At 39.6% G+C, this 72,089-nt stretch overlaps 1 protein-coding gene across 3 annotated transcripts; it reads right to left on the bottom strand.

The window, feature by feature from the left end:
• Positions 1-36,309: 36,309 nt before the first annotated feature.
• On the bottom strand, positions 36,310-67,697 carry TBX18 (T-box transcription factor 18). Of its 3 annotated transcripts, XM_043888493.1 has the most exons (8): positions 66,152-67,697; positions 64,793-64,997; positions 62,449-62,550; positions 59,180-59,351; positions 53,442-53,609; positions 48,551-48,615; positions 42,033-42,127; positions 36,325-40,439 (listed from the first exon to the last, which is right to left on the bottom strand). In XM_043888493.1, the coding sequence occupies exons 1-8, from the start codon at positions 66,456-66,458 to the stop codon at positions 39,715-39,717; spliced, it is 1,839 nt and encodes a 612-aa protein (XP_043744428.1). In that variant the 5' UTR covers positions 66,459-67,697; the 3' UTR covers positions 36,325-39,714. The 3 variants fall into 3 exon arrangements, with proteins under 3 accessions (XP_043744430.1, XP_043744429.1, XP_043744428.1); XM_043888495.1 differs by lacking the exon at positions 66,152-67,697 and having other exon boundaries at positions 36,310-40,439; positions 64,793-65,613; XM_043888494.1 differs by lacking the exon at positions 62,449-62,550 and having other exon boundaries at positions 36,310-40,439; positions 64,793-67,697.
• Positions 67,698-72,089: the final 4,392 nt, after the last annotated feature.

Genomic DNA, 72,089 nt, shown 5'->3' with positions numbered 1-72,089 from the left:
AAAGCATTCATAGCTGAGGCAATATGAGTAGGGAAGCAGTGTATGGGCACAGAAGACCAGTTGTTTTGTGTTATGTCCACAGAGGAAGATCCTTCTTTCAATGGAATACACAGGAATTTGTAACCTTGAATGAACCCAGGATTCACTCACCTTAACTTTCGATTCTACCAAATAAATATATTTTGAAGAAACAGTGAAAACTTCAATAGGACTTTTTAGGGATTTTTGTACATTTGGTTCTCAACTTCCTCTAGAATTGCCTTCTACATAATATACTTCCTACTTGTTACTTAAATGTTCTTGTTGTTTCAAACAAAATTTAAAAGTAAAGGAGTTTGATCAGCCCAGCAAAGTTGCTCTTCACAAAAGGGCCAAACAAAATACAGTCTTGAAATCGGAAACCCCCAAATCTGTTCTTCCACTGGCCCTGGAGTTAACCAATTTTTGGACCTGGCTGCCTGAGGAGGAATGAGGACTGAAGGAATCAGAGTTGGCAAGAAAAATGTCTCTCCTCTGAGGCTTCCAGTCGCATATTCAGTAAAGACAGGGCATTTGAAGTAAGAGCATAATCTACCTGTCAGAAACACTTTGATTTTGCTTAAACACCAGGCAAACCGACAACCACTTTTCCCACAACTGAGGAGAATCTCCTAACATGAGCGGCACTTGAAGACGTGTTAAAATTTTTGCAGCTATTAACACATTCCTAAGAAAAATACTGCCGGAGACACAAGAAAGCCAAGGATAACAACGTATTCTTTCCAATGAAAATGTTCCGTCTGTTTGATTAAAGGAAGATAAATGAAGGCCAAGGGCCAACGCACCTCACATTCTGTGCTACAGTTTGGTTTGCCTTGAGACCAAACGGTCTAGCTTAGGAACACGCAGCTTTGTCTTCATGACCCTGCATTCCTGGGGCGGGGAATCTAACCAGGAACTACTTGCATTCATCGGAAAAACCCAACATTCTCTGATAACCTTTTCCAGGGGAGGCAGAAGAGAGAACACAAAGCGGAGGGGTAAGTGTACATGTCTTTACACTTATTCCTGTTTCAAGGGATCCAAAGTGAGGCACAAATTGTCCTAAGTGAACATAACCCTCTGGACCAGGAGAGGAGAGCTCTGGCCCCAGCTCTGGAATAACTGTGACTTTGAACAACTCTTTTGGTGTCTCTGAGCATCAGTGTTATCTCCTAGTAAACAGAGCAGTTGATCTAAAATAGTTCAAACTATGAGTTGTAGCCATTAGTGGGACATGAAATCAATTTAATGCATTGCAGCAGCCGATTTTTTTTAGAAAGATATAGAAAGATAGGATAGGAAAGAATAAGATAAAAATACACTGTACCACATATTGTCTCATTAGACTTTTGTTTTAGTTATTTTGTTGTATGTGTGTCACTGTGTATTACGTTCTTTTTTCATTTTCTTTTTTTAATTAGACGATAATCACAATATTGTGATGGTTCCGCCATACATCAACACAAATCATCCGTAGGTATACATGTGTCCCATCCCTCCTGAACCCTCCTCCCAACTCTCTCCCCACCACACCCCTCTAGGTTGTCACAGAACACCAGTTTTGGGTATATTACATTCTTTAAAAATCTTGATAAACACTGGGTTTGATCTCTTAAGTTTTTTTTTAACTCTAGCTTTCTGGAATTAGGTGAAACATCCAGGTACCATTTTAATCAGCCTATACTATGGGCTGATCCAGACCTTAGTACATTTCAGTCCTCTATATGAACCTATTTGAATGTGCACTGAAACCACTGGAGTGTGTGCTTGTGTATTGATCTCACCCGGTACAGGGCCTGTTCACATAGCCAACACTGAAGTGTGTGCTTGTGTATTGATCTCAGATGGTACAGAACCTGTTCACATAGCCAACACTGAAGTGTGTGCTTGTGTATTGATCTCAGATGGTACAGAACCTGTTCACATAGCCAACACTGAAGTGTGTGCTTGTGTTTTGATACGCATGTGCATTTGTGTTTTGATCTCGCCTGGTACAGGGCCTATTCACATAGCCAACACTGAAGTGTGTGCTTGTGTACTGATACGCATGTGCATTTGTGTTTTGATCTCACCTGTTACAGGACCTGTTCACATAGCCAACACTGAAGTGCAATGCAACTGACTACAGTAAAACGAAACAGCACAGACCAACGGCCTTCAACACTGGGGGCTTCAGTTTCCAGAGGAACATTCTGGATGTCGCGGGGCTGTGTTGCTTGATTCACAGGAGAAAGTGAGTTGCCACACGCAAACTGCTATAGACTGATAATCACCGGGAATACTTCTTGGGAAACACACCACCACAACGAGGACGGAGGTGTTCATAGTTAAGTCTTATGCCTTAAACACATCTGAAGCAAGAGCATAAGCCTACAAAAGCGTTAAATGTGCCTCATTTATTCAACACTTCTTTCTTTATATTTGTGCACTGTGCCCGGGACAGAGCAGACACCCAGCAGGTACTTACTAGTATTCAGCGTGACTTTGCTAGCCTGCGGGGATCTTCTATATCAGCAACTTGGCCCAGCTATGTTGTATCAACCTAACATAGATAGGCTTGAAATAAACATGGATTTTTTATGACTGATATTGGCCTCTGGTAACATGATCACTTCTTCTTAGAACACTTTATTTTTAAGTTTTTAATTGAAGTATACTTGATATACAATGTTGTGTCTGTGACAGGTGTATAGGGAAGTGATTCAGTTATACACACTTGTATATTTTCTTTCAGATTTTTTCCCCTATAGGTTATTACAAAATATTGAGTATAGTTCCCTGTGCTATATAGCAGGTCCTTGTTGGTTATCTATTTTATATGTAGTAGTATGGATATGTTAACCCCAAGATCCTAATTTGGGATTAAGCACTTGCCTTTCCCCTTAGATAAACGTAAGTTTTTTTTCTTACTCAGCCACAAAAAAAGAATTAAATACTGTCATTTTCAGCAGCATGGATGGATCTAGAGATTATGAACTAAGTTAAATAAGCTAGACAAAGAGAAATATCATATGTGGAATTTAAAATGCTTTATTAAATTGGCTTCCAGGACACAACACTCTCTTGGTTTTGCTTTTATCCCATTCACTAGGCTGTCTTTCTAGGTATTCTTTCTGATTTTTTTTTCTGCTCTGGGTGTATCTTTTATAGATAGCGTGTAGCTCAATTCTTCAGCCCATTTACATTTATAGTCATCATTGATAATTGGAATGTCTTTCTATCATCTTACTTTGGTTTCAATTGCCCAATTTTTGGGTTTTTTTTCCTTCTTTTGACTGTTTGAAGTTTTTTCCCCACATTGTTCTTTTCTCTCTCTAATGCTTTGGGATTTATTAATATATATTCTGTTCATTGATGTGCTGGAATGGGCTCATACCAGCTCACGAGAGTCAACTGCATACACATCTGCCCAGCTCCCAGTTCAATGACGTCATGCTGGCAGCTTGAAATTGGCCATGGCAGGAGTATCTACATCACAGAAACTGGCAAATGCCACAAGTCAGGATGTTATTTTCAGAGAGAAAATTATTATACACTTACCAGTTCACCACTATTTCTTTCTTTTAGTGGTTATGATAAAAAAAACTTTAGTATTTTTTTTAGATTTTTAACAAAATCTAAAATTAAATATCTTGAATTCCTTCTGAGTAACACAAAATTTTAGAACAACTAATCTTCCCCCACTGAACTTATGAACTATTGTGGTCCAGTATTTGTCTTATCTTTTTTGTGTTTGTGTGTGTAAGTCACTTCGGTTTTGTCCAACTCTGGGAAGCTATGGACTGTAGTCTGCCATGCTTTGTCCATGTGATTCTCCAAGCAAAAATACTGGAGTGGATTATCATGTCTCCAGGGGATCTTCCAACCCAGGGATTGAAACTGTGGCTCCTGTGGCTTCTGAATTGCAGGTGGATTCTGTACCACTGAGCCACTGGGGAAGCCCCTTATCTTTCTTGCAGCACCATAAATCACAGTTAGTTTATTTTATACATGTTTACATTTACCTGTTTATCATTTTTTATTCTCACCATTCCTTCTTAAATCTCAGCCTATCCTTCTGAGATCACTATCTTTTCTTAGAGTATATCCTCTATGATTTCTTTTCGAGTAGGATCCTTGGTAGTAACTCTTTTGCACTTTTATCTGTAAAAGACTTCTTTTTGCATTTATGAGGATAATTTTTTTGGGGGGGTGGGGGATAAAAATTATAGATTGATTTGGTAGTTGCTTTCTGTCAGCATTGTAAAAGCATTCCACAGTCTTCCGGCTTCCATAATTACTGTTGAGAAGACTGTCATCTTTCTAATTGTTATTCCTGAATAGGTGATCTGAATGTTTTCTCAGATTTCTTTAAGTATCTTCTTGTCTTGGTGTTCTGAAGTTTTACTGTGTTGTGTTTGGGATGGGTTTCTTTCCTTTTATCCTCTTTGAGCTATGTTGTGCTCTTTAGAAATGTGTAGTCATAATTTTTACTACTTTTGGAAAATCTGCAACTACTACTTGTTATATACTTCCTTTCCTCCATTTTCTCTAGTCTATTATTTTAAACTCCTATTGAGCATGTGTAAGAACTTCTATTTCCATCTTCTGCACTCCTCAATTTTGCTAATATACTTTATATCACCAAAAGGTCTTTGGTCTATTGTGAAAATGATGATCATGAAATTTAGAATTGTGATCATCTGTAATGTTCATAGATCTTACAAAAGAGAGCATCCAAGTGAGAGAAAGTTGATTCCCACTTCATCCAGATTTGCCCTCCCAGGGTTCACAATTCACCTAATTATTTATTATAAAAGTACCTACACGCTTGCAACTATTGGAACTTGGTGAGATGAACCAAACAGTGACTGGTCTAATTCCCAAAAGATCAAAATGAAATCTAAAGTTCAGAATTTACTGTATTTTGCCTGCTTTGTCAAATCTTCCTTTATTTGTTGCCAGTTTTCTTAACTGAATTTTTTTTTTGAATGGAGGAAATAGGGTAGCCTGTCATTTTTTTCTAAGAATGTACCTTAACAAATGTTTACTGAGTTAAATGTCAATCTTCATTCATATAGATTTGTTGAGCTACTGAATGGATCCATTTAACCTCTGATTTCTATTGAAAGTAATTAAAAGCTGAACCTAATAAATAGAACTCTCCAAGTATTGTCTATTACATCCTGTAGTGACAGATTCGTGTTTCTGATGCTATAAAGATTCTCTATTTGATTTCAACATCTTGATAAGTATGGTTCGTGGTCATGTCTGAGTGTATTTCTTAAAAGATGTGTAATCCTTTCCACTCCAAAATGTCCAACTCATTGAGCATTATTATTAATCACCATTTTTAAAAATAAGTAAGATGGTCAAATAAATTTTGAAGTAAAAACTGAAGCTATCTCAGCTTGTATACTAATGTTAGCAACCATGACAGAACGTTTAAATACAAACCCATTTGGGAAGCAGGCCAAACATTTTTTGATTCATTGATTTTCTATTTGGAAACACAGGTTTCATTTTGAAGTTATATAGTGTGGAGTAGAGTGTTGAATGGTGACAGATTGGTGAGATCTAATAGGTATATCACTTTTCTGGGGATTTTCAACTAAAGTTGGGGGGAAGGGGCAAGAGATGATGAGAAAAGGACCTATCAGATTCATCTGTGGAGGTTTTTTTCACAATATGCCTGTTGGACTCCAAGAAAATCTGCTATGGGATATGTAAGAGAGATGGCTACCCGAGTGCGTATCTCCACCTCCTGTGTTTGAGAGCTGCCTATGTTGAAAATCTAAGCTACCCTAGGTGATATTTAAGCACTCTCTTTATTTTAAAGACCCAGATGAAAACTGATATGCAAATGATACCCCTTTATAAAGAAGATAAAATAGTCTCAGACATAATAATTTCCATACTGTATACTGTATAGTTGGTTTAAAGTCAACTTTTCCCCCTGACCAACTCTAATTAATCAAAAATAGCCTAGAAAACTTGATAGTCATGTTTCATGTCTAATGACATCCAAATTTCTCCATTATAGAAATTCTGTTGGTCAGAATATATGTTAATAGTTAAGTTAGGGATGCTGTGTTTACATAATGTTGATTTTTTCCAGGCACTGTTCTAACTGCTTTACATATATGAGATGACTTAACTCTACAAAATCTCTGTGAAATAGACACTATTATTATCCTCTTTTTACAGGTAAAGAAACTCAGAGGAATTCTGAAACCTGTGCACGTTCTTAAAGCTAGCAGTGTAAAGACCGGGATATACATGTGTCCAGGTCCCTTTCACAAGAATGTGATACAGAAACTAAGTGATGTTTTTTGTACCCACAGAGCCCAAAGAACAATCCAAGAATGTCAGATGAAAAACATGATAACTGAGTTCATTTTAAAGACAGGTAAAGAAGTCAAATCTCAGGAGAATTTAAGTTATGTGGACTATCAACTTTCCTTGAATTTCTCTCTCACAGAGTCTTCTATTCTCTATTTATAAGAATAGGAAAGCTGAAGGTATTCATACAAAATTAAAAGCAAAATATGCGTCCCCTGTTGAAAGCTGGGATGAAATCAAATGCCTTATACCATTGTTGCTCCTCTCACAGAGCTGTTTCAGAGTGGGTCCTGAATAACTGCATGTGAACAACATACAGTTTCCCACAACGCAAAAAGAACTGGCCATCCAATCCTCACACCTTCAGTCTCAGTTCTTTACTTTCTTAAAAAGTCACAAGACATGTGACGGATGTACAGTTTGGGTTTTCCTGAAAGCTATCTATATGCTCGGTGTGTGATTTTCTTGCTAACCTCCTCTTGCTAGTATTTTTTACATAAATAATAGCTTTATAGTCCACAATTTAAGTATAGACATTAACCTAATTGTAGGTATATTTTAGGATTTTCAGAGGTGAATCAATATATATCCATCCAATTGAACAATAGCTTCCACACACCAGGTAAAGACCTGTCACACAATAGTTTTATATAAGAGGAAAGAGGCTTTTTACCAAATATTGTTATTGCCAATATTGTATTGTCTTACCCCCTTCTTTCCTCACCCAGTGTGAACATGAAATGCTTGATGCCCATCAGATTGACTGGAAAGGAAAGGCTAGATTGAGGACACAAAACTGTTCATCTTCTTAAATGTGGCCCTTTTCTATTGAAGAGTCAATGTTAGAAAATAATAGTACAAAGTCAACACAGAGGCATCAGATGTGACAATGTCCACTAAATGTCTGTGACGCTGAATTTCTATACCAGTCAACATGTATCCTCAAGATGATAAACTGTCAGAGAAGACCTGTTTACGGATCTCAGCCATAGACGGGTCACGAGGACAAGAGGAAGGGCAAACACTCTTTAGACAAGACAAAAAATAGTGAAAAAATATTTCTAGCTTAATATTTTCAGGGAATTGAGCTTCGGAGATGGATTTCTGATGGACTATCTTTGATGGCAGCAGGCAAATAACAAGACATAATCTGGGGAGGCCACTTTGTCCTTCATTCCACTGGAGGCAAAACCGTGTTGATGTATAAATGTGCCTTCTGGTTTCCAACTGTTGTTCTCACTCAGCAATGAGGCATGAAGCCTGGGAAACCACAGATATTTGGACCTAAGAAGGCATTTTATTTCCCCTCCAGGACTGTAGAGTGGAAAATACACAAGGGCACTCTATCTTAGTCCTGTGAGTTCTCATAGACCTATTACCCTCTTCCTCTGAGCTTGAAGTTTATTGATCTGTATATAATTCTGTTATCAAGAGGGATCCTTGGTACATACATCAGAGGCCAGGAAGAAGAGTGAATGTCTCCCTCTTCAAAGGCCACACACCTCATCTTTTTAGCTTTTCAGTTGCCAGAAACAAACCATCTTAAAACAAAGCAGCCACAATCCCTTTGCCTAATTATTTACCCTCCATATGCTTTGTTTCAGTAAGCTCCTCACCGAAAAGAAGAAAATTGATCCTCACCCCTCCCCGTGCACACACGTACACATACAATTTTTTCCCTTAAATCTCCATATCATCTTAATTTCTTCAGGACCTAGTCAATCCCAATCTCTTCTGTGGGGGGAGGGGGAGACAGAGCAGTGGATTCAGGGCTTCTCAGCATGGTTTTTATTTTCCTGAATCCTTAGAGACTTTCCTCCACAACTTTTTTGCCAGCTGCACTTGGAAGCTGTAACAGATCCAGAGACCATTTTAGAACCTCATTTGTATTATCCTGACACTTAGGAATCCAGTTTCTGTTACAGGGATGTCATCAAAGTTGGTGGGCTCAAAACATGACCTACTTTTTAAAACCCATCTGTTAGGAGCCTATAGATTTTCTTGGTTTGTTTGTTTCTGACTGTCTACAGAAAGGGCAACAGCAATGTTCTCACTTTCCAAGCCCACCCCCACATAGCAATCAACTGAATGCTCACCATGAACAGGCTGAATGCCTTCCAAATATCCTGCAGGCCAAAAAAAAAAAAAAAAAAAAATCCAGAAAACAGTGATTATCCTTAATCTAGAGGGGGAAGGCTGAGGGCAGGAAGTAGTGTTCCATGTAATTTATGCACATCTAGACTATTTCCCATCAAAAACTCACTCTAGACCAAAGAGCTGCATTAGAAAACAGAGCATGAGGTCTACCAGTTAGCTTGCCAAGCTTTCTCCACCATGCGGTCATGAGGTTATGATTCCAGAGAACAGTGACATTCCTAACATCATGGAGTCAAAGAAGGAAGATTTGGGAACTGTAAATTGAAGTTAATGAACATAGCATAACATAAGCCACTATTGCCCTTGGATAGTATCTCTTCCATGTGTCATCTTCATTGATTTTTTAACAAAGATTTTTTTTTTACATGAATCATTTTTAGCTAATCTTTAAGAAAATTTTATATGGGATGAACTGAAGTTAATATTTTTAAATGACCATTAGATCTTCAACTGGCTAAAATGGTTCAGAAAAAAATAATATGTCCTTCTACAGGAAGAGAGAATGATAAAGCAAACATAGCAAAATGTTAAAACAGAAATACAGTGAATGACAAGTGGGAGTTCTTTGTGCTATTTTCAAAATCATTCTGTAATTTTAAAAGTATTTAATAATAATTTTTAAACAACCACCACATAACAATGGGAGATTTTTTGTTTGTTTCATTTTGGTTTTTTGCCTATGACATGGATTCCAAATGCTAGCTAATATTAAGAATTGTGTGAAAAGCCTAAATGTAAGTTCTCAGGCCTGGATCCAATCTACTGAACTAAAATCTTCAGAAAATGGTCTGGGAAACTCAGGTGTCTGTTATGATGCTTGGAAAACATTACCTGATGACTTTCACAATAGTTTTTTAAAGAATAAATGAAATAAGACAAAATGAAACAATAATAAAACAAAATTAAAAACTATAATAAGCAAATAAATAAAGTCATTATTGAATCTGTTATATGTTTCTGTCTTATGTTTTGGTTTTTTGGCCACAAAGCATGTGGGATCTTAGCTCCCCATCCAGGGATGGAACCCACACTGACTGCATTGGAAGGCAAAATCTTAACCACTGGATTGCCAGAGAAGTCTCTCTCCATTTTTTTTTTTTTAACCCTAGCTCAATGACTAAATGTGTGCATGTGTGAACACACACACACACACACACACACACACACAATGAAACCTCTAGGCTCCCAAAGATAATCATTCCTGGGTTGGAATAAAGCTATAAATAGAGAGGTGAGGGACAGAGGGAGAAGACAGGAAGGAAAAAAGACTTATATATACTGACTATTCAGTTAAACTGTTCATCTTTACCTAAAAATCAGATTTCAGATTCTACTAACAATCAATTTTACATCAAGTGCACCCTAACCCAGTTTTAGTTAGTGATTTAGATGTTCACCATAATACAGTTCAAGGTACTAGTTTAGAGGTTTTTTTTTAAATTAAGGCCCAGCCTCTTGATGCTCCTGCCCCTGACTTGGAATTCTGTAGCATCTCCCCTCTCTACCTCTGACCCTAGACTCCACTGTACTCTTGCAACTCTTGCTTAAAGCCTTCCCTGTCATTCACTATCTCCTGGAGTTTGCTCAAAATCATGTCCATTGAGTCGCTGATGCCATCCAGCTATCTCATCCTCTAGTGTCCTCTTCTCCTCTTGCCTTCAATCTTTCCCAGCATCAGGGTATTTTCCAATGAGTCAGTTCTTCGCATCAGGTGGCCAAAGTACTGGAGCTTGAGTTTCAGTATAGGTCCTTCTAATGAATATTCAGGACTATTTCCTTTAGGATTGACTGGTTTGATCTCCTTGCAGCTCAAGAGACTCTCAAGAGTCTTCTCCAGCACCACAGTATGAAAGCATCAATTCTTACATAGTACGTGATGTTAAAATGTGGCCTGGAGGAAAAATAAATGGAGTTGTTTTTTTTTTTACCACCTTGAACAATTTGTAAGCATTCCTTGAAGGAACTCCAGAGAAGTCTTTCCTGGATGTGAAACAGCAGGAAACCTTCCCATCTTTCTTTCATTCCATCACTAGTATCTACTAATTTGGGCTGGGCTGGTCTTTCTTGTTGGTATTCTTATTTTGGCCTCTGCACAATCTTCTCTTTAAAATATAAGCCCCCAGAAATCAGTATTTTTTTAAAATTTTAATTTTAGCAAGCTTCGAAGCTAATCCCAAAGATAAATGTTCCATACCCAGATCTGAACAAACACAGGCACAGCCCAGGGACTGAGCTTCTAAGCTGTACTTTGTGACTGACTCACCGTGTGGGCTTCAGGCAATTCATCTCTCTCCTTCCATTCACTCATCTCTGCAGTGGGAATAATAGCAGCCGTCCTCACTTGTAGAGCTGTTTCCTTTGTCATTAAATATTTATTAAGCATCCACATGCATGACATAAAGTTGGAGCTGTATAGACTAAACCAGACAGACTCCATCCCTGGCTTTAAAGTAGTTTCATGACGCAGAACACAGGCAGAATATGGGCACTTAAGTACAGTGCAAAAGTGTGCAGATTTGTGTGAGTGTGTGTGTGCTCCTGCACTGAAGTAGAAACCTGGAAACACACCCCACTGGCCGTCTTCCTAACGCCACGTGTTCACCTTGATTTAGGGTGGCTTTGACCATTAATATATGGAAATGCATTCAAAGTTTCAAAGCATTGGAGTTCACATGAGAGCATAACCAGATTCTACCTCCTTTTCTATTTGCCCAAAGGGCATTCACTACCGTGTTCCCAGAAGGTACTCACATAGCAAATACACAGGATGATCCCTACAGAAGAATAAAGACAGGCATTTGCAGCACTAACGAGATGTCTCATGTGCTGGTGGCACCTAAGTGCATATATTACCACCAGGGCATTATTCTGTATGGGAGATGTCAATATGGGACCAAACTATAATAGCTATTTCTGCTAAGAAAATACTTTCTCTGTGTGAGGTGAGCAGAAGTAACGCAACTTAGATTAGGAGTAGGCCTTCCTACTTTCAGGTAGCTTTCGCTTAACAATGACCACTGTTTGCCAATTAGGACCAATTAGCTTTCACTGATGTTTGCCAATTACGAAATTAGGAACTGGGCGGAAACCCCCAGGAAAGTCCCTCGCGCGTGAAAGTATTGACCAATGAAATTGCTTTGCAAACGTGTAACCAATCCGCTTCTCACCCTATAAATTTGTGTAACAGCTTGGGCTCGGGGCTCTCTGACTCACACCACTGCATTGGTTGCGGGCGGAGAGTCCTGGCTCGAGTCAGTAATAAACTTCCCTTCCTGCGAGTTGCATTGTCTTGGAGGCCTTCTCTCTTCCCGCTCGGGGATTCGGACATCGGGCATAACACTCTGGGCAGAAGAAGGCATTCAGAGATGTGGTAAACAAGAAGGTGTAGAATGAATGTCCTTGTGTTCATATGTCTCCACCTGGTAAGCCCTAGTCCTTCCCATCAACCTTGTGTCAATCTGTACTAGCAAGAGATAGACAATCACATGAGGTACATTAACATTTGTTTTAAGCGAGCAATAGTTGAAAGTTTTCATCCGGGCCCTAGCTGCGTTTCCCTTGTTTGCTTAATCTAGGCTTTCCTCTTCCTGAAAGATGAAAGGGTGCCATTTTAGCCTCCATGCGTCCTAATCTGGGCATCCAACCCAGCACTGCCTCATTATTTATTAATGTCAAGCTCTGATACTTCAGTGGAGGATGGGGGCCGAATCGGCCATGGTGACAGATGTTCCAACATATCAGCTTATATAATGAGAAGTTGGGCCAAATCTGTCGAAAGGGGTGTTTTTTTAAAAAACACACTGACTTCAAAGAAATGAGTTGTGGCATCTGTAACATCTAGGGCACAGCGCCAGCGGAGGCGAGCCGGGCTGCAGCCTGGGGGCGTGAGTTCAACGCTGATTGGAGCTCAGGGCGAGGCTGGAACAACATCTGGGCTGCAGCACGCTCAGCCAGGACGTTTTAAAAGAGCTCCTGTGGTGCTTCAAACTTTGATTTTACAGAGCTGCGAGGAAAGAAACAGGCTGCCTTCAAGCGTTCGTGTGTTTTGGCTCACACGTTGTGTCCTCGGTCACCGGGACAGGCCCCCCTCAACTGGAGTATGAGGGACGCACTTGGACCATCGTCCTCTGTCCAGTTTGCAGTCTGTGCTGGGATCCGGGCAAATGACCCCTTAAAGGCGTATAGAATAAGAAATACTTCTCACCAATCCATGAAAATTACACTTAATCTTTCTCAGCAAGAAACTCTCAAGGGATGCATTTGTGCAAGAACTTGACACCTATCAGTTGGTTTTGAATAGTATTGCAGTTGGAAATGAAATCGTGTACTGTCTGTATGTGAGTGTAGTTAAGGGAGTGAGGACCCTGCCTACAGCTGAGAATTAAGACTACATCCCCAGCATCACCATATACCAGTATCTATTCCCAATATCATGATGTTCAAAAAACTTTTTTCCCTGTCTCTTTTCTAGAGTGTTCATTTATTCAGCATATATTATTGTGAAAACTACCCAGTGTGACATAAGGTATACAGAGACCTCAACATGGACAAGACCTGGGAAAGAATCGCAGCCTTGCAGCATCCGGCTCTGTGAACCTCAATTACTGTTCAGATGCTTTGGAAGCCCTACAATTCTTTAACATAGCAGAGGCGATGAAAAGTATCATTTCTGGAGCCAGAAATACATGTGGGCATGCTCAGTTGCTTCGCTTGTGTCTGTTTGCAACCCTCTGGACTGTAGCCTGCCAAGCTTCTCTGTCCATGGGATTTTCCAGGCAAGGATACTGAAGTGGGTTGCCATGTCCTTCTCCAGGGGATCTTCCCCACTCAGGGATTGAACCCACATCTCCCGTACTGGCAGGTGGGTTCTTTACCACTGAGCCACCAGAGAAGCCTCATATAAGTGATTTCTTCTTTAAAACACAGATCTGCATGCTTGTACACACACACACACACACACACACACACACACACATGCACACAAATGAAAGCTATTATTTCAGAACTGAAGCCATCAGATGAGAAAATCAAAACTCCCCTTTCCTGTTTCTGCATCCTTTTCTTTTCACCCCTCACTTGGCCAAATTCTGTTCTAAATTTCCTGATTCCCTTGTTTTTACAACTTTGTATATGTGTGTCTTTTAATCGCTGTAAGCTTCCTTTGCCAACTTTGTATGCATTATAAATTTTGGAAGTTTTCCATTCCCAAAACACAAGCAGGAGCAGAACCCAAAGAGCATGTTGTACGTATAAATCAGAAAGGGAAAAGGAAGCACGGGAGCCTGGAGAGAAGTCAGTAGGTAGGGGAAAGGACTGGAGCCGAGGAGCCTGGTTTAAGACTCTCACTTACTAATGCCTACTAATATTTAACAGCCCTTCATAAAGTGGGCTTTGTGGAGAATCAGACCTGGTGAGTCTTGCCTTGAGTATACACTAGCCGTGTACCTTTGGTAAATTATTTATCTGGCTGAGTCTTAGTTTCTTCATCTGTAAAATCAGGGTAATAAAATTACCTCCCTCCTAGCACAGTCACATAGATTATATAATATAAATTAGGTGAAGGGCTTAATAGAGTATCTGAAACATAGAAAGTACACAAGTAACAGCAGCTATGACTATTACCACTAGCTTCCCCTTAGTCACGGAGGAGTGTGGGGAAGGAATCACCTCTATCAGAAAGAAGGAAGAGAAAAGAAACCTCCCAGCTCTCTGCCTTTCTTCCCTTCAGAGGACTGATGCTGAAGCTGAAGCTCCAATACTTTGGCCACCTGATGGGAAGAGCCGATTCACTGGAAAAGACGCTGATGCTGGGCAAGAAAAGGGGATGACAGAGGATGAGATGGCTGGATGGCATCACCAACTCAATAAACATGAGTTTGAGCAAACTCTGGGAGATGGGGAAGGACAGGGAAGTCTGGGGTGCTGCAGTTCATGGGGTCACAAAGAGTCAAATACAACTTAGCAACCGAACAACAACAACAAACTTCTGAAAACGCCTTCTCCTTATTCTTGATAGAAGAGAAGTGGGCTAAGGAGAAACCACAGGCTGCTGCCCAGGAGAAGACTTACCTTTAAGGGAATCAACACGAAAACCGAAGCTCAAAGAACTTAGGAGGAAAGTATTGTCTTTGTAAGGGGCAATAACAATTCTTTGTGCCTGAAACAAAAAAGAAAAGAAAAAAAAAAAAAAACAAAAAACCCAAGCCAAATATGCCAACAGATCAGGAAAAATTAAAGAATGACTTGAATAGATCATAATCTTCACAAGCTATTACATTTGTTCCATTTAAAAAAAAACTGACCCTTATTAATTAGGGTATAACAGTTCAAGTTCATGATTCAAGGACTTACAGAATCATCCCAGTGTGGAAGCCCATAAATGAGTCACTTGGAGAACAGCACATTTTTCTCTTCTTCCAAATTCAGTAACAGCAGAAATCAAATCTCTAGAAGCCACAGTGATAATCTGCCTTATCTAAACTATTTTCACTTCAGGAGGAAAGATGGTGTGGGGACCCAGAAGATTTTTCCTGAATTTTATGATGGGTTATCTAAACAAACATGAAGTCCACCTTCTTTTTTTTTTTTACTTTTTTAATTTTATTATTTTTTTTACTTTTTTTATTTTTATTTTTTTAATTTTTTTTCATTTATTTTTATTAGTTGGAGGCTAATTACTTTACAATATTGTAGTGGTTTTTGCCATACATTGACATGAATCAGCCATGGATTTACATGTATTCCCCATCCCAATCCCCCCTCCCACCTCCCTCCTCACCCCATCCCTCTGAGTCTTCCCAGTGCACCAGGACCGAGCACTCGTCTCATGCATCCCACCTGAGCTGGTGATCTGTTTCACCCTTGATAATAGACATGTTTCGATGCTGTTCTCTCAAAACATCCCACCCTCACCTTCTCCCACAGAGTCCAAAAGTCTGTTCTGTACATCTGTCTCTCTTTTTCTATTTTGTATATAGGGTTATTGTTACCATCTTTCTAAATTCCATATATATGTGTTAGTATACTGTAATGGTCTTTATCTTTCTGGCTTACTTCACTCTGTATAATGGGCTTCAGTTTCATCCATCTCATTAGAACTGATTCAAATGAACTCTTTTTAATGGCTGAGTAATATTCCATGGTGTATATGTACCACAGCTTCCTTATCCATTCGTCTGCTGATGGGCATCTAGGTTGCTTCCATGTCCTGGCTATTATAAACAGTGCTGCGATGAACACTGGGGTGCATGTGTCTCTTTCAGATCTGGTTTCCTCGGTGTGTATGCCCAGAAGTGGGATTGCTGGGTCATATGGCAGTTCTATTTCCAGTTTTAAAAGAAATCTCCACACTGTTCTCCATAGCGGCTGTACTAGCTTGCATTCCCACCAACAGTGTAAGAGGGTTTCCTTTTCTCCACACCCTCTCCAGCATTTATTGCTTGTAGACTTTTGGATAGCAGCCATCCTGACTGGCATGTAATGGTACCTCATTGTGGTTTTGATTTGCATTTCTCTGATAATGAGTGATGTTGAGCATCTTTTCATGTGTTTGTTAGCCATCTGTATGTCTTCTTTGGAGAAATGTCTGTTTAGTTCTTTGGCCCATTTTTTGATTGGGTCATTTATTTTTCTGGAATTGAGCTGCAGGAGTTGCTTGTATATTTTTGAGATTAATCCTTTGTCTGTTGCTTCATTTGCTATTATTTTCTCCCATTCTGAAGGCTGTCTTTTCACCTTGCTTATAGTTTCCTTTGTTGTGCAAAAGCTTTTAAGTTTCATTAGGTCCCATTTGTTTATTTTTGCTTTTATTTCCAATATTCTGGGGGGTGGGTCATAGAGGATCCTGCTGTGATTTATGTCAGAGAGTGTTTTGCCTATGTTCTCCTCTAGGAGTTTTATAGTTTCTGGTCTTACATTTAGATCTTTAATCCATTTTGAGTTTATTTTTGTGTATGGTGTTAGAAAGTGTTCTAGTTTCATTCTTTTCCAAGTGGTTGACCAGTTTTCCCAGCACCACTTGTTAAAGAGGTTGTCTTTTTTCCATTGTACATCCTTGCCTCCTTTGTCAAAGATAAGGTGTCCATAGGTATGTGGATTTATCTCTGGGTTTTCTGTTTTGTTCCATTGATCTATATTTCTGTCTTTGTGCCAGTGTCATAGTGTCTTGATGACTGTGGCTTTGTAGTAGAGCCTGAAGTCAGGCAGGTTGATTCCTCCAGTTCCATTCTTCTTTCTCAAGATTGCTTTGGCTATTCGAGGTTTTTTGTATTTCCATACAAATTGTGAAATTATTTGTTCTAGTTCTGTGAAAAATACCGTTGGTAGCTTGATAGGGATTGCATTGAATCTATAGATTGCTTTGGGTAGTATAGTCATTTTGACAATATTGATTCTTCCAATCCATGGACATGGTATATTTCTCCATTTGTTTGTGTCCTCTTTGATTTCTTTCATCAGTGTTTTACAGTTTTCAATGTATAGGTCTTTTGTTTCTTTAAGTAGATATACGCCTAAGTATTTTATTCTTTTTGTTGCAATGGTGAGTGGTATTGTTTCCTTAATTTCTCATTCTATTTTCTCATTGTAAGTGTATAGGAATGCAAGGGATTTCTCTGTGTTAATTTTATATCCTGCAATTTTACTATATTCATTGATTAGCTCTAGTAATTTTCTGGTAGAGTCTTTAGTGTTTTCTATGTAGAGAATCTGACAGAATGTGGTCCACTGGAGAAGGGAATGGCAAACCACTTCAGTATTCTTGCCTTGAGAACCCCATGAACAGTATGAGAAGGCAAAATTATAGGATACTGAAAGAGAAACTCCCCAGGTCGGGAGGTGCCCAATATGCTACTGGAGATCAGTGGAGAAATAACTCCAGAAAGAATGAAGGGATGGAGCCAAAGCAAAAACAATGCCCAGTTGTGGATGGGACTGGTGATAGAAGCAAGGTCCGATGCTATAAAGAGCAATATTGCATAGGAACCTGGAATGTTAGGTCCATGAATCAAGGCAAATTGGAAGTGGTCAAACAGTACATGGCAAGAGTGAATGTCGACATTCTAGGAATCAGCAAACTAAAATGGACTGGAATGGGTGAATTTAACTCACATGACCATTATATCTACTACTGTGGGCAGGAATCCCTTAGAAAAATGGAGTAGCCATCATGATCAACAAAAGAGCCCAAAAAGCAGTACTTGGATGCAATCTCAAAAACAACAGAATGATCTCTGTTCCTTTCCAAGGCAAACCATTAAATATCACAGTAATCTAAGCCTATGCCCCAACCAGTAATGCTGAAGAAGCTAAAGTTGAACAGTTCTATGAAGACCTACAAGACCTTTTAGAACTAACACCCAAAAAAGATGTCCTTTTCATTATAGGGGGCTGGAATGCAAAAGTAGGAAGTCAAGAAACACCTGTAGTAACAGGCAAATTTGGCCTTGGAGTACGGAATGAAGCAGGGCAAAGGCTAATAGAGTTTTGCCAAGAGAACGCACTGGTCATAGCAAACACTCTATTCTAACAACAGAAGAGAAGACTCTACACATGGACATTGCCAGATGGTCAACACCGAAATCAAATTGATTATATTCTTTGCAGCCAAAGATGGAGAGACTCTATACAGTCAGCAAAAACAAGACCGGGAGCTGACCTTGGCTCAGATCATGAACTCCTTATTGCCAAATTCAGACTTAAACTGAAGAGAGTAGGGATAACCACTAGACAATTCAGGTATGACCTAAATCAAATCCCTTATGACTACACAGTGGAAGTGAGAAATAGATTTAAGGGACTAGATCTGATTGACAGGGAGCCTGATGAACTATGGATGGAGGTTTGTGACATTGTACAGGAAACAGGGATCAAGACCCTCCCCACGTAAAAGAAAGGCAAAAAGGCAAAATGATTGTCTGAAGAGGCCTTACAAATAGCTGTGAAACGAAGAGAAGCTAAAAGCAAAGGAGAAAAGGAAAGATATTCCCGTTTGAATGCAGAGTTCCAAAGAATAACCAGGAGAGATAAGAAAGCCTTCCTCAGTGATCAATGCAAAGAAATAGAGGAAAACAACAGAATGGGAAAGACTAGAGATTTCTTCAAGAAAATTAGAGATACCAAGGGAACATTCCATGCAAAAATGGGCTCAATAAAGGACGGAAATGGTATCGACCTAACAGAAGCAGAAGATGTTAAGAAGAGATGGCAAGAATACACAGAAGAACTGTACAAAAAAGATCTTCACGACCCAGATAATCACGATGGTGTTATCACTCACCTAGAGCCAGACATCCTGGATTGTGAAGTCAAGTGGGCCTTAGAAAGCATCACTAAGAACAAAGCTAGTGGAGGTGATGGAATTCCAGTTGAGCTATTTCAAATCCTAAAGGATGATGCTGTGAAAGTGCTGCACTCAATATGCCAGCAAATTTGGAAAACTCAGCAGTGGCCACAGGACTGGAAAAGGTCAGTTTTCATTCCAATCCCTAAGAAAGGCAATGCCAAAGAATGCTCAAACTACCACACAATTGCACTCATCTCACAGGCTAGTAAAGTAATGCTCAAAATTCTCCAAGCCAGGCTTCAGCAATACGTGAACCGGACACTTCCAGATGTTTAAGCTGGTTTTAGGAGAGGAGGAGAGATCAAATTGCCAATATCCACTGGATCATTGCAAAAGCAAGAGAGTTCCAGAAAAACATCTATTTCTGCTTTATTGACTATGTCAAAGCCTTCAACTGTGTGGATCACAAGAAACTGTGGAAAATTCTGAAGAAGATGGGAATACCAGACCACCTGACCTGCCTCTTGAGAAACCTGTATGCAGGTCAGGAAGCAACAGTTAGAACTGGACATGGAACAACAGACTGGTTCCAAATAGGAAAAGGAGTATGTCAAGGGTGTGTATTGTCACCCTGCTTATTTAACTTCTATGCAGAGTACATCATGAGAAACCCTGGGCTGGAAGAAGCACAGCTGGAATCAAGATTGCTAAGAGAAATATCAATAACCTCAGATATGAAGATGACACCACCCTCATGGCAGAAAGTGAAGAGGAACTAAAAAGCCTCTTGGTGAAAGTGAAAGAGGAGAGTGAAAAAGTTGGCTTAAAGCTCGACATTCAGAAAACTAAGATCATGGCATCTGGTCTCATCATCTCATGGGAAATAGGTGGGGAGACAGTGGAAACGGTGTCAGACTTTATTTTTTTGGGCTCCAAAGCCACTGCAGATGGTGATTGCAGCCATGAAATTAAAAGACGCTTGCTCCTTGGAAGGAAAGTTATGACCAACCTAGATAGCATATTAAAAAGCAGAGACATTACTTTGCCAACAAAGGTCTGTCTGGTCAAGGCTATGGTTTTTCCAGTTGTCATGTATGCATGTGAGAGTTGGACTGTGAAGAAAGCTGAGCACCGAAAATTTGATGCTTTTGAACTGTGGTGTTGGAGAAGACTCTTGAGAGTCCCTTGGACTGCAAGGAGATCCAACCAGTCCATCCTAAAGGAGATCAGTCCTGGGTGTTCATTGGAAGGACTGATGCTGAAGCTGAAACTCCAATACTTTGGCCACCTCATGCGAAGAGTTGACTTATTGGAAAAGACCCTGATGCTGGGAGGGATTGGGTGCAGGAGGAGAAGGGGACGACAGATGAGGAGATGGCTGGATGGCATCACTGACTTGATGGGCATGAGTCTGAGTAAACTCCGGGAGTTTGTGATGGACAGGGAGGCCTGGCGTGCTGTGATTCATGGGGTCACAGAGTCAGACATGACTGTGTGACTGAACTGATGTAGAGGATCATGTCATCTGCAAACAGTGAGAGTTTCACTTCTTCTTTTCCTATCTGGATTCCTTTTCTTTCTTTTTCTGCTCTGATTGCTGTGTCCAGAACTTCCAAAACTGTGTTGAATAGTAGTGGTGAGAGTGTTGTTGTGTTGTTCCTGATTTTAGGGGAAATGCTTTCAATTTTTCACCATTGAGGGTAATGCTTGCTGTGGGTTTGTCTTATATAGCTTTTATTATTTTGAGGTATGTTCCCTCTATTCCTGCTTTCTGGAGAGTTTTAATCATAAATGGATGTTTCATTTTGTCAAAGGCTTTTTCTGCATCTATTGAGATAATCATATGGTTTTTATCTTTCAATTTGTTAATGTGGTGTATTACATTGATTGATTTGCAGATATTAAAGAATCCTTGCATTCCTGGGATAAAGCCCACTTGCACCTTCCTTTTTGATAACTGCCTTTTCCTCCTTATGTGTGCTCATTGCTATGGTCATGTCCAACTCTGTGCAACCCTATGAACTGTAGCCTGCTCCCGTGTCTGTCAGATTTCCCAGGTGAGGATACTGGAGTAGGTTGTCATTTCCTCCTCCAGGGGATCTTCCCTGATCCAGAGATCAAACCCACATCTATTATATCTCCTGCATTGGCAGGTGGGTTCTTTTCCACTAGAGCCATCTGGGAAGCCCTTTTCCCCCTTATCTAATGCCAACTCAACTCAACTTGTTATTAGGTTTCTATGACTTCAGTGTTCTTCCTGGAGACTCAGCTCTTATAACTAACTGTTATAGCTGAGGGTAGTTTAGTACTTTGAACATTATTAACTCATTGCATCATACAGGTTGGACACATTTCCATCAAAAGTTATTACCTTGTCCTCCAGCCTAGAAACCTTGGCATGATGCCCACTCAGAAAGCCTGAATTTCATCTAAAACCATGTGGCAAGAAGGAAACCAAAGATGGGCTGTCCTGGGAAGATTTAGGCTGGGAACAAAGTTATGCTGTCCAAACAATAGGAAATCAGCCACATTCAGAACTGCTCCACTGGCCAGTCCATAAGTTTCCACATTTCTCTGAGTAGTTTTACTTGCTTCCATACCTACTGCCCTATCTTGACCCCCTCCACTTCTACTACAGTGGCAAATAAATAAAAAACTCAGTTTCAACCATGTCTTCTTTCCAAAATGTATAAAACTTCAGTATGCCAGGTATACTTAATGTTTGTCATAAGCCAATAATTATTTTCATGGAGTAGAAAAGAAATTCCTCTTTTCTCCATCATCCAGTGGTTGTCTTTATGAGTCTCATGCCTAAGGATAAATAGGCTTGTTTCTGTTATTTTACTGAAGTTTTACATGGTTACTACAATGGATATGAGGAAAGAATGCTTGCTAAGTACACATTATGTGTCAGTTCCATTTTCTGACTTCAAGGATCTTACATTCATGTTGTTAATATAAGGCTAACAAGTTCATATTAATGGCTACCACTTTTTAAGCACTTGTAGTGATCCTGTGTTATGCCTCTATGAGTTTCTCTTTCCAGTCTTTGTTGTTGTTCAGTCACTAAGTGGTGTCTGACTCTTTGCAACCCCATGGACTACAGCACCCCAGGCTTCCCTGTCCTTCACTGTCTCCCAGAGTTTGCTCAAATTCATGTCCATTGAGTCGGTGATGCCATCCAGCCATCACATCTTCTGTCACTCCCTTATGCTCCTGCCCTCAATCTTTTCCAGCATCAGGGTCTTTTCCAAAGAGTTGGCTCTTTGCATCAGGTGGTCAAAGTATTAGAACTTCAGCATCAGCCCTTCCAATGAATATTCAGGATTGATTTCCTTTACTAGTGACTGGCTTGATCTCCTTGCAGTCCAAGGGACTCTAAAGAGTCTTCTCCAGAACCACAATTCAGTCTTCACCTCCTAAAGAGAAGTCCCACTGAAGCCCTCCTGGGGATCACAATGCTCATACTTCTCATTTTTCCAATAACTCAGGTATAAGATTGCATATGTTCAGGTGTTTAATAGCATGAAATTAACTTCCCAAATCACAGAGATCTGGCTCTCATTGAAGCTTGAGGATTATGCTGTCCTATATGGTAGCCACTAAACCCTTGTGGCCATTGAACACTTGAAATGTGGCTTATGAAACTACAAAAATAGATTTTAAATTTTACTCAATTGTAATTAATTTGAGCTTAAATTTTAAAACAGAAGCAATGTAAAATATTTTTCCATTAAAACTTTAATTTTGGAAAGGTTACACTGAAAAATTATCATCTAAATTGAGATGTGCTATTAATGCAAAATAGATACTGGTGTTCAAAGACTGACTAAAAATGGAAAATTTTCCATTAACCGTTTTTATATTAATTACATTTTAAATGATAATATTTAGGATGCACTGGATTAAATAGAATACTTAATGAAAATTAATTTCACCTGTTGATTTTTAATGTGGTCACTAGAAAATGTAAATATACATATGTGGCTCATTTTATACTTCTACTGGGCAGTGATGTTCTAGAAAAGAATTATAAAGAGAATAGAAAGCATAGTTTCTACACTGAAATGCACAGGGAGAGGGATAGAGGAGGGAAAAATGAGAAACTATTAATTTAGCCTAACTATATGAAAAGGCTTCCCTGGTGGTTCAGACTGTAAATAATCTGCCTGCAATGCAGGAGACCTGAGTTTGATCCCTAGGTGGGGAAGATCCCCTGGAGAAGGAAATGGCAACCCACTCCAGTATTCTTGCCTGGAGAATACCATGGACAGAGAAGCTTAGTGGTGGACAGTCCACGGACGGGGTTGCAGAGTCAGACAAGAATGAACAACTAACACTTTCACTTTTCACACAACTATATGAAAGGAAAGTAATTTTATTTGAGACAAAACCACCGGCTCATAATTCCCTTTAGGGTTAATTTTCCAGTCTATGTTCCTAACCAAAATGCTGCACTGGCCACTTCTGGGTGCTGAGATTGTTCTGTGTGATGCCAACTGCTCAATGCCTGGACAGGACACGTCCCTCTTCCCTTATCAAAGTGCTTCAAACGATAGAATAAACACACAGCTTACAGCAATGGCATTAAGTGTTCCCCTACACGATATCTGTCTGGAGCTTGATTAGATGGAAGGATTACAGGAAAAGTTTGTGTCATAATGATTCTCTAAAGTAAAACCATAGATCAAAGTTCACCACTGCCAAATATACAACTTGAGAACAAACTCAAGTGCTGCTATTAATCATGGTTTCTAGGGATTTGATGACACAGATTAAACTGGTGTAAAGAATACTGCTGTGCATGATGTTCTTGCAACTGTCATCAACGCTTTTGCCAAGTGTTCACAGAGCAGGAAGGAAAGCTGTTCAGCCTTCGCTGTAGGTGCCTCTCTCACTGAGATTAGTCAAAAATCTGCAACAGGTTTAAGTTTATGACAACACCACAAAGGTATCTGCAAAGCCTCTGCTTTCTTCTTGTTTAGTCACTAAGTTGTGTCTGCTTTCTTTGAAGGTGAGAAAAGTCTTGGAGAGATTGAGAGACAAAATGGAGGTGAAACAGCAGGTCAAGTAAATTGAGATCAGACTGACACTTAATTTCACTTCCATTGAACTTTCAATCAGGTAGGTATAAAACTTTCCATAAAGATTCTATGAAATAATTTTAAGTAATTTATAGTAAATCATGGGCTTCCCTGGTGACTCAAATGGTAAAGAATCTGCCTGCAACGCGGGGGACCTGGGTTCAATCCCTGGGTTGGGAGGGAAGATCCCTTGGAAGAAGGCATGGCAACCCCTTCCAGTATTCTTGCCTGGAGAATCCCCATGGACAGAGGAGCCTGGCAGTCTACCGTCCATGGGGTCGCAAAGAGTCAGACATAACTGAGCGACTAAGCCCAGCACCACATAGTAGATCATATCACATATATCTGAGGGTATAGAGTTTTTCCTACATTTTTAACACCTTCCAAACAGAAATGCTTCTTGGAGTTGATGGCATCTTATAGTCTCTGTGGCCAGGCAGCAATTATGATGAAATCATTGTTGCCTGTATGCTGTATGCCCATTCAATAATATTGGTCTTATTTTAATCACTTTCTTTGAGTTCTTTGCACTGTTGGTACAAGAGTTAACTGCAAAATATAATGTCTCTAAGAGGACTACATCAGGATACAGTATTGAAAATAAAGGCTATTGTGCTCATAAAAAGGCATGAGAGAGAGAGAGGAATGGGAGATGGGGCATTAATTGACATTAGTGAAGTTATCATTGGTGGGATGATGTCAATGCCACCTTTTCTTACAAAGCAACAGCCAAGTGCTCTAGTTCACTGGAGACATGTGCAAAAAGGTATCCTATTGCCTGCCAAACAATGCAATGGAAGGCAGAAGAAATAGGAAAGAAACAATAAACTGGTGTGATCAGGTGTTACACAGGATGATGGATAAGGCCTTATATCAAGTTTAACTAGCATCATGTTTTCTTCTTAGTGGCTCAAAAAAAAAAAAAAGACAACACAGCTTATATTCCAAAAAATTCAATGTGTAAGTAAACATACAGACAGATAGTCTTAAAGAAAGAACTGTGCTCTCAGCCAAATTTGGACCTCACTGATACACTCTTAAGAAACTTCTTTGTGTCTGGTAAGCAATAAGTCGTTCCCTGTTCTCCCTTCTAACATAGGCAATGCTTGGTTAAAATTTATGTGTTTACTTTTTAAAGTGATTATTTTAAAATATGAATCACTTGAATTTTTCATTAGTTAGCAAACATTATCATAAAAATGATAAAACTTCCCTGTGCCCTCTTGCTTGTGAATAAAATAAAATAAATCTTTCCTACTTCTTTGCTAAAGGTCTAATAAGAATGACCATAGAGATTTGCAAAATAATATTGATAGGCTGTTTTGATTGCCAGGAGAATCAAATGCTTCCTAGTTAGATGGAAGATGAGAATCAAACACATGCCATTTTCATTTGGGTATCAGGCACATTTGCGTTTCAGGTTTGTGTTTTTAATACTGTATTCTGGCAGCTGCACAAGAAACATTCCCTTTTCTTCGTTAGTAAAGCAATTTCACAAACACACTTGACTCGTGGAAATTAGGACTTGGGAAACCAGTGCCACTCGTGTTAGATGGTACAAGCGCATGTACTTATTTTAAACTTAAAATCAAGATCAAATATTCCTTTCTTCAATCATATTCTTCTTAGTCTATGCTCTCATAGCATCATGGATGCTCTTTTCATGGAGAACATTTATGCCATAGTGCTTTTATATTTATTTGAGCTATTGTTTGATTATGTCTCTTTCCTCTGCTAGATCATACACTCTTATCTGTGCAAGGCAGCTCTGTGTCTTATTCTGATACTTAGACATTATTCCAATGTCTAGAATGAGACCTGAGTCATAAATAATGTTCAATAAATATTTGTTAAAGATTGAAAGAATGAATACCCAAATGATTGTGAGATTTATTTTCTAGTAGCTATGATGATTATTTTTAAGTCTTTCTCACTAGAATTAGCACAGTGCCATAAATGTACTAGCATTATGCTCTAAAGTTTTATTTTAGTAAAATATATGTAACAAAATATACCATTTAACCATTTTAAAGAGTACAATTCTATAGAATTAAATATATTGACATCACTGTGTAACTAACACCACCATCCATCTCCAGCACAATTTTGTTTTCCCAAACTGAAATTCTGTATCATTAAATACTTACTCGCTTTTCCTATCTCCCCCAGCCCCTGACAACCACCACTCAACTTTGTGTCTCTTAGAATTTGACTATCCCAGATACCTCATATAAGTGGAATCATGCAAGAATTGTTTTTTGTGTCTGGCTTGCTTTGCTTAGCATAATGCTTTCAAGGCTCATCCATGTTGTAGCATGGACCAGAATGTCATTCCTTCTAAGTCTGAAAAGTATTGCATTGTATACACAGGCCACACTTTGCTTATTTGTCAAGGGACACTGGGATCACTTCTACCTTCTGGCTACTGTGAATGTGGCTGTACAAATATTTGTTTAAGTCCCTGCTTTCAGTTCTTTCGGATATATGTCCAGAAGTGAGGAGCTGGGAGTTCTATTCTTAATCTTTTAAGAAGACACCCCACCTTCTTGCACAGTGGCTGCACCATTGCCGCCTACAGCGCATGAGGGTTCCAATATCCATTCTGTTGTTTTATGAAATGATAGCTCACTGTGATTTTCATTTGCATTTCCCTAATGCTATGTGATGTTGAGCATCTTTTCATGCTATTGGACATTTGTATGTGTGCTTTCAAGTCCCTTGCCCGTTCTCTAGGCTTCCCTGGTGGTTCAGACTGTAAAGAATCTTCCAGCAATGCAGGAGACTCAGGTTGCTCATTCTTTAAGCAGGTTGCCTTTTAAATTTGTTTTAATAGCCATTTCACACCATTGTATATGACAGATAGTTATCTGCATGGACTTGCTTACTTTGTGCATTATATATTAAGCTAATTAGTAAATAATATTAACCCCTTATCAGATATACGATATTTTCAAATATCAAATATTTGCAAGTATTTTCTCCCATTCTATAGGTTATCTTTTCACTGTTGATAGTGGTCTCTGATGCACAAATGTTTCAGTTTTGATGAAGTCCAATTTATCTATCTTTTGCTGCCTTGCATTATGTTTTGTAACACAGGGATTATGGCAAAAACAAACCTGGAATCAGATGGACTTGAGGTCAAATCCTGATTTTGTTCCTTTCCAAGCTGGTTGGCCCTGGGTAGATCAGACCCTTATTTTGCTTCAGCTTGCTTATTCATAAAATTGTACTAAATAATACTTGTTAGGATCTTGTAGTGGAGAAGGCAATGGCACCCCACTCCAGTGCTCTTGCCTGGAAAATCCCATGGACAGAGGAGCCTGGTGGGCTACCGTTCATGGGGTCGCTAGGAGTCGGACACAACTGAGTGACTTCTCTTTCCCTTTTCGCTTTCATGCGTTGGAGAAGGAAATGGCAACCCACTCCAGTGTTCTTGCCTGGAGAATCCCAGGGCTGGGGGAGCCTGGTGGGCTGCCGTCTACTGGGTCGCACAGAATTGGACACGACTGAAGCGACTTGGCAGCAGCAGGATCTTGTAGATCAAACCATGTAAATGATTTTGCAGATCATAATTTATGTTAAAAGAATATTAGGGAATGACATCAAAAACTGTAATATTTAAATTTGAAGCTGGTGTAGTTTTCCTTGAGCCAATACAGCTACAAGGTCAGTGAACTTTGGCATAAGGTCAATTTTTCCTTCAAGAAATGAGTTGATACCATTCTTCTTCTCTCACTCTTCACTATCTCCATATATTTGCTCCTTTGTTTTAAAAGGCATAGAAAAATAATTTTCTCAAATGAAGACCTGGCTTCAGAAATAACTTCCCATAGCACTTTGACATTTGATAAATATATTTCTAGGCTTCCCTGGTTGCTTAGTAAAGAATCTGCCTGCCAATGCAGGAGATGGGAGTTTGATCCTGGGGTTGGGAAGATCCCTGGAGAAGGAAATCACAAACCACTCCAGTATTCTTGACTGGAGAATCCAATGGACAGAGGAACCTGGCGGGCTACAGTCTATGGGGTCGCAAAAGAGTCGGATGTGACTAAGCAACTGAACAATTACAACACCACATATTTTCAGGGGGATCATAAGAGGGACAGCTGACCATTTCATTTTTCCTCTTCTCAATCCCTAACAGTAAATAAACCCTGTTAAGTTAATTTTCAAGGCCATTATACTGAGGTGGCTTTGAGGCTACCTGTGTAACCAACCCCTAATTTTAGCCTGCAGATGCTTCAAGTTTCCAAAATCAAAATCCTAGGGACAGCCCATCACAAACAGTCAACTAGGCTGGACTGTAAGCTGTAGTCAAGCAGTAATTCCCTCCTTTTACTTTGGACTTTATAATAGACTAACCCTAAGCTCCTGTCTGTGGAGCTCTCCTAACCACTTAACGGTTTAGCACTGCCATGTTAGAACCAATTTTTCGTTCAGATAAACTCTGAAAACATTTCACATGCCTCAGTTTATCTTTTAACAACTCTTAATATAATTAAGATTTTCCCACTGGCTTCCCACTGGCTTGGAGCCAGCTCCCACACAAGGTAGGGGCTGTTCCCAAGGAAGCAGGTAACAAGAGGAAGGGAGGCTGTACTGATAATTCTGGGAATTCTGGGAATTATTCCTGCCAACCAATTGCTTTTCCTGGAAGGAGCTTCATGTTTTAGTTACACAGAATCAGCAGGAGCACTTCCCTTCCCTTTTTTCTCTTCCCTTCTCTACCAGTTAGGATTTCCCCTCAACCATTATGACTGCCCAATCACCTTCCTTCCGCATTGTCAGACACTATGTAGGCATCAGAAAACAGGCTTTACCCCAGTTTGTCACCCAATGGCCCAGTGTTTGTGGGCAAGTCCTTAATTGTCGTGAACCCCAATTTCCTCACCTATAAAGTGAAGATGAAAGCATCTCACAGGAGTGGTGTAAGGACTAAATGGGATAACGTATGTGACTATGCAGTATGTTCTATAAAATGCTGTGCAAACACTAGTCATTTTTTAAATAGCTCAGGTGAGGAACAGTCTGCATTAATTTTCTCCTGTCTTCCTCTAGAAGGAGTTGTCTTCTTAATTTATTTAATGGAGCTGAGGCAAGAGAAGGAGGCACACTCACTGATAGTTACCTGGACTTTACCACGGTTTGACAAATGAATACAATGACAACCTTTCATCCTGTTATTCATCAGTGGGTACTGCAGGGACAGGGTAGGGACAGAGCAAGGAGAAGGGGCCTGAGGTATTTTTAAGTCGCCTCAGCCAGGAAGGAACCCACTAATACCAGAAAAAGTCCTTTTTGCTTCAGATTTAATAACCATTTTTCCCCAAAACAAGCCTTGTCAAAGGGAATTATCATGTGTAAGGACCCCTGAAAGAACTTTCTCGGCTTCTCCCTGAGAGGAGAGAAATGACCTGAGGCCTGACTCATTGCTGGATGACTGTGTGGCCAGCCCAGCCGTGTGGAGGACAAACGAGAACTGCACAGGCGCTCAGTAGAGCTCATAGACCCGTTCATGTCATGGGTGGTTGCCAGGCAGAGTTTTGTAGCTTAGTCAGTTTTCAGCGACAGTAGAGTCACCACCTGCTGGTAATGGCCCTCCGGAGCATCATCCACACTGTGGCTGAATGGTGTATTGAGGAAGTTTTATTCTGTTATCCATTCCACACTTCTCTTTCTGCTTCATAGAGCTTTCTGGAGCTTCAGTGTCCAGCGTGGTAGCCTCTAGCCAGGTGGTTTTATTTTTTATTTAAATTTGAAATAATTAATATTCAATGAGATAAAAAATCCGGTTGCTAAATCGCACTAGCCTTATTTTGCAGTGCTCATTAGCCACGTGTGGCTACTCTAACGGTTGGTGCAAATAGAGAATATTATCACTGCTGCACAAAGCTCTATTGGACTACTGGAGAATTCTGCCCCAGAATATTCCTTCCCTACTCCGGCAAGCCTTCCTCGAACTTCATCAAATAGCATCTCATCTTCATAGCTTTACTTGACCCCTCCTTTGTCCCCTTATAACCTTAGTCACATCCTCCAATGTTCCCACAGCTCTTGGTACTGCCTCTATTGTGACATTTACTATATTGTGTTAGGACTGTGTTTTTGCACATGTTACTCTCTGATAGGGCTCTGAGCACCCCCCCAAAGAACAACATTTTCTTGTTCATCTCAACTCCAGCAATGGCAACTGGCATGTGGCAAGTGTTCAACACTAAATACAGGGATGAACAAATGATTGAAGTGCATGTAACTAAGCAAACACGTGTATTAGGAGCTCAGGGTGTCCTTCACAGCCTTCTCTTTGGGGCTGTGACAGGGACATCACACACACATGCAGAAAACAGAAAAAACAGAAATGAAATACAGTCTTATCAATCTGGGAAGGTATCTGGTACCCCACCCCCCAAAGCACAGTTATGGTTAAATTTACTTTGTGAAGGCAGAGGATGCTCACTTCTTTATAGATGCTCACTTCTCAAGTTGTATGCCCATTTCACCCCCAATCTCTTAGGTGGATCTTATCACTAGAATCTGAAGAAAAGCCAAGCCAAATACTCTCCTATATATCAGAGAAAAGGGAACAGGCAGGTAGCAAGAAGAGGCTCCTTCTATGCCCCAATACACAGGGCCTCACTCATCTAAGCTACTCATCCTGAAGACAGCACCAGATGCTAGGCCAACAGCCACTGTTATGAGTTTCCTCATAGAAAACAGATTTTCCCCAAGGAATCTTGGGTCTCCACCAATGGAGAACATATGTTTTTTCCTGACAGAACACTCCTAAACCATGAGAGCTAGAAAGATCTCTAGGTCCTCTTCAGTAATTTTATTTTTTCATATTGCAAAATAATCACTTTTTCTAGATGAAATGACATTGCAATATCAACTCACTCACACACTTGTACAATAATAACCTAGAAGTGACTATGTTAGTAACCTCATGTGTTATCTATGTTAGGAAGGAAGGAAAGAAAAAGGGGAGGAAGGAAGGAAGGAAGGGAAGGCAGGTGGAAGGGAAGAAGAAAGAAAGTCTTTCTCTTCCTGTCCTTCTACGAGGAGCTACTGACCTCTGTGTCTCTGCTGATAACAACAGGTTGGCAGCTCACCAAACAAAACTTCCAAACCCACCAAGTTTTAGATTCCTTTGCAAGTCTACAAAATTAACTCAATTTTTCATTAATTTATTCATGTACTTATTCATGTATCCACTTCTTCATTAATCACTTAAAAAAAACTTTTCACCACGTGTTGTGCAAAAATAAATGAGATACAGCACCCTCCCTTGTGGATCTCCCATTGTGGCTGGGCTGGTTGACCTACATGAAAAGCATATACTGAAGTACTTTCTTTTAAGAGAAGTACGCATAAAGTACTGTGCTGGCATTCTGGAGGTGGGCATTATTTCTCCTGGGGAAAGGAAGACAGAAAGAATGGGAATTGGAAAGGATTCACTGAGGAAAGAGAAAGTAATTCCTTGAAAAATGAGAATGTAGGCTTGAAGGACATTCAGGGCTGAGGGAAAACCATAAAGAAAGACAAGGAAGCTTGAAAGTGTTTAATGTCATTGATGGAGGCTATCACTGAATTTTTTGAATATCTTGTTTGAAGCGTGTAGACAGATCAACATTGTTATTCTGAAGGTCACTAGCTACTCCACATATTACTCTCCTATTTGACCCCTCAGGATCTTCTAGCTCTAATTTTTATATTTCTGTCTCCCCATGCCCTCCCAAGGTAAAATTGAGTGGACAGCAGACATTTAAACATACACAATTTCTATTTCCTCTCTTCTCTACACACCAAGTTCATCAAATTCAGAAAAATAAAGTAAGCAGAAGCTTCAAGGCACCCATCATGATACTCATTCATTCCTTAGTGCCTAAAGCAAAGGACTACTAGGACTTTGTGACATTCCTTGACAGAAATGACTTTTGCAATTGTCTTTATCATTGCTGAAAGCTTCTATTTTGTTGGGGAAAAAAAAACAGTTCAAGTCATTTTCCCTTGAAATTCATTTAGGCAAATTAATAAAAAGAAATATGCAAATCTCTGCAAAGCCATTTCACCAAATACCTTTAAGAAAAATGTGCAGGAGTTTTCCAAAACCCGAAACTAGTAAGTTTTCCCCTTCCTGTTATTAATAGAGAAATACCTTATTACAGTTCTGTAAACAGAGCCAAATTGAAGAAATTGCATTTAAATGATGTTAGGGTTTCCAAAGAAAACCACAAAACAAACTCAGAATTAAGGCGATAATGCATCCCTGTTGTACCTTGGCACAGGAGCAGGCATTTTGCAGTGACCATCTGGGATATGTAATATCATAATAAGGGCGAGGGCACCAACACACAGGGAAGCCAAGAGGCAACACTTTTTTCCTGCCAACTGTGATATGTTGCAGTATGAAGGCTTTTCCCTAGGAAACCAGCATTTCAACTTTTACAGGACATTTGAAGACAGCAAAAGTTTTTTTCCACTGCAGTTCCCCAAATGTCTAAAATAATGCCAATGTAGATGCTCAGTAAATACTTACTGATTGAACAAATATTGAAAGTGCCAACCTTTTTTCTAGGGTAATAGAAGTGTCATGATGTTTTGGGATCCTTTCACTTTCCTTTTAAGACACTGAAGGGTGTATAATTATTTTCATGTGCACTCTGTCACCGAGTCGTGTCTGATTCTTTGTGACCACATGGATTGTAGCCTGCCAGGATACTCTGTTCGTGGAATTTTCCAGGCAAGAATATTGGAGTGGTTTGCCATTTCCTCTTCCAGGGGATCTTCCCAACCCAGGGATCAAACTAATGTCTCTTGCATCTCCTGCACTGGCAGGCAGATTCTTTACCACTGAACAACCTGGGAAACCCATGTAACTATTCACCCAATGACAATATTTCAGGTGAGTTGGGAGGAGGGATAATTTATAAAGTACTAGTAGATATATACACTCAAAAACAACTTTAAAATGCACTTCTGTTACTACTACTTTTACTAAGAAACTAAAACAACAGATTTAAAAAAATCCATCCAGTGTCTCAGGCCTCATACCAAAGGTACAAGCAATGAAAGAAAGAAAGAAGTAAATCGAATCTCTTCAAAATTAAAACTTTTGTGAAGCAGAGGACATCAACGTAATAAAGTCAAAACACAGCCTACCAAATTGGAGAAAATATTTGCAAATAATATATCTGATGAGATTTATATCCAGAATATATAAGGAAATCTTATACCTCAACAATTAAAAGACAACCCAATTAAAGATGGGTGAAGAATCTGAACAGACATTTCTCTAAAGATCTAAAAATGACAAATAAAGCACAGGAAAACATGCTCAATAGCATTAGTCATCAGGGAATGAAAATCCAAACCACAATGAGATATCACTCATACCCACTAGGATGGCTATATACAAAAAGACTGATAAATAACAACGGTTAGTGAGGATATGGAAAAATCAGAACATTCACACGGTGCTGGTAAGAATGTATAATGGTGCAACCACTTGGGAGACAGTCTGGAAGTCCCACAAAATATTACGACAGGATCCACAAAATACTATGACAGGAGTCATTCTTAGACATATACTCAACAGAAATGAAAACATATTCACACAAAAAGATGTACACCAGTTTTTATCAGCATTATTCATAACAGCAAAGAATGTAAACAATCCAAATGTCCATCAATGAATGTATTAATAAAATTTAGTGTATACCTTCTGGAGAAGGAAATAGCACCCCACTCCAGTACTCTTGCCTGGAAAATCCCATGGACGGAGGAGCATGGTGGGCTACAGTCCATGGGGTCGCAAAGAGTCGGACACGACTGAGCAACTTCACTCACTTAGTGTATACCTACAATGTAATACTATTCAGCAAGAAAAAGGAATTGTATACTAATACATGCCACAACTTGAATGAACCTGAAAGCATTGTGTTAAATGCAAGATGCCAGTCACAAAGGACCACATATTCTATTGTTCCACTGACAATGAGAAGTGGGCAAATTTATAGACTGAAAGTAGATTAGTAGTTGCCTAGGAGTTTGGGGTAAAAAAAAAGTAGAGGGAAAAGTGAGTGACATTTGATGGGTATGGAGTCTTTTGCAGGGTGATAAGAGTGTTCTAAAATTGTGCTGAGGGTTGCACAATTATACCCAAAACTACTGAATTGTCCAGTTTATTTAGGCCACACCAGTGCAGCTTGCAGGGATCTTAGTTCCCCAACCAAGGATCAAACTCGTGCCCCCTGCAGTGGAGGCTCAAGAGTCCCAAGCACTGGATCGCCAGAGAATTCCCTGAATTGTTCACTTTAAACAGGTGAATTGTATGGTTTGTGAATTATATCTAAATAAAGCTGTTATTGAGAACAATATCTTTGCTTTATTATTAAGTTATTCTGGTGACTTGATTAACATAATTTTGAAATTATGAAAACACACATTACCATATGTAAAATAGACAGCCAATGGAAATTTGTTGTATGATTCAGGAACTCAAACCAGACTCAGTAGTAACCTAGAGGGGTGGGGTGGGGAGGGGAGGTGGGAGGAATGTTGAAGCGCAAGGGTACATGGGTAAACCTATGACTGATTCATGTTGGTGTTTGAGAGACACCAACATAATACTGTAAAGCAATCATCCTTCAATTAGAAATAATGTCATTTTTAAAATATAATTTAAAAATTAATATAATTTTTCTAATGAACAAAGAATAGGTATGTTGATCCAACCTTGTGTAAACTCAGTGAATTGCAGAGTAATCAGCTGTTTTGTATCTAATTCAGCATGAATAAAACCTTTCAAAAAGACTAATTCAGGTTTTTTGCCAATGAAAATTTAATTTTTAAAAATTTATCTTTTCATTTAAATGAAAGTTTAATTTCATTAAATTTAAATAAACTTTGAATGACTTGGAATTCAAATTGGAATCATTTCTAAACATTTTACTAGATGAAAATAGATGGGGAAACAACAGAAACAGTGACAGACTTTATTTTGGGGGCTCCAAAATCACTGCAGATGGTGATTGCAGCCATGAAATTAAAAGACACTTGCTTCTTGGAAGAAAAGTTATGACCAACCTAGACAGCATATTAAAAAGCAGACATTACTTTGCCAACAAAGGTCTATCTAGTCAAAGCTATGGTTTTTCCAGTAATCATGTGTGGATGTGAGAATTGGACTATAAAGAAAGCTGAGCACCGAAGAATTGACGCTTTTGAACTGTGTGTTGGAGAAGACTCTTGAGAGTCCCTTGGACAGCAAGGAGGTCCAACCAGTCCATCCCAAAGGAAATCAGTCCTGAATATTCACTGGAAGGACTGATGTTGAAGCTGAAACTCCAATACTTTGGCCACTTGATGCAAAGAGCTGACTCATTTGAAAAGACCCTGATGCTGGGAAAGATTGAGGGTGGGAGGAGAAGGGAACGACAGAGAATGAGATGGTTGGATGGTATCACCAACTCAATGGACATGAGTTTGAGTAAACTCCAGGAGTTGGTGATGGACAGGGAAGCCTGGCATGCTGCAGTCCATGGGGTCACAAAGAGTTGGACATGACTGAGCAACTCAACTGAACTGATAATTATTTAACTTATTTCCAAACTGAAACAATTTTATACCATGCAGTTAAGAGCATCATGAAAAGGAAATTTTATTAACATCTTTTTCTGTTCACTATAAAATAGTAAATGCATTATTAAGTGCAGCTTCCTTCGTAATATATAAAAGTATGTGTTATGTATTATAACTAAATAAAGTAGAATTCCATTTTTAAAAGTTGTAAGTAATCCAATAAATTTTTAAAAATCCTGGTAATGTAGTGTTCTTTATAAAGATATATACCTAAATATATATAAAAAGATATCTTTTGGAAATATATATATATCCAAATACTTGTACATATCTCTGAAAATTTTTATAAAACTATTTTTCTGTTATTAAGCTGAATATTATTTATACACCAAGGTTGTATGAATTTGAAACTGAAAGGACTAGTAAAACTTCTCATCACAGACACTCCTTTAACATGTAAAAAACAGATCTAAAGCGGTTACATTTTGTCTAAAATCATGATTGGGAAATACATGGTTTGAAATTAGGTTCCCTCATTCTCAAGGAAGTGATGATCTCCTTCAAAATTCCAAAAAAAGAAAATTCATGATTTGAAAATCTATCAGCATGTAGATGGATATTAAGGTTTATAAACCTCTGTTGGATGTTATCTATACTTGAAATATATATGTATATGTATATGTAAATATATGTATATAAATGTATATGTAAAGATATATGTATATATAAATATATATGTAAATATATGTATATAAATATATATGTATACACACACACACACACACACACACATATATATGCATATATATTTCTTCATTTCCCCCGACAATATTTTTAAGCTTTGAGCTCCTGGACAGCTGTAATCATGTATGTCTACTTTACTCTTCACATAGTCAACTTCACCTGCAACTTCTCTGAGCACCTATTTTAAGGAATGATGATTAATGAGATTAAAACACAATGTGGTAATGATTTAATAAAATGATTTAATTTCCAGTGGAAGAAACTCTCCATGTAGATGAGTCAATAAACTCTCCATGAGGACACCTGGCAGAGTTACACTTTGAAATAGAGGATTCTTTACAAACCTAATAGAAGATAGCATCGGCATAGCACCCACCAACTCTACCATGACTCCTGAAAAACACTTAAGAAATTATTTTTAATGGCTTTACCCCAGACTTGGTTAGTGATCACTCTTCTTGCACCTTCTCCTTCACATCCAAATCTCAGAACTACCCTACTCCAAAATTTACTCTCTTCTCTTAATCAAATCCCCAGTTATCTCCAAAACTTCTGTGCTATCTATTTCATACTAAGGTGTGAGTTGCTTGTAGGTTTATATCTTGGGAGTGAGGTCTCAAGAGGAATTCGCATTTTAAAAGTGGGGTGCATTCTGTTCAAAATTCCACTAATATAAAGTGTGTGATCCACTGCCATATCAGCAGTACTATGTCCCAACCTCCTCTGGGGGCCACCAAAGTCTCCTCACCCCCCTACATTCCAGAAACCAGGGGTCAGCAACTGGGTGCCCTACTAGAGAAAAGCTATTGACCTCTGGGAGGGAGCTTGGATGGAAGCAAGTGTTAATTTTCAAAATGTGACTGGTTGTGATAGCAACAACCTCACCTCATCACAATGTCCCTTGGAATGTTTTCTGGGCAAGGGGTCTAAAAGTGATCTGTCATCACTGGTCAGTGGTACAAGTAGCTTATTCTTACATCCTTGCCCTTCCCCCTCGGACCCAAAACAAAACATCCCAGTCTGCCCTCCTCTTCTCACATTCGAATTTTCATGTGTTCACCATTTGTCAGGGCTTCACCTTCAATGACATGGTCAAGGCACCAAGAAATTATATTTAACACATGAAAAATGAATACCAGGCCCATTTCCTCATGCCTTATAATTGTAAGCTATAAAATTTGTGTTTGGAGTCTTCATGTGTGTGCCTATTCTTGGAACACCGTTTATAGACACTTTAAATGATTCCTCTCCAAAGTCATAAAAGGGTTTAGTAACACACTTTAATATATAATTTCTTAAGTATTTTTTAATAAAATACAGATATATAATTATAATTATCAATGCATGTATGTCATTTAATATAATGATAAAAGGCTAGTCTTTGAAGTGACATGAAGATTAATATTTACAATAAAACCTAAAGGAAATAGCACTTGTACAATATTGCTGATCAAAAGGAAAAGATTAAAAATTCTCCTCGTATTGTGGTATCATCTCAAATCACAAAGAGGAAAAAGGAAAATTCTCATCTTATTAATATATATAGGAATAGATCACTACTTTCCATGTTTTCTCAAGATGGAAAACCTTCTTGTTCTCCTGAAATTATGCCAGATTCTGAGGCTGGGATATGTTCATAATAAGGACTTTTCCCAAATCTTTATCAAGCTATTAATACCATACACAAACATGTTACATAGATCTAACTATTGGAAATATGTCATGTACCTTCACACTAATTTTAAATTTAAAGATCAATACTCACTTGACGAACTGCTAGAGAATCCATGAGGAAATTTATCAGTATGTATAAAGAGTCACATTGTGTGAAAATACTGTTCAAATAGTAATCCCCCTAACATATAACATCCATGCTGCTTTAAAGTAAAGAAGCAAATTAGGAACTACATTGGTCACCCATCAAACTATGGATAGGATAATGTTTAGCATTGAAAGGAAACCCTACTGCTTTTGCTTGACAAACATATGAGACGTAATGAGTCAATGTCCAGACACATAATTTCATTCTCAACAAATAGATGGTAATGCTCTTCACCTTGCATTCTTAACTTTTCCTATTAATCTCATTTTGTGCTATCAAAGTTACTACTTGTTTTGAAACCATGTACACATTATTTTGGGGATTTTTAAAAATAATGCTGTTTTTTTCTCTTTTTTTTTCCAGTTTCAAGGCTAAAAATGATGTTGAGGTTAAAAGTTTTACAGCTCCTTTATCATAATTGGTATCTTCCTCCTTAGTCTTCCAAGAAGGACTTTATAGTAATGGGTTTTGGCCTTTGCACTGCAACCCCCAAAAGACAGATTGCTGGAGATAACCTCCTGAAATTCCTTACAGCGCTATTTAACACCAGGAAGGCCTAGAATCTATCTGTTTTGAGAAAGACTCAGACAAAAGGACAAGGTTCAGGGAGGGGGGAGGTTTCAATTTGCAGGAATTTTCGACACATAAATAAGTAGTGTAAGTGCCTTTTCTCTTTACTTCTAGATCATGGGTCAGGAATCTCAAGGCAAGATGGAAAAAGAAACCTGAATGAAAAAACCACACTATAAAAACCTAAGGGAAAGCAGAAAATATTATTCCTCTTGATTTAAAATGTTAGACATTTTTCATTGGAATCAAAGTATTTGAGGTGGATTTATTTTCTTTTTGCCATTCCAGTCATATCACATATTCCTTTCCTGGTGAAAACTGGAATTTAAAATATTTATTGGTCTACTTGATACTAAATAAAATGAACCAAGAAAGTCCAAAACACTGGAAATTTATTCTCTGCATATGAATAAATACCTCTTATATATCTGACAGAAAGTGAAAAAATTACAAGCCTCTCTATCTTCTTTAGGGAAATAATTATTATGGACTATGAATTTTTACAGGACCAAAGTCACCTAATAGATGTGTTAAATAAGAACAAGCAGGAACGCAAAAGCTAATCCTTCATGATTACAAATACCTCAGAACTATTACTAAGACTTCAACTGGCTTTTGCATCTTAGGTTCTCACACTGTGCCCAAGAATAACAAATCGCAAGACTCTGTGTGCTGGTTTACTGCTGGTTATCAACACTCAAGTAGGAAATCTGTGTAGAGCATTTTCCTGATAAATTAAGTTATGCGTCTTAGTCTGGTTAGTATCATTGCCAAGTTTTAAGTTTGCTGGTTTTTTTTTTTTAAGTATAAGAACTTTGGTTAAACATACTACATGTATGCCAATACTCTGTGCAACTGGGGAGAAAAATAGAGGGAGGATGTGGTTTTGTAGGCTGCAAACTCCACATGCCACATACAGTATACATATATACCATAGCTAATCACAGTCTCACCATGAGGAAGTCAAAAACCTCAGTGAGCCTTCATTTTCTATTATATATACATTTTACAAGCTACTTGATAAGTTTCTTTTCATATTGCTTTCCAAAGAGAAAAAAAAAGTAATAAAAGAAAACAAAGAAAGAAAATACATTAGCTGGATTCGAATGTAGTTTAACTTAAAGGCTTCATCAGACCATATGTGCAGATACTTGAGATGATGAGAGAGTTAAGCTTCCTAGGGTCCTAGAGTCAAAGAAACTCTGCTGACCCCCACTGCTAAGCAGGTGCACGCCTTCCACGGGGGGCAACATCTGCCGATCCGTCATGGTCCCACTTGGTGAGGACCCCAAGAAACTTCCTTGGGAAGAAACAATTTTCTCAGGACTGGCAGCCAGTTTAGGGGATGTGGAGAAGTTATACCCATACAAGGCACAGGGGCTGTGTAATCTGAACGTGTTGTAGGAACCCTGGTGGGTCTGGTTAGCAGCAAAGGCGTTGCTGGGGGGTGAAGGCATGATGTACTGGAGCTGGGGAGACATCCCTGAAATCTGCATGGACAAGCTGGTCTGTGGGCAGCTGAAGGTGTCCCCATCCGTGCCGCCCATGGACATGTTCACCGAGGCGCTGCTGCTGACGCCCACGTAGGAGGGAGTCCTGGGAGGGGCGAAGGTCTCCCCTGTCTGGTTGGTGAGCCTGTTGTAGGTCTCAGCCAAGGACGTGCTGTATCGGTTGAGGGTGAGGCCAGAGCGGGCACAGGCGGAATAGTCAGCTGGGGCCAGACCACACAGTTGGCTGGTGTTGGGTCCCAGATGGAAGGCAGGAGATGAGCAAGGGGAGCCGGACAAAAGATGAGGGTGGGTGGCCGCAACGCCATTCCCAGAACCTTGGAGTAAGGTAGAGGAACCTGTATTTCCTACAAAAGAAGTTGAAATGTAAAGAGCCTCTTTTCCTTTCAATTTTGTACACATGAGCTAGACGCAACTTGTTACACGCGCAGGTACAAAGACAAAAAGGAGATGGTCTCCACTCTCAGGAATTGTAATGTAATTGAATTTAGACTGAATGACTTTAAACACAGATACTCTCAACATTTTCAAGAAAAATTATCTCCCCAAGGGATGGTCTTTTTTGTTTATTTGTTTGCTTTTTGTTGTTTTTGTTTGTTCGCAAAAGGTATGAGGACTCTACCACATCAAATTTTCACATTTTCTCCCTCAATTAGTGTTCTCAGAGTTTTCTCATTATTTTGTAATAAACATTATAAATATTGACTTTCCTAGCAACTTAAGAAAATATAAATTTCATCTTACTGTGTAATTTTTTCCAGAAGTATAACCATCACCTCACTTCTACCCACTTTTTACTCTTTTTTCAGCAGAGTTTGCTCTGGATCAATATATTTTCTTGCAAGAAAAAAAAAGGAATTCAAAAGAAAGATCCAAACCGGCCAGACCCATCCTGTCTCAAACGAAATGGCAACCTCCCACTGAAAGCTTCTGTGGGTCAATGACTACCACGCATGCGGGGCTATTACAATAAGGCAACAGTCTCGAACTTCAAAAATCTCATTTCCAAACAGAAAGCGGTTTGGTGAATCACATGGTAACCAAGAGCAGAGGTCCAGCAGATAAACAGTCCTGTGAAATAGAGAGGGTGTTTAACCCTGCCTCCAATCAATAACAGTGGTGGCGGCTGATCGCCCCCCACCCCCCAGATTTGCTGGCAGATTGATGTCTTCAACTTGATGGAACTTAGGGAGAGAAGAGAATTCCAATGGGCTGGACAGGTTGTAAAACCTTCATTGCTCTAGTGACAGTGTTTTATATAGCTTCTCAAAATAATCTAAAAGCCCAATCCACCCAATGATAATTATCTAAAAACCTAGCATGCTAAATTCTCATGGGGATGCCAGGCAGGGTCAGGCATTAAGTGCAGGACTGAGTGCAGGATTGGACTGTGAGTCCTAGCTACCCAGTAGACAAGGAAGCATCATCCTGTTGCATGCAGCCTCTTTGAGGAAACACCAGCCCTGGGCTTGTTGAAAATGCTCAACAGTGATCTCAGGGAAGACTGCCTCAGTGTACCTGAACTTCTCATCATAAATCAGCAGGAGAAACCTGCCTAGAGGCAATTCAGTTGAAAGAAGTGAAGAAAGAAGGGGGCAAAAAAGGATGACCTGGGACCAGCATCTGTAATTTCTTATGATGTACAACTGGTACCAGGGCCAACTAGTCTACCTCTAATTTTAAGGAAAAAAAATTAAAGGTGAGATAAAGGTCATGAAATACATAAACTGCCTAAAACATCCAAAACTTAACTTATGACCACACTAGCCATTTTCCTGGCCCATACCTATACCAGACACAAAAGGGAGGGATCTTGTAATAGAAGGATGTTGGTAATAAGGTAGCCATTAGACAATAGTAATGACTGGGGCATTTTTCAGTGCCCGAGCATCTAGGTAAGAACTGACCAAATCTATGACCCAGGAGACTTCATGATTTACCTTGCTTGGGAATTCCAGGGATATCTTCAAAGGTGAGGGTCCGTAGTGAAGGTCTCCAGAATGCATATGACTCCACAAGGGCTTCCAAACCCATTCTAAATGGAAGGGTCAGGACAGGGAATGAACACAAGAAGCCAAGTTAGGAGCAGGTGGAGTTTTCAACAGTGATAAGCTGCTCAGGAAACACCACCGGTGTTGACAGCGTCTCCCTCGTTGGCAGGGTAAGAGCTCGGCACAAACACACACCGAAAAAAAATGGTTTGTCACCAAGAGCACAAGAGGATAGAAACCACCCAGAAGGTCCTGTTAATATTCTCTGAAAAACAAGATGATCTCAGGGGATACAAAGCTGCCCCCTGTGCTAGGAAGATGACGTGAAGACCATCCATCCTGGCTACCCTGAGTCCAAGGCTCTGTGTGATCTGGAACCACCCTCTCCCCCTGATACATTACTACCCCTCTGATGAGGAAGGCTCTGCCACAAAAGTGTGCTCCTGCAAAGAGGCATTTCTACCCATCATTCAGTGCCTCGACCACCAGCCGAGAAGAGCAGTCATCCAAGGAAAATGGACTTCTCTCTCCGAGACATGATCACCACCCCCAGGACAGCAGCTCTGACTTCTCAACTCAGCCTCCAGGAGGACCACAGCAAGGTGATCTCACAGGGCGCTAAGGTACATAGACCTAGTGTTAGCACCTGACATTATGGTAAAGCCTCTACATACGCTTAGTGAATGGACACAAAGAGATAGGATAACTTCATAATGGACTACTCACACGATATCTATAAATTTTAAAACCTGGCTGACTACTCTAAATACACACAAAAATGTATGCATCTCCAACCGTAAGTGATTCAGAGTCTTCCCTATTGTATATCAGATAATTAAGTCCTCCAGGTCCTAGAAACGAATCCCTTCACTCAACTAGCACCTTCTCAAGGCCTTTCCACTTTGCCCTCAACCATCTTCTCAGTCCTAATCAATCTGTTAATTCAGGTAACATTATGCTTTCCATGAAACGCGCAGCTTCGCTGAAGAAAATGCCTGATTCCTGAGTGTTACACTGTACAAGGCAACCTCTTGAGACTGTCAGATACAGTTTTAGTGAATACAGATAATCTGTGTTTAATGCAAATTTAAAGACAGGGAGTATGATTAACAGCTTAGACTCCCCGTGATAGCTGCTGTAGATTCCCTGCATCTCCAAGTCATAACCTATGAACTAGAAACCTATGAACTAGAGAACTAGAGAAACACCCCCTTCAGAGTCACACCTCCTATACAACATGGTGGAAACTCCCGGAAGACCCAGAGTAAGTGACCTGTGCATACAGATAAAACCATCTTCCCTTACTTGCCCTGGGCTGCACTGAGCATGAAGGACAGAGTCTGGCTTTGGATGGAATCATTGTGCCCCAGAGAGAGGACTAGTTAGTGCTCAGGACACTGGATTGGGGTCAGGAGAATTGGGCTGTGACTACAACCCTGTAACATTGAGTAAATATTTGGAGCTCCCTGGACTGCCATTTCCCACAAAGTGAGGACTAGAATACAAAGTTCTGAGTCCTCTCCTAGCCCTCAAGTTTACCACTAAGCGATTTATAAACCAGACATTATATCTGTGGCTGACTACAAACCAGGGCTAAGAACATTCTACTCAACAATACTTTATGTAAAGTATTGACTGGGGAGAAGTTCGGCAGCTCTATCAGTCTCAAAGCCCCACAGAACCTGCAGGTTTCATTCAATACTAGACTCATGAATGCTGCGCATGCATGCATGCTAAGTCGCTTCCGTTGTGTCCAACTCTTTCTGACCCTATGGGCTGTAGCCCACCAGGTTCCTCTGTCCATAGGATTCCCCAGGCAAGAATACTGGAGTGGGTTGCCACGCAGGGGATCTTCCTGACCAAGGGATTGAACCCACATCTCTTACATCTCTTGCATTGTCAGGCAGGCTCTTTACCACCAGCGCCACCTGGGAAGCCCCTCATGAATGCTGGGTGCTGCTTATTCTATTACTTTATTTTAGCTTGTACTAATACTCAATTTTTATGACTTTCTAGAAACAAGCTTTTTTAAGTTAAAGAATTTAGGACACAGTTTTGTCCTAAACTGCTTTGTTAAACACAGATGAATTTTTGTAATTACAGTTTTAAATATTCAGGATACCTAAGTAGTCCTGGAGAGGCCTCAAGGGGAATTTACTAAGAGACAATTAATGAACATCTACAGGACTCAGAAATTTATTAACTGTGGAGATGAGCATCAGTGCATTATTTGTGTTAGTGGTGTAAACTTGACTATGTTTCAAATACAAGCCCATATTCCAAATTCTTAGGGTGAAGTTACTAATCCTCACAAATGGGCAACCCTAAGCCTTAAAGAGATGCTCTGAAGGTTACAGATCTACAAGTGGTCTGATTTGGAGCTACTGATATTTTTCTTGAGGCTGCTGTTTCACACTGCAAGTTCCAGAAAGGATTTCAGATATTTTGCAGGAAACAGTTATAAAATATTTATTAGCTGAATCTGGACTTTAAAAAAAAAAAAAAAAAAGTCTTCATATTCCCCAGTAATGGAGACTTTTCCCGTCTAGTTAAAGGAAAGATAAAAGGCACCTCCTGCAGGCGTGTAGCCAAGGCGATAATTTATACAAGATGCCTTTGAACAATTTCCACGTTTTATCACCCCCCTAATTTATGCTATCAAATGGCCGAGTTTATTTAGTAAAATGGTTATGTTTTTTCCTAAAGTATTTAAAGAGAAGAAATTTTTGTACCTTCCTGAGTAAAAGATTTTATAGGGTCAACCCTAAGGCCTAACTGAAGAATGAAACTATTCTCAGCACATAAATTCTCCTTCACGTAACAAATGTCCTGCAGGAGCGCTTTTAAGGGCTGAAGCTACTGATTTCTATAAAATAGGCTGTAGGACCATAAATAGCCAGGAAGGTATAATTTTTAATTAAAGCAAATTGTTTTATAAAGTTTAAAAAATCACAAGTCCAAGTTTATTTCTTGTTCTGCATAGTTTGTTTATTTCATATATAGGGAAAAAATAAAAACAGAATGTATATTAAAAAGTAATAATAGTACAACAAAATCAGGGGTATTAAAGAAATATTTTGCACTTTTTCTCATGGGCTTTTTTCTCTATTAATATATGAAAACATATCACCCCTTCCCCAAGTCCTCAGCACCAGTGCACCCTCCTGATCTTATAGATAACTTCAGCTCTTTTTTTTTTAAGGAAAATAACACATAAGTCAGAAATCTTTAAAGCTTACCACATTCTCTCTTTTCCATAAAATTGTCTTTTGCATTTATCAGTGGAAAATGTTAAAGTATTTAACACTGATTCACAGATATTTAATATTGAGTCATAGATATTTAGCATTTAAAGATAAGCACTGAAGAGATTGTCTGTCATAAGCAGGAGAATTCATTTTAACAAGAAAAAAGTGAAACTATTCATTTCACCAACAGGGAAGCTATGTATAAGCTCAGTAGGTTTTTCCTATACTAAGGTATTATTTAAACAGTTGGAATAAAATAAAAATTTGAAAGTTTAACAACCTTTTAAAAAGTGTTAAGATATAATTCATTATTTTTTGCATATCTATTAAAAACTTTAAAAGGTGTAAAATCAGGAAATAAACAGTAGCCAACACCATGATTGCAATGGCTTATACTACCTCAACAGCCAAAGGAAAGAAAAGTTTCTACTGAACCTAGCATTTTGACCTCATCATGATACCAAACAAGAGGCTTGGTGGTTTATTTTGACCAATGCCTCTGATTTTTTTTAACTGATCAAAAAAAAAAAAACCTTTTAATTGTGCCAACTTACCTAAAATTCTTTTTGAAGCTTTGCAATATCAGGTTGGCCAAAAAGTTCATTTGGGTTTCTCCATTACATCTTACGGAAAATTATTCCGAACGAACTTTTTGGTCAACCTAATATGTATCTATCATCTCACTTCCGTTTACAGGCTTATCCACTATAAACACTACCCAAAATACATCTTGAAAAATGTTTAAAGTTATCACTTCAAAAATGAACTGACAGTAATGTACAAAATGATAAATATAATTAACACTGTTCTATGTTATATAAGGAAGGTAATTCTAAGTGTTCTCATCACAAGGAAAAAAACTGTTTTTCTATTTCTTTACTTTATGCCTATATGAGACGATGTATGTTCACTAAACTTACTGTGATAATCATTTCACGATGTATGTAAGTTAAATCATTATGTGGTACACCTTAAACTTTAGCAGTGCTGTATGTCAATGACATCTCAATAAAAGTAGAAGGGAAAAAAATACAGTGTTCAAGCCATGTGACCCCACAATGTCAACAGCAGTGAGGTCTTTGCTAGAGTCGTCCTCCAGGAGAACCTGGAATTAGTCTTGGCATGGCTTATCTGCCTGCAGTGCAGGAGACCTGGATTCGATCCCTGTGTTGGGAAGATTCCCTGGAAGAGGGCATGGCAACCTACTCCAGTATTCTGCCTGGAGAATCTAAATGGACAGAAGAGCCTGGCAGGCTACAGTTCATGGGGTCGCAAAGAGCTGGACACGACTGAATGACTAAGCAGAGCACAGTATAGTCTCAAGTCTTAGTGCTGCCTCCCTGGAGCTTCAGTAAATTCATCCTCTGCTTAAAAAAAAAAAAAGAACTGAAAGCAATGCAAGGTTCTTAAATAGATAAATATTCTGCTATCAGAAGAGTCACAAGAAGATTTCATCAAAGTATTTGTCAAGGTCGAAAAAGGAGTCATCCCAGGGGCTACCTCAGTCACCTCACCAATAAGCACCTCAGTTACTGATTTATTCAGCTTTCAGAAACTCCTCTGAAAAGCAATGTTAACCAGGAGCTAATGCAATGATGTAACAAAAGCCAAGCAAAGTTTTTCTCCACATGGAAAGAGACATCTAAAACAATAGAACAATCTCAGCACAGCAGACGTATGGTAGGAACACCCGGAAATCTGCCTACAGAGTGAAGGATTTCAGAGGGAAGCTGCATTATTAGTCAGTCTTATTGATCTGCATGCGCTAAATTAGAGGCTATTCTACTCTCAAACATTTTAGTCCTCATATTCAGTCAGTTCAGTCACTCAGTCGTGTCCGACTCTTTGTGACCCCATGGACCTGCAGCACGCAGTTCATCCCTGTCCATCACCAACTCCCAGAGCCTACTCAAACTTATGTCCATCAGGTCGGTGATGCCCAGTCCTCATAAGTACATGGTGTTTAAAAGAACCACTGCATTACCAAAGAGGGGGGATAAATTAGTGATTAGCAGATACAAACTACTATGTATAAAATAGATAAACCACAGTGTTCTACTGTATAGCACAGAATATTCAGTATCTTATAATAAACCACAATGGAAAATAATCTGAAAAAGAAAAAAATAAATAAAAGAACCATTGCACATGAAGATGAAATCAAGTCTTTCTGCAGGCACACAAGTTTATTCTGAGAAAAGGTCTCTGTCTATGCTCACCTTGCTCAGCTAATCATCTGAAAGAACTAAAATGGACTACTTCCTGATTGTTTTCTCTCTACAATTTTAAGCGAAACTGTTCCTAAAATAAGATAATAGAGGGTCTGGACCTCATATAGCCACAGCCTATCAATACCAAGTTTTTAAGTATTAGAACAATGTCTGGAATAAAGTGATAAAAATGTCTCAAATACTTTTTAAAAACAAAATGCTTTTCAAAACATTTAAGTCAAAGTCTTACCCAGAGAGGGCATCTGGAGAACGTTAGTCTATTATTACTATCAACAGTTATAAAATATTTTAGAAAATGTCACACCAACTCTATTGGAATAGAATCATATCAATAAATTCAAAAACTCGTGGCACACAGACTAAGGAGATCTGCTTTTTGATAAAGAGTAATAGAGTGGAATTCATTACTGTAGCTCTCCCACTTAGTACAAACACCATAAAACACGACACAGAAAAAAAAATAAACAAGTGTGTGGCTGTCAGTAGAGCCAAGACAAATTTGGAAACTAAAGAACATCAGCTGTCTCGGCAGTGGGGAGTAGTTTCAAATTCTAGCTGAAAATCTGAGTGAACAAGAGTCTCTGTCATATTTCGAAGAGAGATCAATACATAGTTGTGACATTGCTAAGCAAATTCTAAACCAAGAGCAGATGCAGACAGTATTTTGACTTGGGATACTAAAGACCCTGGGCCTGGAGGCACAGGTTTCTACAAAGCCCCTTCAGAGGCAGCATGCACTGTATACCCTGAGAACTTCTGTTTTCACCCCAGCATTTCACATCAACATTCAGCTGAGAAATGAGTAAGCCACAATGATGCACCCAAAATAAGTTATATTCATGCCTCAATGACATTAACAAATTTAAACTTCATCAGAAATGATTTCAAAACCACATAAGTAAATTTAACTGTTTACTTTGTAGTGGAAAATTCACCATAAAAATCAAATGTATTTATCACAGCCAGAATGTTTTTAACTAAGACTCACCTATTACGCCCGGAGTCTCGGAAGCCTTTGGCAAAGGGATTCCTATCTATCTTTAGACGAGTAATCTGCAGATTAGAAAAAAAAAAAATCACATCAGATCTTAAGATAAAAGTCAAGGAAGATTATCAAAAATGGTAGTGATGGAAGAACTATAAGAAACTCCAGGATCAACTGTCAGAGAATTCTTCTCCCCTGTTTCTCAGGTATTTTATTATCTTAGTAGCAAAGCAACAAGAATATTTCAGAAGTCATCTAGACAATCATTTGCTATGAAAAGAACATTCCCCTACTTCTATCCAAGCACTGTAATAAAGTTTGCTTTGCTATTAATATCCCTAGAGACGGGGATTCTGAATCATCTGTTGATAATTGCCCTTCGTTTGACAATCTCTTTAAAATTCTTCCCTTTATTAATTCTGTGAAATGTGTCTGCTTCTCTTGCAGTAGTGGTGATGGAGAACAGCTAATATCCAACTTCTATTTAACAGCCACTTATACACTTAAATGTAGCTAACGTTCTTCAGAAATAGGCAATATACACTCCTTGAATGTTCCTGCCTTCCGTTTTTCTTTGTCTCTCCTCAAATCATCTTTACAGCTCTCATCTCCTCCTTCATCTGTGGAGTCGTGACCTGGTCAGAGCACTACAGTGAATGTCTAACCAAACGTAACCATGACTTAAAGGTTTCAACAGGATTCAATCTTATACACACAGGAGAAATAAATAATAGCTTCATTTTAACTACAGCTGTAATTTGTTGACTTATAACTAGATTTTTATTCAGGAAGATCCCAGGATTTGAGGGAAAAGTTTTTATAAGTGGTCTAATCATCTCTGTTAAAAACAATTTTTTTTTAGTTATACCATCTTGAAATTGACACTAATAAACAACATCCCATCTGTTTCTGACCATATCTTCACCTTGCCCAGAGAAGTTGATAGCCTATTTTCTAAGAAGTGCATCATGCTTCGTTTTCTGTGTTCCTTGGTTTAGTAGAATCTGCTAAGCTGTAATTGTGCCATTTTGGTCAAGGACAAATGAAGACCGCTGAATGACACTAAGGCAAAGAAGGGCATCTTTGGAGTCACCTGAAGTCCTCCTCCATCACGCTGTGTGAACTTCCAGCCATCTGCCAATCAGCCTTGCAACACCTAAGGCAGGTGCATTCCATATGCTACTGTCTTAGTTTGTGGGTTCTGCTGCTGCTGCTGCTGCTAAGTCGCTTCACTCGTGTCCGACTCTGCGACCCCATGGACAGCAGCCCACCAGGCTCCTCCGTCCACAGGATTCTCTAGGCAAGGATACTGGAGTGGGTTGCCATTTCCTTCTCCAAGTTTGGGGATGGAACTACATTATAAACAAGATAATGTAAAGGTCTGCTAAGCAATTCACTATGTTTACCACTCTGCCATTGAAAGAATTATTTATAATTCATTATAACTCCATTATCTGTTCATTTAAATAATGCTTAAAGAAAACTTAATAACTTAAACATTCATTTAAAACAGTATTTTAACACAGTGGGAAAGGGGAAGGTGGAATAAATTGGGAGAGTAATATTGACATATATAAACTGCCATGTATAAAAGAGGCAGCTAACGGGAAGCTGCTGGATAGCAAAGGAAGTTCACCTTGGGGTTCGGTGATGACCTAAAGGGGTGGGATGTTGGGGTGGGGTGGGAAGGAGGTTCGAGACAGAGGGGATATACACGCATACATGTGACTGATTCCTATTGTTGTATAAGAATATATATATGGTTTCTGTATAGCAGAAACCAACACAACACTATAAAGCAATTACACTCCAATAAAAAAATTAAAAATTAAAAAAAAAGTAGAGGGGAAGAAGTTTAAAAAAATATTTCTGAGCTATAAATACATGAAAAAACCAAGCAAAAAAATAGCATTTTAAAAAAGAGTTTACATCTCATTAGGACTGGCTGATTCATATCAATGTATGACAAAACCCACTGGAAAAAAAATAATAATTAAAAAAAAAATAAAAAAATAAAAAAAAAGAGTTTACAGCTATTAAAAAGAATGCATTTGAATCAGTTCTAATGAGGTGGATGAAACTGGAGCCTATTATACAGAGTGAAGTCAGAAAGCAAAACGCCAATACAGTATATGAATACATATTATGAAATTCAGAATGATGTTAATGATGACCCTATATGAGAGACAGCAAAAGAGACACAGATGTAAAGAACAGACTTTCGGACTCTGTGGGAGAAGGCGAGGGTGGGACGATTTGAGAGAACAGTATTGAAACATGTATACTATCAAGTGTGAAACAGATCGCCAGTCCAGATTTGATGAATGAGACAGGGTGCTTGGGGCTGGAGCACTGGGAAGACCCAGAGGGATGGGATGGGGAGGGAGGAGGGAGGGGGTTCAGGATGGGGAACACATGTACACCCATGGCTGATTCAGGTGAATGTATGACAAAAACCACCACAATATTGTAAGGTAATCAGCCTCCAATTAAAGTAAATAAATAAATAAATTTTAAAAATTAAAAAAAATTAAAAAGTTCGATTTACATCATGGTGCTTGTTTAAAAAGAGGTACATTGCAATCACTAGCATCCTTATTTTTACTACTGACATTACATCTATTACATGTGTACCATGTCTGTTGTAATATGAGTTTTGTACATATTATTTCATTTAATTCTCATAGCAACTTAGATGTAGTTATTATCCCGATTTTAAGTTTTCTTTTATACTGGCTTAAGTTTTCTATGATTATAAGGTTACTTGGCCATAGAACCAGACTGGGACCCCAAGTTTCAGAGCTTATGCTCATAACCACCAGGCATGGAAGCCTACCAATTTCCCATAAGATCTTTAAAATACAGCTGGGAAGTTTAAAAGAAAAAGAACAACTACATTTTTCATGATCAATTTCCTTTCTTCTAACTTTTCCATTCTTTTAACTGATTTATCAGCATTTGTGAGTTGATGTTAGTCACCATTATGTATCAAAAACCCACTGTATCTTGTTTATTGTATAATAGAGGCGTGGAGAAAATACACATTTAAAATAACATTTAATACACAGTTAATTGAATGTGTAATTCAGAGACAGACAGATAGGGAAGAAAGATGACAGGATTGTTTAAAAGGTACCAAAGGTACAAAATGCCTCTTTTCTCCTTATACATTGTATTTTTCCTGAAAAAAAAAAATCATTTTCTATGACTAATACATTTTAAGAATATATTCCTGGGGCTTCCTGCTGGTCCAGTTGTTAATACTTTGCCTTCTAATGAGGGGGCTTCAGGTTCCATCCCTGGTTGAAGAGATAAGATCCCACATACCTCACAGCCAAAAACACAAAACATAAAACAGAAGAAATATTGTAACAAAGTCAATAAAGACTAAAAGGGAGCATGCATGTGCCGCTTCAGTCCTGTCCGATTCTGTGTGACCCTATGAACTGTAGACTGCCATGGACTCATCCACGGGATTCTCCAGGCAAGAATACTGGAGTGGATTGCCATGCCCTCCTCCAGGTAATCTTCATGACCCAGGGATTGAACCCACATCTCTTACATTTCCTGTATTGGCAGGTGGGTTCTTTATCACTAGGGCCACCTGAGAAGCCCTGAAAAGGGGGCTATATCTTTTAAAAAAAAATCTTAATTATCTCCAGCCCTTTTAAAGGTTAATTTCATGTTCTTTCCTAAAAGCCTACACAAAATTGTGACAATGTGAGCATGAGAGGACAAGACAGCTTGGGTGGTGTCACCCATGGTCGAGAGCAGATGAGCCTCTTAGCCCTAAGGGAGAATTCACAGGGCAGGGTTCAAATCTCCCAAGAAAAGTTAAAACAAAAGAAAACAAAACGGAGAGCTTATAAAGCCTTAGATTGTTGACTGAGATGTATATAAATGTCAAGAGAAGTGGAAATCTAAAATAATGCTGCTGACCTTTGAAAATTAAAAAAAAAATCTACCACAGACCACATTGCTCCACTACATAGCTATTTCTTATGAAAACTGGCCAGAAAATTGCATGGGTCAAATAACTGCCTCCATTCAATTTTCCACCTGCTTGATACAGCCTTAAATAATGACATATATTAATGCTCACTTATAGAGAAAAGAAAAATTTCACTTCTCAAATTATTTCTAATTTAATGAAAGGATTATTCCACAATTGCTTATCTCTCAGACAGTAAGTGTATGTGTAGCCCTCTATCACAATTAATGAAATAGCCCTTTTGTACATATAAGAAGGATAAATGATTGTGAAATACTTCCCATAACACATGGATGGCAGCTTTAAAATAAAGTGAGCTGACAAATCTCATGTCCTGTGATACAACTCACTTTCATATTCTACAGGTCTATTTCCTAGTCAGTACACATGCTTTCTAATTTTAATTATGACATCAGGATTCAATGTCTCAAAATAGAAAGTAAACCTACACTGTCAGTCACGAGAGACATTCTGGTCTAAAGAAATCTTCACTAGAGTAGCTTTACATGGGTACCTTGGGTAAATAATTATTATTACTACATATGCAAGCATGCTAAGTCACTTCAGTCATGTCCAACTCTTTGCAATCCTATGAACCATAGCCCACCAGGCTTCTCTGTCCATGGGATTCTCCAGGCAAGAATACTGGAGTGGGTTGCCATGCCCTCCTCCAGGGTATCTTCCCGACCCAGCGATCGAACCCCTTTTGTTATGTCTCCTGCATTGACAGGTGGGTGTGTGTATATATATATGTGTATATATATATATACACATTCTGGATGTCATACATGGCAAGCACTTTATGACAATTCTTAACTTTTAGAAAGAGTGAAAGAGAGAGCCAGCTTTTAATCTGCACGTGAAATTAAAAGTCTAGAAAGATTCCAATTCTGAAAATAATACCTGCTGGTTCTGATAGGCGGTGACAGTGGTGAAAACAGTTTCTGGAAAGGAGAATGCCTTCACTCCCTCTCCAGATGGAACAGGCTTGATGGGAGAAAGATCGTCCCCACAGTCTTTACGGATGATGTGGACTCGCGGTTGGTATTTGTGCATAGAATGAAGTATAATCTATATCAAGGAAAGAGAAGACAAATCTGTCAGCAACTTCTACCCAATCTCAACCCCTTGACTAAATATTGAATGTGTAAAACAAATCCCAGTTAGAAATAAAGATACCCAAGGCTGTGAAAGTCCCAATTTAATAAAGTGTATCAAAACTGGAGTGAGACAATTAGGAAGTTGTTTGGAAAGTGTGCATACAAAAGAAAAAAAGGCAAGTAATTATTTTGGTTGAAGCCCTGTGTGCAACCATATGAATATAGCATCACATTTTCTGTTTCTGAAAACACAAGAATAAATTCATCAGCATTTTTATTTATAATGAACCTAACAGAACACAGAGTCCAAAACAATAAAACTAAAAATGAGATTGAAATGATTATTTTAATTCCACCACACCCATCCCCTAAAAATAAGTATTTGCACACCAAGATTTTCTTCAGAACACATTTTTCCTCTGTTGGTGACTACAACATGTCTACTCAAGGGCAAAGGGATTTTAAGGATACTCCAGGGTCTGCCTTATGTGTGGTTCACAAAGTCTCTGGTTTGCCTGGAGAGTCCAGCATTCATGCTTTCATCACAACAAGGCTTCCAAAACCCAGATGCCCGGGGATGAAAAAGCTTTCAGACTCAGCTCAGGGAATCTGATGATATGATTCAACTGCCTTCTACCCAATGATTCTACTTCTGAGAATTTATCCTAAGGAAATATTCCAAATACCAAAAAGTGTTTCATGTACAAAGATGTGTAATGCATCATTTATAACAGTGGAAAAACTATAAACCACTGACATGAATAGATTGGTTAGGTAAATGAAAATCCACACAATTGGTTACAGCATTATTCAGCCGTTACTAACGCTTTAGAACATTTTTAGCCACATAATGAAATACTTCTTTTTAAATCCTAAATTAGAATAAAGGATCCGAGTTGTTTTAAACTTACCATAACTACATAAAAATAGACAGTAAAAGGACCCATACAAAGATATGAACTGTGGTCATCTCTAGATGATGGAATTGTGGACGAATATTTTCTTCTTCATTTGTTTTACACTTTCAAGGTAGAGGAGGAAGGTAAAGAAATAGCTTCACCCAATGAGATTTTCTATGTGCTGCTGGAAATCCAAATTCAATTATTCACTAATGAGTTTGATTAACAAATCTATATCTTTCCTGAGCTATACAACTTGAATTCAAGCTTTGAAGTGTCAGGAGTTTGGAGAAATGCTTAAACAAAAGTCTGAGGAAAAAAAACACAGTAGTTGGTTGACCTGCCTCATGCTTTTCAGGACATGCACAGTTTAATAAACCAAATTCAGAATCACTGGTCAACCCAAACATCTCTCTACTTACAGAGTGTGTTTGCTGCCCCAAGGGAATGTGTTTACCTTCCATTATTAGCCAACAGTTGTGAGGTTTTTCTAACCCTAAAATTTTCTTTCTATCAGTGGAGGAAATGCCTGGAGAGTAAATCTAATGATGATACTCGCCACACGTGCCTGATGGAGGGATAGCATGAGTCTGAATAAAGGACAAGAGGGGACAATAGCCCTCATTGTCATCTGGGGGGACACAACACAAATCAGCAACATCTGGAAAAATCTTTTTCCATATATATAAAAGGAGAGGATTTCAACTTATTCATGACTCACAAAATCAATTTAAAGGGTTACAATGGGAAATCTTTAGATAAGTAAAATTAGCAAATAAAGCAGAAAAATAGAACGTGCTGTATATAGTAAGGATAAGTTCTGTTTTGCAAAACACTGCCTGTTGGGGTGTGTGTGTGTATACGCTAAGATAAACATAAAATGTATGTCTGGCTGTAATCAGATAAGAAGTCTGAAAAAGCAAGATTTAATTCTAATGATTCATAAATTCCAGAGCCGAAGAAAAATTGGAAAAAGTCACTTTACATTAAACAAAAATAAAAGGCATGGTCAGTTCCAGAAGACGAGAGTTAACTGACTTGAAGTGAGGGAAATAAAAAGTCATTTAGGTTTCTGTTTACTAGTCAATGAAAAGTAAATTCTTGTTTTGTGAAATCTTTTTTCTCTCAAGCAGATTTCTCCATACAGCTCTATATATTTTAATAGTATTTATTTTTTATATCCTTATGCAATCTCCAAAATGACTTAAGGTGGGATATACTGGGAGTAGGGTATAGAAATAGCTGAGGCATGCCTATGTTTGCACTTTAAAGGGTAACTGCCAACAGTAACCTGAAAATTATTTTAAATATATATATATATTCTCAATATTACCTATAGGAATTTAGTATATCCCTACAAATTTTTAGGGACTGCTAAACAAGCCTCAGTTCTTCTATATAAAATAGCATTATTTGTTTTTTAATGACTATCAAAGTTATAATGACAAATGGTCATGAATAATTTGCTTATTTATTAGAACAAGTAGAACTAGGAGAACCATTGCCCTTATGAACAAAAAGACCAAAATGATAAAACTCATTACTGAAACTCAAATAATTATAATCTGATCTGCATGTTCCATATTCTCTGTTCTGTTTAGACAGAGGATATTTTTTCTTTTGGATACTATCTATTAACACAGATAGTAACATAAATCTCTGTCCATAAACACAGGGTGCTTTCCCATGTGTAGGTTAATACACATTTTCCCCATGTTAAAGACATTAGGTTTGACATTGGTGGAATAACTGATATTTTAAAATTTAGCCATTACTAAGTCTTCCAATTTCCTTCTCATATATTCTTCACAATTCTAATTCTGCCTTTACTTCAATTTCTTTACTTCTTATGAAGCAGAATAAATGACTTTTTAAAAAAGACACTAGGTTTGAGTCAAAAGAAGCATATTACTTAGTTCTGATGCTGCCTGTCCTATGAGGGCAGAGGGGTGAGGGTCCCTGCGAGGTCCCTGCATCAAGAAAGCGACTGAGTTAGTCCCATCACAATAGTACTGTTGTCTTCTCAGACCCTGAATCACATCAACAGTAGAATATTACTTCCTAATCTCTAATCTACTCTTATTCAGGGTGATAAAATTGAGCAAAAAAAACGTAACAGACACCTTCTTCGCAGAGCTTTACCAATCTCTCTAGGCTGGAACAAAATGGCTGCCGGACTGCGCTGCTCTGAGGGCGCGATAATCTGTGTGCTGACAGGGAGGCCTGGCGTGCTGTGACTCTTGGGGTCGCCAAAAGTTGGACACGACTGAGCGACTGAACTGAACTGAACCAAATCTTCTCTTTTGCCTAGGTTAGAAGACCACTGAAGCCAGAGACTGGCTTTTCATCTCTTACTACATTTTACAAAGTCTTCAAAATTTTTGTTTTTAAATAAATAACAGACAAGAGTACTTTCCCTCCTACCTCCTCCTCTAGTATCAAGCAATACGTGATTTCTGCTAACAGCATAGGCAATTTTCTTGCTTCCAAAAAGCATAGGTACGTATTTTTCTCTCTCCATTCCCCACACACACTATTTTTTTTATATTAAAGTATTACATCTTGCCACAACTTTAAAAGAAAAAAAAATTTTGGAACATGACACACTTCTATAGATATTGCTTGTTTTCTAAATTTTTATTTTTCTTAATAGTGAAATATAATTACTCAGGTATAAACAACTGGGGTTCAATTGGCAATCTATTATTTTGTGTTTTAAACAAATGCTGTGTGATTTAAATCAGTAGACATCTGAGTAAGGCATATTATCCTCTGTAATGTGGGTGGGCCTCATCCAATTAGTTGAAAGACTTAAGAAAAAAAGATTGAGGTCCACTGAGGAAAAGGAAATTCTGCTTCCAGACTGCCTCCAGACTTAAGTTGTAATATCAGGTCTTCTCTGGGTCTTTGCCAATCCACCCTGCAAATTTTGGACCTACCAGCCCTACATCTGTGTTAGTCAGTTCCCTAAAATAAATCTCTTGTGTATGTGTGTGTGTGTGTGTGTAACATATTCTGTTGGTCCCATTTTTCTAGAGAATGCTGTTTTAAATAGAATATAGCAAAATTATGAAGCTAAAATCATATAGATAGATAAATTACTACCTCTAATACTGTAGATATATTAGGTATTAGGTATAAAGCCAGTAATTTGATCAGGATTAGAATTATAGAATCACCATATTTATTTAAATTATTTAAAGGAGTTTCTATATTATCTAGGACAGTGTATAGTTTTTAGATCCATTATCTCTTTAAAAGATATGTACTCAAAAATATATATATATACACTCAAACTATAGAACTCCAAAAAAATAGAGTATATTTAAGCTTTTGAAAATCATCAACATTTAGTGCTATTTATTTTTCAATTTTTTATTCTAAAAAAAAGTAAAGACTCTTCAATGGACACACTGGCAAAATTTCACACTTAGCTCCCTCATTGAGACAGAAGAAACTAATGTTCTTTCACTGAAGTCAAGTGAAAAAGAACTGTTACAACCTGACTGTGTACATAAAGAAAAAAAAAGAAGAGAAAGTAATGTACTAAAATTCAGGACATGAAGTTGTATCATTCTGAAGTGAAATGTACTAGGCTTTATTTTTTTTTTCTAGGCTTTAAATTACAAAAGGCAACAAATAAAAAGCACTGGCAATTTGAGAGAGATGAGTCTTAAAAACCCAGATACTGCATCTGTGCCACAATGAAATGTGTACTTGAATGTCTTCATTAAGGTCAATTGCTTAAGACTGTCTAGCAACTTACAAATCACATCCTGTCATCACTGTATTACCATCTTATGACAGTTTGCATTTTTTTGATTTAAAAGATTGGCCCACAAACAAGCTTCATGTCACCCCTTTGAGAAATGGATGAATTGGTATTCCTTTTATGTACGATATACTCTTCAAAAGGCACTTCAATCCTGCTTCAGTCAAAACTCTCTCAAATAACAGAAATCTAACAGAAATGCTAGCACTGAGTGGAAATCACCACATATCCAGAGTTACTTATTTATTAAAACATTGATAATAAGGTAGACATCTCACCTGCAAACACCACTGTGTGAATATCATTAAACTGTTAAAAATGACTATATTATTGAAACGACTGACTTTAACATATATTTCACATTTCGGTTTTAAGATGAAAAGGAATTATTATTACAACATATTCTGACACATTAGATGTCATTACAAAACAATTGGGAGCTTGCAGATGGAACATACAGACAGCATAAGCCTGGGCCATTATTGACAAACGATGAGCCTCAGCTGGGAAAAGAAGAGGATACAGGCAGGACACCATAAATCATTATCCCTGTTCACCCAACCTCAAGAATTCATATTCAAAGTATAATAATTATCACTTTATGAAATTTCAAACAAATGTGTTGGCTAAAAATGTCTTCCAACACAAACGCAGTATCCAGTTTTACCTATGAAAAGCTTCATAGAATACTCTGGTCACAGGCATAGCCTCTAATGAAAATGTACCCTTGACGTTGCATAGCTATGCACACTCTAGTCAACCAGAAGAGGAATGTCATGATCTTAGAAAAGCTCATTTCCTTCAGGCAGACAGAGCATAGATAATGGTCGTGCCATCCAACAAGGCAAATTAGGGAGGCCCTCTACTCACGTGGCCTTGGTCGTCCAACTCGTTGTTGGTGAGCTTCAGCTTGTCGAAACTGATCACTTGTCTCATCCAAGTCTCCCCCGAGGCAGGCGAGTCCGGATGAATGTACACGCGGGGTGGCACGGGGGAGTCAGCATTGCCCGCCACCATCCATTTAGAGCTGTGATAAACATACCTAGAAGGCAATGACAAGGCTTGTTTGTGGATTGTTGCTTTCTTGGAATTTCCAATTCTGTAGACTCAGACAAAATGGGCACCCTTTTAAGTCTAAAATTCAAGGATTTGCTCTCTACATTCAATGTGTATAAAATAAGAATTCGAGCACTTTTAAAAAAACTCTCAAGCAGTGGTAGCCTGCTGACCACTCAAGGTGATATGTTAAGGATTTAGTGAAAAATATGCACACTATTTCCACCATAAATGCAAGAATTTCAATTTGGATAAATCACACTTATTCACGTTAGACATTCTGTCTGTATTCTGATGTTTTCCATTTTTCTTCTGGATATGCAACTGACATGAAGAAACTATTAAGTTGTCAAGCTCTGCTTTAAGGAAATCTCAAAAATACTTGAGAGTTATATCTTCAACGGTCTAACTTTCTTTATCACTCCCCACTTTAGGCTTATGTTCAAAGTGATGAGAGACACGGTGGAAAGTCAAGGGGAAATTGTCAGAATGTACAGTAAATTTATTTTCATAGGGAAAAAAGTCCCATCTATTATCATTTAGAATTATTTTTTTTCTAACTCCATTACACTAGAAACTGAGGATATTGTTTAATTTAAAAGTCTGTATAATCATAAAACATAGGCTATTATCTCCTCTAATTCTCTTTTTTGACTATTGTCAGAAAATCTTTAAATCCTTATACCACTAATTAAAATATACATCAAACTTCTAAAATTATGATTTATCTGATTAATATTACCTTTCTAATTAAGAGGCAAAACATCCTATTCTACTTGTTTATGTCTGTCAACAACACTGACTCTATAAAAATAACACACTTAAATAACAATGTTTCAAGTAGTATATAAGATAATAATGTTTAATCTTATATTCAGACTATCACTTATTATTAGTTTAAAATAGACTAACTTAAAAACTAGAAACTAGTATATCAATGATTAATTTAGAAAAGGATAGAAAATGAAATTATATATTTGGACGCTTGTCTTCCTTTTGTTTTAAAATATGCCATACAATTTAAAGCAACAATTTATTAATAGTCTCAAAGAATTCTACCAGTATAGTATGAAATTTTCTTTTTAAAGTAGCATGGAGTATTTTCATAATATCCCTAGTGAGGCCCACTGTTTCAACTATGCTCACACATTTCATTCTCTTTTGAATTCAATATGCCTTCTATTCTCTAATTCCTTTTCTTGGGAAAAAATACAGTATCACAAAAGTAAGAATAACAATAAAAACAATTTCCCTTAATTGATATAGTGTAATTTCAATAAATAAGCTCTGTGCATGGGCTTTTGTGAATATGAATTTTATATTCTAATAAATCACAATCATTTTTTATTTGACCAAATACCATTCTTTGATAGAGAATGAGCCAAAATATTTATTTCTACTATTGCTGAAAAAGTTGGAAAATAAAATGTAAATCTTAGAAATGCAAGAAAAAGCAGCACAATGGATACAGAGCTATTGCCAAAATAAATAGAACAATATGCTCTGTCAAAATTTTGAAAAGTATGCATATTGAACAGCTCAAAAATCCATACCTATTAAGAGAATAAATGCTACATGTTACATATTCTTTGTGAAACATTCTAAATACAAATGCTAAAAACAAATTTTTCTTGAGAAGCAATTTAACTGAAAGCAAATTTATGTTTTAGAATTTGATCTTTTAAAATCTGGCATCTTAATATTAATTCTTGAAAATTTTCTTGTTTTATATGTGAATAGTAAGGATCAATTAAATAAAATAAGCCATCCAAAATATATGGAAGAGATTTGGAGGAAGGAATAGAAGACAAACTTAGAAGAGAAAGGAAAGATTTCTAAACTCAATAGAATTACACTGTTTTCCTCTGCACAAACCTAAATTAGAATATGGATTTTAAACCAAGTATACTTAAAGAATAAACTTCAAGGCAGTTCTAGCTTCTATCACATAGCAGACAATTTTAACAAAACTCCCTAATGAATTATTTAATTAAAATAAGTGATACAACTTATACACAAAATGCAAATCATAAAACTGTCCTTTTTACTACCCATATTTTTAGCATTCCATATGTGCCTCTACTAATTAAATCTGTATACTTTTGACACTATAAACCTGTTTCCAAAAAGTGACTCCCTAAATCTTAAAAAGCAATAAAAACCAAATCTGATTTCATTTAAAAACTTACTAAATGCTCTAGGTGTTTATTTAAAAGACAGAAACAAAAAAGACCAAAATTTAAAGCAGGATCTTCCAGCTTGCCACTCGGAATTTCCTTTTTTTAAATGTTAGCATTTTCAACTCCCCAGGAAAATAATAATAATTGTCAGTGAAGACTGTTGATTTGTTTACTCACAGAAGGAAAAGCAAAGTTTGGTTTGATACTGAAGAAAGTATCTTCTCCAGCTTTACTGGAATCCAGCTTTGCTTGATATCTAGATAAATACATTCTCTCAAAACCCAAATATTACAATAATTTTTAAACATTCGCTGTTAACCACCAGCCAAAAAAAAAAAAAAAGATAACAAATTCACTACCAGCTTAAAGATGTCTTGATATCATAATGAATTATGATTTTGTTTTCCTAAATTATAAAAAATCTTCAATAATTTTCTCATTTTAAAGGGAAAAAAGCCTGTAAACAGTTATGATTTTGTACATAACAAAATAAAGGGAATTTATTTAAAGGTCATAAAATAATCAGGAAGAAATTGAAACAGTTTGTTAACTGTTACGTACACCTATAAATTTTACTTCATATTTCCTCTCAAAATCCTAATCAAAATGTGATCAATATAAAAGACATACTTCGTTTACCAACACTAAACTGGCCCCTTATTAAAATTCCTCAACACTTAAAGACACTTCTGTATCTATTAAAAGCAAAACAAAAAATAAATGTTCACATTTACTGCAAGAGACGACACCATCTAGACAACTGCAAGTGACTGAGGTTGGACTGTGGATCCAATCATTCTACAGGCTTCTGGAAACAGATATCATAGTCAGTACAGATGAAATCTACATAGCCTGTGAAATCCTGGGGCTTTCTTATCATCTGTACCCATCTGATCACTGTACCTGTATCTTTTGTTGTCCACTGGCACAATATCCATGGCAATATAATACTGCTGGTGAGGATCTAATCCTGAGATCTTCACTCTCATTGCTGGAAACATGCGCCTATGTATAAGGGAGGGGAGGAAAGACGGTTTGGGTTTTGCTTTGGGTTATGATTATGCTTGAAGAATGAATAAGCAAAGAAAGCTCTTGAATCTGTATTTTTCATGTGGACAAATTTATAGCATTCACTTTGGCAAATGTAATTCAAAGAATCTGAATGCATGATGTATCAAAACTGAATCATTTAAATGTAATTTGTTATACCTGTACTTGCATTCTATGTTTACTGAAATGTCAGTGTACCTAAAAGCCAAATACTCACACACACACATATATATACTGAAGAAATAATGGTACAGAAAGCACTTTATTTTTTAAACAAAAATCAGTAAGCAGGCTGACTTTAATAAAACAAATAATAAAGGGTTTCAAATAGTAGAAATAGAAAATCTGAATTTCTAAAAGTGATAAAATATAACATGAAATTTTAAAAGGGTTATAAAATAGCACAAGGAGCCAATGTGCCATGCCATAACCAAACAATATGTTCTTTATTGAGACGGGACTTCCTGTCTGCCGCATGGTAAAGGTGAAGTGCAAAAGTTGCCCTAAATTTGAAAGGTATAGTAAAACTTCTTTATTGAAAGCAGAAACTAAATACAATGTATATTTACCAAATCATTCCTTCCCCTACCATGCCCTGAAAATACTTTATTTAACCACACTTACTCACAACTTTGCTAATTAAAACAAAGTGAAACCCACATTTCTTTTAGCTTCCCAGAGATGTTTATCAAAGGAGATACTAAAGTAAATGCATCTATCTTTTAAAAAGGCACAGTAGCAAGGAATACAACAGCAAATAATTGTGTGTGTATATACACACACACAATAATTATATATATATAATTATATATAATTATATATATATATATATATATAAGCAGTTCCCTCTTTAAGAAAAAAACAAAAAACTTTCATCTACTGATTTATGTCTAGGACCCTTCCAGGTAATCTAATTTTTGCTAATTTAACCTTATAACACAAATTTTAGTACTGTTATTTACCAAAAATGTTTCCATAACAATAATGCCATTAAAGAGCACTTCCAGAGAAAAGAAAGTCCATTATTCCTAACTAGGCATGAGAACAGTTTAATACACTGGCTGTTTAAGTGTTTTTCTCAGTGCACCTGTAAGATAAAGAGTAAAGGTGTTTAACTACATCCTTTATAAGACAACTGCTGCTTTGTGTTGTTGAAGACTGAATTTGGATCATTAATAAAAGCTCTGTGAAAATGTAGAAGGTAGCATATGGATTCAATAAAATATGTTTTTGTAATTTCTAATAAGTTTGGATACTTTTATACTATCCAGGTTTTTGCCATGTGTACTCCCTGAAAGAGTTGTGTGTGTGCTAAAAGTTTCTTTTGAGGAAGATAGCAGTCCCAGATTTCACTGCACTAAATGAACTGAAAACTTAAAAACGGAAATATTTCTGTGCGCCTTCGAATTAACATGATCTGTTTAACAAATCCATTTATTTTACTAACTGATGGATGTGGAAATTTCACACTTTCAAAAAATAGATAAACTTATAAATTTTGTTCTGGTATTCCTCAGCAAATTTAGGCTAATTTGTTGGATTTCACTTAGGGAAAAAAAAAGAACTATAGTAACTGTGAATCTATAGAAAGAATGGTTTTTAAAAATCAGAGCAATTGTTTTTGCAGGGATTAAACATGGTTTACCGATTATTCCAGTAATTTTCATCCTAATCTAATATCAAGATAGCATAACACAAAATATTCTCATACTGCCAGCGAATCTTTGGATAAAGAAGCAACTGGAAGTTTCGAATCTATAAAAGCAAACGACAGTTTTGCTAAAGAGTAAACTGCGTTTTTTAAAAAGGGGTAGTGGTGGTGGTGGATAATCTGTTCCACAGTTCCAGAAACATAACGAAAGTCTAACTAAATACCTGAACAGATGCTAAGTTGGATCACGAATCTTTAACACCCCTGCACACGGAATATCAGTAGTCACCCGTCACTGCCTCGGCGGCCACAGTGATTTCTCCGCAGAATCCAACGAGAGAGGACTGCTGGGCTGTGCCCCGTGGGGACTGCACTCCAGGTTAGGGAGGCAAAATCGGTCTCAAAAGTGAACCACTACCGAGGGCCTCGTCTTATTTGTACAAACTGCTAACCAGAGACCCCACCGTGCTGCAGATCCTTTTCCCTCGCCCATCAAGGCGTGGGGTGAGGCCGGGGCCGGGCCGTTCGCGCCAGCTTGCCCTTTACCTGCCCGCCTTGGTGATGATCATCTCCGTGCCGATCTCGTGAAAGCGCTTCCAGAGCTCAGCTCCTTGAAGATCCACCCGCGGGGCCTGCGGCGAGGGCAGCGGGGTCCCGGACCGGGCCAGGGCGGGCGCGGGGGACCCCTTCGGGGAGCCTCCTGGGGATGCCAGCGGGGAAGCGCCCTGCAGGAAGCCATCCTCACAGCCGCCTGGGCAGCAAAGGGCAGAGAGGGGGTACCGGTGAGGGCTCGAGATGGGAAGCCTCGTGGGGAGATAAACCCCCCGAGGGCGACTGGGAAGAGAAAAGGGCCGCGGGAAAAACGGAAGCGTTCCTGCCATCCGGCCCTTGTAACAGGCCCACGGGTAGTTAAATACCTGCTCCGCCAGCCGAAGGGACGGACACTCGACGCTCAAGTCGGGCCCTCTTGGCCCCCAAGTCTCAAGTCCCGAAGAGGCGTGCGGCCCAAGTCCACCCCACCCTCCCTGCTTCCGCCCGGTCAAGGCCCCAAAATAAGTTTTGTGCCGCAGCCGGAGTCTGGGATCCGTGCCCGATACACCCCGAGCCATGGAGAGCACAGAGCAAAAGCGCCTGGCGCTCGGGTTCCTGGTCTCAGATCCTTGGGCCTCGCTTCGCAATCGGCGTCCTTGCTTAGGGCCCGGCCGGAGGCATCCTCTAGCAATCTGTCCAGACACCGCTCTCGCCAAACTCCCTGGCCGTCCTGAGCGTCTTAGCAAAGCGGCACAGGGAAGAGAAGAGCGCGAAAAACAAGCCCAAGATCGCCGTCGGCCTTGGCAGCGGGAACCAAGGGTGGGGGGAGGCAAGGGAACCGCTTAGCGAGCCCTTGGGAAACCACGTTTGCAAATACACCGCCCTCTTCCTGGTTTGCCCAAATGGTTTAGGCATTTGTTTCGGTTTCGGGGGGTGGGGGGGTACGCCGTCGCTCACCCCACTCTTTAGCTTTGAAAAGTTAGGGAATAAAAAAGAGCACCCAGGGGCTAGAAGCCCAAGGGAGGCAGATGCGGAAAGCACAGATCTGCACCGCTGAGCGCCGCAAACTGCAGCTGCTACGGGTGAGCTTCGCCGAGTGGGCGGCGGCCGCCTGAGAAGCCAGACTGGAAGCGGCATTTTAACCGTTTGAACCGTGACCCGAATTGCGCGGAGGAGCGGCCACAGCAGCGGGAGCTTTGAGCCCTGACACCCACCGCTAGAGCGCCTGTGGCCGAGTTGCCCTGGGTGCGTGGGGACACCGCGCGCTCGCACGCCCACAACTCGCAGAAGTTCAGGTTCTCCGCGGCGGTACGGGCCCGCGGGACCGGGAGGGGACGTGCGGGGAAGAAGTTTAGGCGGGAGGGGCCGACTCACCCGCGGCTCCCCGGGAGCCGCAGCTCCGCTCCAGGTCTGCGCAACTCCGGGTGGGCCCGGAAGCCGCCCCAGCCGGCGGCGGGAGCGCAGAGCCTTCATCTCCCTCGGAGGAGCCCTTTTCGCCGGCGCCGCCGCCGCGGCTGCAGCCTCCGTCATCTAAGGCCCCGGCCGCCTCCTCAGCGCCCAGCTTTCGCCGCTTCTTCTGAAGCTGTTGCTGCTTCTCGGCGCCGATCAGTGCCTCCACCGAAAAGGCGTGCGCCTTAAGGCTTAGCATGCTGCACGGCGAGCCCCTCCGCTTCTCGGCCATCCCCGCCGCCCGGCGCCCGCCCCTCGCTCATATACACGCGCGCGGGCACACGCACACACTCGCTCTCCTTCCCCCACCAAAATCTGAACGACTCTCGGGGCCTCCCGCAGGCCCAGATCAGCGCCCTTCCCCGCCGCGGGCAGAGACAAATTTGGCGTTTCCTCTCTCGCGACTGTGTTGAGATCCGAGGAACCAGCGACGCGCCCGCCAAGTTTCCTTCCCTCGGTCTCTCGCGCGCGCTCTCTCACTGATGGACTCCTTCGCTCCCACCCCCTCCACCTCCTCCTGCTGCTCCAAGATCTGCCTCGACTGATGCGCCAGAGAGAACTAACATGGGTAAAAAACACTCTGCGGACACAAATTAGGGATTGTAATTGAAATTTGTTGCCTTGATCTGTCAGCACTTCCAGGCAGGAGAGCGGTGGGAAGAACTTGCTCATTAGTGTCAATAAAGGGGCGGGGGCGGAGCCCGGGGTCCTGTCAATCACTGAGACGGCCAGCCAATCAGAAAGCGCAGACTCCGCTCAGCCCGCGCCCACTTCCTTACAAGGTTGCAAAAAACCTAGAGTGGAAAGCGCCGCCATCTGGCTTGGAAGCGCCAACCCCGGCGCTGAACTGGGTCAGTCTCCCTGCCTCCCACAGCCCAGTCCTGCCCGGGAGTCTCCAGCTTTCTCCACCAGGACCTGGAAAGGCTGAGGTTCCTGGCTTTGAACCGAAGTGATCACCACATTAGAATACCAAGAATCTTTCAGTAAACCTAAAGTTCCAGTCCCTTTCACTTATCGCTTCGTATTGCCACAACTCAGAACATTTTGAATGGAGAGAATTCACAGCCACCAGGCCCATCTTTTCTCCTCTACACATTCCTGCCTTTAGTAACACCCATTCTGCACCGGGAGTGGCATAGACGTATTTATTTGTTTTACTCTGTGAATTTTTCTTAGGGAGGGCGGGAGAATTCAAGGCATGTTTGAATCCTTATATTTAGGAAAGCAAAATTCTATCCCATTATAGCAAAGTTCTTTCTATGAACTAGTCAGAAAAAGCACGCTCTTTCCGGAGCCTCCCATTTCTTTCATACCGTGATAGTTAATTTAAACCTAGGATTTTAATTTTTTTAACGATAAGGACGTAGGTTTAAGACGCCTAAACAGTTTGCAAAGTGAAATAAGTTTTATGATGCAGAAAGATTTCCATTGCAGTTTTAAAAATGTCTCTGTGATTTAACGTAGCTTCATATTTTCCCTGTTTTTGACAATTTGCTACTTCTTTTCTCAGACTTTTATTAGAGTCGACATGTTTCTTTAAAACAAATTTTAAAATGCGTTTTAATTGAATAACACTAAGCTCGTATCTGCAGTTTGCTTTGTACTTTCTACTCGACTTTTGCCCTGGATTAACAAAAATAATGGAGGTGGTGTAAATAGAGCAAGTCTCTTGTATAATAAAATTCATGACGCATATTACTCTTAAATTTTTGATGTAAAATACAGGACAAAGGGTTGTGTTGTTTTGTTTTCTCTCTTTCCCTCGCTCTGTTTAACCTCCACGCTGTCCGCTGCCCCATCATCTCTTACTTCTCTCGTAGTTTCCAGTATAGCTATTCAGGCAGTAGCTTCGATTTTTTTTTTTTTTTTTGCTGTAGCTCCAGGGGGAACTCGCGGTTCCCGCAAGGCAACCAGGAGAGCAGAAAGCAGAGCAAGCGGTGCTCAGAGGCGTCCCCGCACTCGCCGCCCTCCGGCGGGCCCAGCAGCCTCGGGGTCAAAAACGACCCCCTAGCAACCTGCGGAGGAGTTCTCTTCTAAAAGATTGAGAACCGTCCTCAACCTGGAGGAGGTGTTTTGCATTTGCAAAACAAGGCTGTGCGCAGAGTCTGGAGCGGGTCGATCTTCGGAGGACCTCCAAACTCCGCGGCGCCCTGGGCGGGTAGTAGAGCTTTAAAAGTAAGCGCAAATCCGGTTCCGAAGCCTACCCTAAGACGGGAGCGAGCCTGGGAGAGCGAGGACGTCGCCCGGAGGGCTCGGGCAAGTGGTGGGGAGGGGGATGCGGTGGTGGGAGGGCCGCAGACGTGGCAGGAGGCTGCGCACCGAGCTCCGCGCGGCTGGGGCATCTGGAGCCAGCATCCGCAGCCGGCGGGGACCGAGCGCCCTGCGCCAGGCCCCGGCCCTCGGCGACCCCTAGGAGAAGCGACGCGATGCTCTTCTAAGCCGCCCTTGCGGCCTTGGGGATGTGGAGGCGCTGAGGCCCAGAGATGGAGTCCCCGGGGCCCTCAGGCCTACTCCGGCCCCGCTGCAGGGGAAGGAGCAACCCCAGGTCGCCTGGGACCGTCACGGTTTTCCAGACGCGAAGCCTGCTTTGTAGATGGGTTCTTGTCCGTTTACATGCCTCCCAGCTCAAACTGATTCAGAGAGAACTGCACGGCCTACAGGGCACTTGGAGGTTCACACAGCGACAAGGCCTCCTATCCGCCTACCCCACTTTCTCCTTTATCCGCGGCGGCGATGGACGCGGCCTTCCGGACGCGCGGGCACCTAGGACTTGTGTCCACTTAGACAAGCCGGGAAGCCGGGCCTCACACACACCCATGATGTCAGATGGAACGTGACCCGTAGAAATAATCCAGGTGTGTGCCCTGGGCGCCCGGTTCAGGACCTAGTCTCTGGTCTCTCTAGTCCAAGTCCGGGCTGGGCTTTGGGAAGCACAGCCATGGAGCCGCACCACATCTCTCCACTTTGGGCTCGCGCTGAATCTGGCTCCGACTCCTGGACCCAAGGACCCAGTGGGACCAGGTGCCCCCATCCGCCCCCATCCGCCGGAAAGCAGAAGGTCGCAGACCTCAGCGCACCAGCGACTTTCGCTCCAGAGAGGGTGCGCCGAGCTTTTCCCCGGGTCGGGAGGGAAGGAAGGCTGGCTTGGCATGCCATCGGAGTCTCGGCCTTCGAAGTGCTGGCGACGCTAGCACCTTATTGCTGCGTTGTCTCAAAACACGGCATGCGCGTGCCAGAGCCAAGCCAGGGCCTTGCACTTTGCGAGTCAAGAGAGCAAAAGAAGCAGGGACAGGGAGCGAATTGGCGGGAGAAAACTTAAGCCGGTGCGCGCGTGCACGTGTCTGTATTTGCATTTTTGCATAGATGCGCGTGTGCACCTGCGCGGGTGCAAACATGGGTGGGGGGCGTGTGACCGGGGAGCGTGTTCCTCTCGTCACTTGAAGAGAGAAAATGTCTGTTCCCAGTATGAGCTATGTTAAGGAAACGATTAAAACGGAATTAAACTGTCAAGCCTCTGACAAGAATAGCAGTGCTCTATTTCAAGTAAAAGTCATCCAGGCAAGAACGTTGTCAGTGGGCTTGTCTCCAGAACTTGGGGTGTTGGGGGCACGGAGAGGAAAGAACACAACAGCCCTGTGAATGGTAACTAGTGGAATCCGTGTCCAGCTAGATAGCAAAACTAACCCAAGAAGGACGGTGGGCTTTGAAAAACAAGTTGGTTCCTCTTTATTTTTCTCGGTGCATTTTAAAATTGGACAGTTCTGAAAGATTTTTTAAAAATGCATTCTTTCTGTAGGTTCCCACTGTGCTTTCTCAGCCTAGAGCCTATTTACACTATAGTGTAATATATATAGATTCCACCTGCCAATGCAGGAAACATGGGTTCCATCCCTGGGTGGGGAAGATCCCCTGGAGAAAGAAATGGCAATCCACTCCAGTATTCTTGCCTGGGAAATCCCATGGACAGAGGAACCTGGTGGGCTACAGTCCATTGGGTTGCAAAGAGCCAGACACGACTTGGCAACTGAGCACACACACATACATGTTTGGAGACAGCTTGCTATTTACGCTCACTTAACATATCTACTTGTATTATATTTATAAACAGCATATTTTTAAATTCTAAGTTCAAGAATTCTAGCGAGGATTTCCTTCTCTAAATAGACTTTTAAAAAAATCTTTTACACTTGCCGGTGGCCGTGAGTTTCTAACCCTTGTGATAATTTTCCCCACTCAAGACCTGAAAACAGGAGGTGAGCCCTGCACATGAGAGAGTTTGTTCTTGGCTTTTGAATGGGAGTTGCATCAGATAGTCCCCGAACTCCCGAACAGGCAGGATCCTAACTTTCTTCTCACGCTTTAAAAAAAAAAAAAAAAAAGTTTATTATTAGCCAGAGGATTAACAGAGTGAGAAATACAGAAATAGATGCGAGAGAGGGGGTGATAAGGGCACCGAGGGAGTACTTATTTGGCTGCCTTAATTTGTAAGTGAATCTGGGAAGAAGCCGCATCCTAGTTGGAGGCGTGGACTTCAGAGCCCCCCCCCCCACCCACCCCGCCCCGGAGTCATTCAGCAGCACCTTACCCGAGGGCAGTGCTCCTTTTCTCCCCCACTTCCTTCCTTTCTTCTCTGCTCTGCACTTCTTTTCGCCTCTGCCTCTGATCTGGGTTAATAAGAATAATAAAATGTAACCTGTATAAGCTTACAAAAACTAAGAGAATAAATTCAGTCTCCGGTCTCGCGGGCCTCCTCCCTGCCGAGTCTCCAACTGCAAACCCAGGCCCCGTAGAGAAAGAGATTCAGAACCGCAATTCCTCGAGGCTTCTGTGGCGGATTTGCACACAGAGACAGCACAGCCTACACGCTAGCAGTTGTTTACCCTTCTCTTCTTCCAACAACCAGTCTCTCAAGTATTATGGTCAGTTGAGAGCGAGTCTCCCTACCAAAGTGCCGCAGCGCACAGAAGCGCTCTTCGGGCTCCCAGGCGCACTCTCGATTTAGAGCCGGACGCCTTCTAGTGTTGGTTTTTCAGTCAATGCTCATTTCTCAGTGAGGTTTAGGGGAGGTGCGCAGTTCGGGGAGAGCAAAAGGAGTGTACTCTGATGGTAAGCTTGTCATCATTATTCCCTTCCTCCCAAGTCCAAGTTCTCCAGTTTAAGGAAGGAAAGGAAGGGAGAAAGGGGTCCTCTAACCCACTAAGTTGAGGGATGGTGAGGAGGGAAAGAACCTGTAATGAATCCGGAAGGAAACTCACTCTGCTGGGGGGAATGAGCTTCCCTACTCATGTCCAATTTCCAGCAGTCATCGGCTGTGTTTCCAACCGATGCTGGAATTATTTTTCACCCTGTGCATGAAAAACCACCCCCTTCACTTCCTCATTCATTGACCCACACTCTGATGACCCTACTACAGTAAGGGGTTAGTAACAGAAAAGTCCAAGAAGCAAAGTTTGTCTCTATCACTAATCAGGTATTAGCCGATTTGAAGGTGGTAATGAAATGAACACCTAGATGTAAATGAATACCCAAAGGTGGGTAGTTGGACATTGCTGATAGCAATATTGCAAAAGGTCAATTTGGACATAAACCAAATTGGGACAAAGAATGGGGAAATTAAACAATATTCTCTAAATAGTTGATGGGCATTTTAATAGTTTATACTTCATAAAATCATGTTTAAATTGATATTTTAAATATGCAGCTTCATATTCTTAGAACTAAATATTTAATGCTATTTTCCCCCATGAATGAGGATTATCTTGAGTCTGCTGGTTTAATAAAATGAATTGAAAAGAAAACTGAGTCCCTGTTTAGCTTCCATGTAAGAATCATTAGGTAAGGTTTTTAGCTTTTTATACAAATT

This window comes from Cervus elaphus, chromosome 26, assembly GCF_910594005.1.
Source record: "Cervus elaphus chromosome 26, mCerEla1.1, whole genome shotgun sequence".
Taxonomy (NCBI): domain Eukaryota; kingdom Metazoa; phylum Chordata; class Mammalia; order Artiodactyla; family Cervidae; genus Cervus; species Cervus elaphus.
This window is presented reverse-complemented; position numbering and strand designations above follow the sequence as displayed.

What these genes read in the sequence shown, in the direction of transcription:
- TBX18 (XM_043888495.1), bottom strand. Translation starts at nt 65,355, where the DNA reads ATGGCTCGGGGTGTATCGGGCACGGATCCCAGACTCCGGCTGCGGCAC. An exon ending in AGTTGGACGACCAAGGCCAC is followed by an intron (nt 53,610 to 59,179) that starts GTGAGTAGAGGG and finishes TCCTTGATATAG; the next exon opens with ATTATACTTCATTCTATGCA. An exon ending in CCGCCTATCAGAACCAGCAG is followed by an intron (nt 48,616 to 53,441) that starts GTATTATTTTCA and finishes TCTAATCTGCAG; the next exon opens with ATTACTCGTCTAAAGATAGA.